Source organism: Prunus avium, chromosome 1 (genome assembly GCF_965620075.1).
Source record: "Prunus avium chromosome 1, drPruAviu1.hap1.1, whole genome shotgun sequence".
Lineage (NCBI taxonomy): Eukaryota > Viridiplantae > Streptophyta > Magnoliopsida > Rosales > Rosaceae > Prunus > Prunus avium.
Window position 1 is genome coordinate 23,748,264 of NC_142284.1, and position 72,089 is coordinate 23,820,352.

General features: G+C 39.8%; 1 protein-coding gene, 2 long non-coding RNA genes and 2 other non-coding genes across 12 annotated transcripts in view; 3 read left to right on the forward strand and 2 right to left on the reverse strand.

Annotated features, from left to right (window-relative positions):
• The window catches only part of LOC110770728 (uncharacterized), a 3,475-nt gene extending 334 nt beyond the window's left edge, over positions 1 to 3,141 (forward strand). Inside the window, exons 1-4 of one of the 6 annotated variants that reach the window (XR_015834997.1) lie at positions 1 to 372; positions 490 to 778; positions 1,242 to 1,599; positions 2,882 to 3,141. The exon at positions 1 to 372 is cut by the window's left edge and continues 331 nt beyond it. This is a non-coding gene — a long non-coding RNA (uncharacterized LOC110770728). Of the gene's footprint in view, positions 779 to 1,241; positions 2,403 to 2,881 lie in introns of those variants that run through there. The other 5 variants (XR_015835000.1, XR_015834941.1, XR_015834985.1 and 2 more) reach the window with 5 other exon arrangements.
• A 10,636-nt stretch (positions 3,142 to 13,777) lies between these two features.
• Positions 13,778 to 16,710, forward strand: LOC110770729 (uncharacterized). 3 transcript variants are annotated; one of them, XR_002528780.2, is made up of 4 exons: positions 13,783 to 14,296; positions 14,394 to 14,493; positions 15,050 to 15,358; positions 16,501 to 16,710. It is a non-coding gene; the product is annotated as an uncharacterized LOC110770729 (long non-coding RNA). The 3 variants fall into 3 exon arrangements; XR_002528779.2 differs by having other exon boundaries at positions 13,787 to 14,296; positions 15,110 to 15,358; XR_015833094.1 differs by having other exon boundaries at positions 13,778 to 14,296; positions 14,394 to 15,358.
• A 16,558-nt stretch (positions 16,711 to 33,268) lies between these two features.
• Positions 33,269 to 35,999, reverse strand: LOC148297625 (uncharacterized). Its single transcript, XM_088247785.1, has one exon. The coding sequence runs from the start codon at positions 35,997 to 35,999 to the stop codon at positions 33,495 to 33,497; it is 2,505 nt and encodes an 834-aa protein (XP_088103911.1). The 3' UTR covers positions 33,269 to 33,494.
• LOC148297626 (small nucleolar RNA R71) lies at positions 35,398 to 35,504 on the forward strand. Its single transcript, XR_015833251.1, has one exon. It is a non-coding gene; the product is annotated as a small nucleolar RNA R71 (small nucleolar RNA).
• Positions 36,000 to 41,147: 5,148 nt separating the features above from the next.
• On the reverse strand, positions 41,148 to 41,254 carry LOC148297627 (small nucleolar RNA R71). The gene has a single exon (XR_015833244.1). It is a non-coding gene; the product is annotated as a small nucleolar RNA R71 (small nucleolar RNA).
• Between the last annotated feature and the right edge of the window lie 30,835 nt (positions 41,255 to 72,089).

The window sequence follows — 72,089 nt, forward strand, 5'->3', positions numbered from 1 at the left end:
GTAGTAGTCTTTCTAGTTTCTCTACTGGACACCTTTGGTGTGATGCTAGAGAAACCTTTAAATTTTAGTAGAGTCTTTCTAGTTTCTCGTTTTTCTTCCTATATGTTCCCATAAATGTTAAATCTGCTTCTTCAGATTTCATGCTCAAAGAAAAAGTAGATATCTGGGATTTGGGTTGACAAAAGATTGAGTTTCGCAGCTCTTCGTCAGCAGTATTCTCTCGTTCCCTTTCTTTCTCTCAAATCTATTTTTAGGGTTTTTTTTTATAAAATGCGTGTTTTGATTATTGGGTTTGTTGCTTAAGATTATCATTGTTCACTAATAATGAACAACTCAAGTGACTGTTTTCTTCTTTTGGAGATGTTACAGATGGTATTTCTACGTTTCTTATTAATTTGCTCCGATTATTTATTTATTTTCTTCTGTAATTTGTGGAAATTACTGACTGATTTTTACCTTTGTGATGATTTTTTTTAACTGTATGTTTAGCTAGAATGGCTGTGGACCGTATAACTCAAAGACCCAAAGGATTCGGTTTTGTCACTTACAAGTCAGATGTTGAGGCACAAAAAGCTTTGAAGGCCATGAATGGCAGGGTAATTTCCTTCTTCCCTATGGTTAAAATTTTTAATTTTATTTTTATAAAAGGGCAGGCCTCCTTGCTGTGATAAAGAAGGGGTCAAGAAAGGACCTTGGACTCCTGAAGAAGATATCATTTTGGTCTATTACATTCAAGAACATGGTCCTGGAAATTGGAGGGTTGTTCCTACCAATACAGGTTTATTTTCTTTCTCTTCTGTTTCTTCAGTTGCTTTTCGTTTGAGTAAAAATATACTTGGTTTTCACTTGATGTGTCAGTTTTGTTAGCTTCTGTATACTTTTGAGATGAAAAGGAAGGATATTTCATTTTGGCGCTGCATTTAAATTATTAAAAGTATAGCCATTTTGGTATTTTGTTAGTTAAGCATTAGGGTGTGGTGATCGTACTATTTTGGCATTCTACTAACACATCTTTGTTCTGATTTGGTAAATTGACTCATATTATAATTGTTTTTGTGCCAAATTGCAGATCATATAGCCCTTATACTTGCATATTCTAATCTTTTATGTACTGAATATGTGTTTTTCATTGATCAAATTTCCTAGTCTTTGTTTTTGTCATATGTTTTTAAATTGTATTTTTTAGTGAACACCTTCAGTCTTGTTTTTCTCTTTTGAAGTTTTTGTTAAAATTTGTCCAGATGGTTGATGGGAGGCTGATTTTTGTTGAAGTTGCCCAGACTCAAAAACAGGAAGAGGATACCAAATCTAGATAATGACCTCATTTTTTCTCTATGTTACTTTTTAAGATTGAACACATATCAGATTACTATTGTATGCTCATCATTGCTTTGGTACTTCAAGTTTGAGAAATCTGAATACAGCTTCCTCTTGTAATGTTGTTTTTCCCATTAAAAAAGAAAAAAAAGGAAAAGAAATGATTCTGAATACAGCTTCCTTTTCTGATTTTAATTTTCCATTTTAATTTCTTTAATCCTCTTTCTTTGCTGCCAAGGATCAACGCCACTTCCCCATGACCACTGACTGCTCCGCATTTTGGTAAGAATTCTTTATTTTTCATTTCAGTTTTAATTTGTTTTGCTTTTTGGGGTCGAATCTATCTTGGTATTGGCAGAAATTTAGGTTTTTAAAACTAACTAAATGAGAATTTCAATTCTATATATGTTTAATATTGATTGCTGTTTAGTTTTTAGTTTTAGATTTGACTTTGGTTCATGTTTATTTATGATGAGTTATACGCTGAAGATCAGCAAGTAGTTGGTTGAGTCCCTCTTTATTTTGTTACAGGTTTGGTTTCTTATGAAAAAACATCTTGCAATTTGAAGATGACACAAACAGGGAAACACAAACTTCATTATCAATCTGATTACTGTGTAGTGTGTTTCCTTGAACATAAATGAGGCTACTTTCTAAGGTTAAGTACAGAAACCTTGCAAACACAAATAAGCTTTGATTTCTCAAAGCAAACACAAATAAGCTTTGATTTACCAAAATTTACTTGACTGTACTGAGAACAAAAAGAACAAAAAGAGGACCTATCAACCAATTTAATGAAGATTTTGTCACAACTTTATGTTGTTGATGGGCATTTGTTTATTTGTTTTGAATTATTTTGTTTGTTCTTATTCTTCTGTTGTTTACTTCTTGTGTCTAGAATTGACTTGTGTGTTCTTTTTGTTTTTGTGCCAAATTTGCATATGCTCTGTCTCTTTATATCTAAATGCATATCCTAATTCTTCTTATTATGTTTTTCTTCTTTTTGTTCTCACTTGATATGCTGAGGTCTGGTTGCATATGGTTCACCATTGACTCTTATCTTACTCTTAACATAAAAATTTGGCTTACTCTCTACTCCATCACATAATCATTTAATTCCTATTTGAAACATGATGTGGGATCCATTTAATGACTTCTTGTTATCTAATTAGATTGGTTGACAAATTCTGTTTTTTTGGTAGTTAGGTCTGTGTTAATATGAACCTTGTGTAATTTTTTTTCACAGCAATGTGCCTCTGTTTTTTTGGTAGTTAGGTCTGTGTCAATTGAGAAAAAATGCTAGTTGTGCTTGTCCAACTCTCTACCCCATCACATGATCATTTAATTGCTAGTTTAAACATGAAGTGGGATCCAATTAATGACTTCTTGTTATCTAATTAGATTGATTAACAAATGAGATTTTCTTGTTCACCAATATGATTTTGTAAATTTGCATATTGGTTCATTTGAAGTGACAACATATCTTATGCAAATTTAGTACCTTGCACTTTTTATGCTTATGTTCATATTTTGTGTTTACATTCTATGTGTTTTTTTTTTCCAGTATAGAGCTAAAAGGAAGGACACGTACACCCAAATGGAATTAGATAAGGTGCGAGAAGAATTGGCAAGTCATGTCCTAGAATGGCTTTTTGATTAAGCTAAACATTCCTTCATTTTACATGTCTTTCTAGCTAGTATTTTGCTTATGCATAGACAAGTACGGATAATTTGTGGTGTAGGGCTGGTAAATTTGTGATTTGGATGTGACAAGTATGGATCATTCAAGTATTTTGCTTATATATATATAGACAATTATGGATATATTTAAATTATTGTTGATATAATGTTTTTTTTTATGAGCAATGGCAAAACAACATGATTTGGAAATGAGGCCTTTCTTAAATACTATTATAGTAACTAAGTAAAGTGTGATGTGAAACAAGCAAAATACCTACCCTTTCCTTACATAAATGATGCCTATTGTTTATAACAACTTCAGTTTTCCAGAAATAATTGAAGTTGAAAGATAAAAACAACAAGACATCTATTATCACTGATGCCTAAAACGAGAAGTAGCATCAGCATTTATGTAACCACCAGCACTATTGGAGGCTTTTCACATCTGCAAAATAAAAAAAGCGATGATGTATAACATAATTCACAACACCATTATTTGTTTCTACGATGTTGTAATTGATAATATGCATCAGCATAATAGATATCACTGATGCTGTTAGACCTCTTTAGCCTCATCCCTTTCAAAACTACTGATGATGTTGGACCTCTTTAGCCTCCTCCCTTTTGAAAGTACTGATGCTGTTTCGAGTTTAGGCGTCAGAAGTCAACCTTTTTTTGGCACCCGGAAATCATTTAGGCATCGGAGTTTACTTGATATCCGATGTAGTAAGTAATAAACAGCGACGGAGAATATCTGTTGCCTATTACATAGGAATAGGCAACAGTCACCAATACCACGGTATTTATGTGTAATAGGCAACGGATTTTATCCGATGCTAAAGCCCTTTTTTGGCATAGTGATTCCACAGTTCTAGATATCGGACTTCACTCAAAACTAAACAAATGACTCCTCCCACCATGTTATGATGTTGCCCAAGTTTTGGGCTCAATCCGAAATCAATAGGTGTAAGAAATTGGACAATTCAAGTTCAAAGGCAGTTCGTTCCAAATTGGAGTGGTTGGTGTTTTGGGTAGTTCTAGAGATCGGATTTCACTCAAACTCAGCCAAATGACTCCTCGCACCATATTATGATGTTGCCCAAGTTTTGGGATCGATCCGAAATCAATAGGTGTAAGAAATTGGACAATTCAAGTTCAAAGGCAGTTTGTTCCTAATTGGAGTGGTTGGTGTTTCGGGTAGTTCTAGAGATCGGATTTCACTCAAACTGAACCAAATAACTCCTCCCACCATATTATGATGTTGCCCCAGTTTTGGGCTTGATCCTAAATCAATAGGTGTAAGATTTTGGACAATTCAAGTTCAAAGGCAGTTCGTTCCTAGTTGGAGTGGTTGGCGTTTTAGGTAGTTCTAGTGATCGGATTTCACTCAAACTTAACCAAATCACTCGTCCCACCATATTATGACCTTGCCCAGGTTTTGGGCTCGATCCGAAATCAATAGGTGTAAGAAATTGGACAATTTATCTTCTGAGGTAGTTCGTTCCTAATCGGAGTGGTTGGTGTATTCCACAGTTCTAGAGATCGGATTTCACTAAAAACTAAACAAATGACTCCGCCCACCATATTATCTTGTTGCCCAAGTTTTGGGCTCGATCCGAAATCAATAGGTGTAAGAAATCGGACAATTCAAGTTGAAAGCCAGTTCGTTCCTAATTGGAGTGGTTGGTGTTTTGGGTAGTTCTAGAGGTCGGATTTCACTCAAACTTAAGCAAATGACTCCTCCCACCATATTATGAGGTTGCCCAAGTTTTGGGCTCGATCGGAAATCAATAGGTGTAAGAAATTGGACAATACAAGTTCAAAGGCAGTTCGTTCCTAATTGGAGTGGTTGGTGTTTTGGGTAGTTCTAAGGATCGGATTTCACTCAAACATAACCAAATGAGTCCTCCCACCATATTATGATGTTGCCCAAGTTTTGGGCTCGATCCAAAATCAATAGGTGTAAGAAATTGGACAATTTATCTTCTAAGGCAGTTCGATCCTAATCGGAGTGGTTGGTGTATTCCATAGTTCTAGAGATCAGATTTCAATCAAAACAAAACAAATGACTCCTCCCACCATATTATGTTGTTGCCCAAGTTTTGGGCTCGATCCGAAATCAATAGGTGTAGGAAATTGGACAATTCAAGTTCAAAGGCAGTTCGTTCCTAATTGGAGTGGTTGGTGTTTTGGGTAGTTCAAAAGATCGGATTTCACTCAAACTTAACCAAATGACTTCTCCCACCATATGATGATGTTGCCCATGTTTTGGGCTCGATCCGAAATCAATAGTTGTAAGAAATTGTACAATTCAAGTTCAGAGGCAGTTCGTTCCTAATTGGAGTGGTTGGTGTTTTGGGTAGTTCAAGAGATCGGATTTCACTCAAACTTAACCAAATGACTTCTCCCACCATATGATGATGTTGCCCAAGTTTTGGGCTCGATCCGAAATCAATAGGAGTAAGAAATCGGACAATTCAAGTTCAAAGGCAGTTTGTTCCTAATTGGAGTGGTTGGTGTTTTGGGTTGTTCTAGAGATCGGATTTCACTCAAACTTAACCAAATGACTCCTCCCACCATATTATGATGTTGCCCAAGTTTTGGGCTCTATCCGAAATCAATAGGTGTAAGAAATTAGACAATTCAAGTTCAAGAGATCGGATTTCACCCAACCTTAACCAAATCACTCCTCCCACCATATTATGATGTTGACCAAGTTTTGGGCTCGGTCCGAAATCAATAGGTGTAAGAAATCGGACAATTCAAGTTCAAGGGCAGTTCGTTCCAAATTGGAGTGGTTGGTGTTTTGGGTAGTTCTAGGGATCGGATTTCACTCAAAACTAACCAAATGACTCCTCCCACCATATTATGATGTTGCCCAAATTTTGGGCTCGATCCGAAATCTGTAGGTGTAAGAAATTGTACAATTTATGTTCAACGGCAGTTCGTTCCTAATCAGAGTGGTTGGTGTATTCCATAGTTCTAGCGATCGGATTTCACTCAAAACTAACCAAATGACTCCGCCCACTATATTATGTTGTTGCCCAAGTTTTGGGCTCGATCCGAAATCAATAGGTGTAAGAAATTGGACAATTCAAGTTCAAAGGCAGTTCGTTCCAAGTTGGAGTGGTTGGTGTTATGGGTAATTCTAGAAATCGGATTTCACTCAAGCTTAACCAAATGACTCCTCCCACCATATTATGATGTTGCCCAAGTTTTGGGCTCGATCCGAAATCAATAGGTGGAAGAAATTGGACAATTTATGTTCAACGGCAGTTCGTTCCTGATCGGGGTGGTTGGTGTATTCAATAGTTCTAGAGATCGGATTTCACTCAAAACCAACCAACTAACTCCTCCCACCATATTATGATGTTGCCCATGTTTTGGGCTCGATCCGAAATCAATAGGTGTAAGAAATTGGACAAGTCAAGTTCAAAGGCAGTTCATTCCTAATCCGAGTGGTTGGTGTATTCCATAGTTCTAGAGATTGGATTTCACTGAAAACTAACCAAATGACTCCTCCCACCATATTATGATGTTGCCCAAGTTTTGGGCTCGATCCGAAATCAATAGGTGTAAGAAATTGGACAATTTATCTTCTGAGGTAGTTCGTCCTAATCGGAGTGGTTGGTGTATTCCATAGTTCTAGAGATCGGATTTCACTCAAAACTAAACAAATGACTCCTCCCACCATATTATGATGTTGCCCAAGTTTTGGGCTCGATCCGAAATCAATAGGTGTAAGAAATCGGACAATTCAAGTTGAAAGCCAGTTCGTTCCTAATTGGAGTGGTTGGTGTTTTGGGTTGTTCTAGAGGTCGGATTTCACTCAAACTTAACCAAAAGAGTCCTCCCACCATAATAAGAGGTTGCCCAAGTTTTGGGCTCGATCGGAAATCAATAGGTGTAAGAAATTGGACAATACAAGTTCAAAGGCAGTTCGTTCCTAATTGGAGTGGTTGGTGTTTTGGGTAGTTCTAGAGATCGGATTTCACTCAAACATAACCAAATGAGTCCTCCCACCATATTATGATGTTGCCCAAGTTTTGGGCTCGATCCAAAATCAATAGGTGTAAGAAATTGGACAATTTATCTTCTAAGGCAGTTCGTTCCTAATCGGAGTGGTTGGTGTATTCCATAGTTCTAGAGATCAGATTTCACTCAAAACTAAACAAATGACTCCTCCCACCATATTATGTTGTTGCCCAAGTTTTGGGCTCAATCCGAAATCAATAGGAGTAAGAAATCGGACAATTCAAGTTCAAAGGCAGTTCGTTCCTAATTGGAGTGGTTGGTGTTTTGGGTTGTTCTAGAGATCGGATTTCACTCAAACTGAACCAAATGACTCCTCCCACCATATTATGATGTTGCCCAAGTTTGGGGCTCTATCCGAAATCAATAGGTGTAAGAAATTGGACAATTCAAGTTCAAAGGCAGTTCGTTCCTAATTGGTGTGGTTGGTGTTTTGGGTTGTTCTAGAGATCGGATTTCACTCAAACTGAACCAAATGACTCCTCCCACCATATTATGATGTTGCCCAAGTTTTGGGCTCGATCCGAATTCAATAGGTGTAAGAAATTGGACAATTCAAGTTCAAAGGCAATTCGTTCCTAATTGGAGTGGTTGGCGTTTTGGGCAGTTCTAGAGATCGGATTTCACCCAACCTTAACCAAATCACTCCTCCCACCATATTATGATGTTGCCCAAGTTTTGGGCTCGGTCCGAAATCAATAGGTGTAGGAAATTGGACAATTCAAGTTCAAAGGCAGTTCGTTCCTAATTGGAGTGGTTGGTGTTTTGGGTAGTTCAAGATATCGGATTTCACTCAAACTTAACCAAATGACTTCTCCCACCATATGATGATGTTGCCCATGTTTTGGGCTCGATCCGAAAGCAATAGGTGTAAGAAATTGGACAATTCAAGTTCAAAGGCAGTTCGTTCATAATTGGAGTGGTTGGTGTGTTGGGTAGTTCTAGAGATCGGATTTCACTCAAAACTAACCAAATGACTCCTCCCACCACATTATGATGTTGCCCATGTTTTGGGCTCGATCCGAAATCAATAGGTGTAAGAAATCGGACAAGTCAAGTTCAAAGGCAGTTCGTTCCTAATTGGAATTGTTGGTGTTTTGGGTAGTTCTAGCGGTCGGATTTCACTCAAACTTAACCAAATGACTCCTCCCACCATATTATGAGGTTGCCCAAGTTTTGGGCTCGATCGGAAATCAATAGGTGTAAGAAATTGGACAATACAAGTTCAAAGGCAGTTCGTTCCTAATTGGAGTGGTTGGTGTTTTGGGTAGTTCCAGAGATCGGACTTAACTCAAATAGAACCAAATGAGTCCTCCCACCATATTATGATGTTGCCCAAGTTTTGGGCTCGAACCAAAATCAATAGGTGTAAGAAATTGGACAATTTATCATCTAAGGCAGTTCGTTCGTAACCGGAGTGGTTGGTGTATTCCATAGTTCTAGAGATCCGATTTCACTCAAAACTAAACAAATGACTCCTCCCACCATATTATGTTGTTGCCCAAGTTTTGGGCTCGATCCGAAATCAATAGGAGTAAGAAATCGGACAATTAAATTCAGAGGCAGTTCGTTCCTTATTGGAGTGGTTGGTGTTTTGGGTTGTTCTAGAGATCGGATTTCACTCAAACTTAACCAAATGACTCATCCCACCATATTATGATGTTGCCCAAGTTTTGGGCTCTATCCGAAATCAATAGGTGTAAGAAATTGGACAATTCAAGTTCAAAGGCAGTTCGTTCATAATTGGAGTGGTTGGTGTTTTGGGTAGTTCTAGAGATCGGATTTCACTCAAACTCAGCCAAATGACTCCTCCCACCATATTATGATGTTGCCCAAGTTTTGGGCTCGATCCGAAATCAATAGGTTTAAGAAATTGGATAATTCATGTTCAAAGGCAGTTCGTTCCTAATTGGGGTGGTTAGTGTATTGGGTAGTTCTAGAGATCGGATTTCACTCCAAATTAACCAAATGACTCTTCAAACCGTATTATGATGTTGCCCAGGTTTTGAGCTCGATTCGAAATCAATAGGTGCAAGAAATTGGACAATTCAAGTTTAAAGGCAGTTCGTTCCTAATTGGAGTGGTTGGGGTTTTGGGTAGTTCTAAAGACTGGATTTCACTCAAAATTAACCAAATGAGTCATCCGAACATATTATGATGTTGCCCAAGTTTTGGGCTCGATCCGAAATCAATAGGAGTAAGAAATTGGAAAATTCATGTTCAAAGGCAATTCGTTCCTAATCGGAGTGGTTGGTGTATTCCATAGTTCGAGAGATCGTATTTCACTCAAAACTAATAAAATGACTCCTCCCACCATATTATGAAGTTGCCCAAGTTTTGGGCTCGATCCGAAATCAATAGCTTTAAGAAATTGGACAATTCAAGTTCAAAGGCAGTTCGTTCCTAATTGGAGTGGTTGGTGTTTTGGGTAGTTCTAGATATCGGATTTCACTCAAACTTTACCAAATGACTCCTCCCATCATATTATGATGTTGCCCAAGTTTTGGGCTCGATCCGAAATACATAGGGGTAAGAAACTAGACAGTTCAAGTTCAAAGGCAATTCGTTCCTAATTGGAGTGGTTGGTGTTTTGGGTAGTGCTAGACATCGGATTTCACTCAAACTTAACAAAATGACTCCTCCCACCATATTATGATGTTGCCCATGTTTTGGGCTCGATCCGAAATCAATAGGTGTAAGAAATTGGACAATTTATGTTCAAAGGAAGTTCGTTCCTAATCGGAGTGGTTGGTGTATTCCATAGTTCTAGGGATTGGATTTCACTCAAAACTAACAAAATGACTCCTCCCACCATATTATGAAGTTACCCAAGTTTTGGGCTCGATCCGAAATCAATAGGTTTAAGAAATTGGACAATTCAAGTTCAAAGGCAGTTCGTTCCTAATTGGAGTGCTTGGTGTTTTGGGTAGTTCTAGAGATCGGATTTCACTCAAACTTAACCAAATGACTCCTCCCACAATATTATGATGTTTCCCAAGTTTTGGGTTCGATCCGAAATCAATAGGGTTAAGAAGTTGGACAATTCATGTTCAAAGGCAGTTCGTTCCTAATTGGGTGGGTTGGTGTATTGGGTAGTTCTGGAGATCGGATTTCACTCAAAGTTAACCAAATGAATCCTCCCACCATATTATGATGTTGCCCAAGTTTTGGGCTCGATCCGAAATCAATAGGTGTAAGAAATTGGACAATTCATGTTCAAAGCCAGTTCGTTCCTAATTGGAGTGGTTGGTGTTTTAGGTAGTTCAAGAGATCGGATTTCACTCAAACTTAACCAAATGACTCCTCCCACCATAGTATGATGTTGCCCAAGTTTTGGGCTCGATCCGAAATCAATAGGTGTAAGAAATTGGACAATTTATGTTCAAAGGCAGTTCGTTCCTAATCGGAGTGGTTGGTATATTCCATAGTTCTAGTGATCGGATTTCAATCAAAACTAACCAAATGCCTCCTCCCACCATATTATGATGTTGCTCAATTTTTGGGCTCGATCCGAAATCAATAGGTGTAAGAAATTGGACAATACAAGTTCAAAGGCAGTTCGTTCCTAATTGGAGTTGTTGGTGTTTTGGGTAGTTCTAGAGATCGGATTTCACTCAAACTTAACCAAATGTCTCCTCCCACCAGATTATGATGTTGCCCAAGTTTTGGGCTCGATCCGAAATGAATAGGTGTTAGAAATTGGACAATTCAAGTTTAAAGGCAGTTCGTTCCTAACTGGAGTGGTTGTTGTTTTCGGTAGTTCTAGAGATCGGATTTCACTTAAACTTATCCAAATGACTCCTCCCACCATATTATGATATTGCCCAAGTTTTGGGCTTGATCCGAAATCAAAAGGTGTAAGAAATTGGATAATTCAAGTTCAAAGGCAGTTCGTTCCTAACTGGAGTGGTTGGTGTTTTGGGTAGTTCTAGAGATTGGATTTGATTCAAACTTAACCAAATGACTCCTCCCTACATATTATGACGTTGCCCAAGTTTTGGGCTCAATCCGAAATTAATAGGTGTAAGAAATTGGACAATTTATGTTCAAAGGCAGTTCGTTCCTAATCAGAGTGGTTGGTGTATTCCATAGTTCTAGAGATCGTATTTCACTCAAAACTAACAAAATGACTCCTCCCACCATATTATGATGTTGCCCAAGTTTTGGGCTAGACCCGAAGTCAATAGGTTTAAGAAATTGGACAATCCAAGTTCAAAGGCAGTTCGTTCCTACTTGAGGTGGTTGGTCTTTTGGGTAGTTCTAGAGATCGGATTTCTCTCAAACTTAACCAAATGACTCCACCCACCATTTTATGTTGTTGCCCAAGTTTTGGGCTCGATCCGAAAAAAATAGGGGTAAGAAATTGGACAATTTAAGTTCAAAGGCAGTTCGTTCCTAATTGGAGTGGTTGGTGTTTTGGGTAGTTCTAAAGATCGTATTTCACTCAAACTTAACCAAATGACTCCTTCCACCTAATTATGATGTTGCCCATGTTTTGGGCTTGATCCGAAATAAATAGGGGTAAGAAATTGGACAATTGAAGTTCAAGGGCAGTTCGTTCCTAATTGGAGTGGTTGGTGTTTTGGGTAGTTCTAGAGATCGGATTTCACTCAAACTTAACCAAATGACTCTTCCCACCATATTATAATGTTGCCCAAGTTTCGGGCTTGATCCGAAATAAATAGGGGTAAGAAATTGGACAATTCAAGTTCGAAGGCAGTTCGTTCCTAATTGGAGTGGTTGGTGTTTTGGGTAGTTCTAGAGATCGGATTTCAGTCAAACTTAACCAAACGACTCCTCCCACCATATTATGATGTTGCCCAAGTTTTTGGCACGATCCGAAATCGATAGGTGTAAGAAATTGGACAATTCAAGTTCAAAGGCCGTTCGTTCCTAATTGGGGTGGTTTGGTGTATTGGGTAGTTCTAGACATCGGATTTTACTCAAACTTAACCAAATGACTCCTCCCACCATATTATGATGTTGCCCAAGTTTTGGGCTCGATCCAAAAACAATGGGTGTAAGAAATTGGACAATTAAATTTCAAAGGCAGTTCGTTCCTAATTGGAGTGGTTGGTGTTTTGGGTAGTTCTAGAGATCGGATTTGACTCAAACTTAACCAAATGACTCCTCCCACCATATTGTGATGTTGCCCAATTTTTGGGCTCGATTTGAAATCAATAGGTGTAAGAAATTGGACAATTTATGTTCAAAGGCAGTTCGTTCGTAATCGGAGTGGTTGGTGTATTCCATAGTTCTGGAGATCGGATTTCACTCAAAACTAACCAAATGACCCCTCCCACCATATTATGATGTTGCCCAAGTTTTGGGCTCGATCCGAAATCAGTACGTGTAAGAAATTGGACAATTCAAGTTCAAAGGCATTTCGTTCCTAATTGGAGTGGTTGGTGTTTTTGGTAGTTCTAGAGATCGGATTTCACTCAAACTTAACCAAATGACTCCTCCCACCATATTATGATGTTACCCTAGTTTTGGGCTCGATCCGAAATCAATAGGTGTAAGGAATTGGACAATCCATGTTCAAAGGCAGTTCGTTCCTAATCGGAGTGGTTGTTGTATTCCATAGTTCTAGAGATCGGATTTCACTCAAAATTAACCAAATGACTCCTCCCAACATATTATGATGTTGCCCAAGTTTTGGGCTCGATCCGAAATCAATAGGTGTAAGAAATTGGACAATTAATGTTCAAAGGCAGTTCGTTCCTAATCGGAGTGGTTGGTGTATTCCATAGTTCTAGAGATCGGATTTCACTCAAAACTAGCCAAATGACTCCTCCCACCATATTGTGTTGTTGCCCAAGTTTTGGGCTCGATCCGAAATCAATAGGTGTAAGAAATTGGACAATTCAAGTTCGAAGGCAGTTTGTTCCTAATTGGAGTGGTTGGTGTATTGGGTAGTTCTTGAGATCCGATTTCACTCAAACTTAACCAAATGACTCCGCCCACTATATTATGTTGTTGCCCAAGTTTTGGGCTCGATCCGAAATCAATAGGTGTAAGAAATTGGACAATTCAGGTTCAAAGGCAGTTCGTTCCAAGTTGGAGTGGTTGGTGTTATGGGTAATTCTAGAAATCGGATTTCACTCAAGCTTAACCAAATGACTCCTCCCACCATATTATGATGTTGCCCAAGTTTTGGGCTCGATCCGAAATCAATAGGTGGAAGAAATTGGACAATTTATGTTCAACGGCAGTTCGTTCCTGATCGGGGTGGTTGGTGTATTCAATAGTTCTAGAGATCGGATTTCACTCAAAACCAACCAACTGACTCCTCCCACCATATTATGATGTTGCCCATGTTTTGGGCTCGATCTGAAATCAATAGGTGTAAGAAATTGGATAATTCAAGTTTAAAGACAGTTCGTTCCTAATTGGAGTGGTTGGTGTTTTGGGTAGTTCTAGAGATCGGATTTGACTCAAACTTAACCAAACACTACAAGAAAAACCACCTTAGTTGACACTATATAGTTGATGTTTTTGTATAAACTGTCAACTATTGTGATATACCTTGACGTTTTTTAAAAAGTGTCAACTATGTACCGCATAACATTGACGTTTATTAAAAAGTGTCAAATAAACCATATGTTACTTGACATTTATGGGAAAACGTCAGGTTTTTATCGCATATTGGTGATGTTGATTAAAAAACGTCAAATAAAACCCAAGATTACCTGACGCTTTTTCTGCTAAAAAAAAGGAAAAAAGGAAAAATAAAGGCAACCTGACGCTTTGGGAACCCTTTAGAAAACTGAGGTCGTATATGAATCAATTTACTGTATTACATTTTCTGCCATAGTCTCTCTCTCTCTTCTAGATCCAGATCTAGATCTGATACGAACAGTCTCTCTCTCTCTCTTCTAGATCCAGATCTAGATCTGATACGAACAATCCTTTTCAGTTTCTATCCCTTCGTATTTTCTCTCACTTTCTTTCTATTCCCTTCGTACCCAACCAGCAAACTATCCTATCTCGTTAGCCAACCAGCCACCATTCTCCAGCCTCCATCCGTAGGGGGATGGGTTATCTACCCACGATACTAAACAACTTTGAGCTAGGACTTTTCTGGGAGACATCTCTTGCATCCTTTAGTTCTGCCATAATTTGGTAAGGTGACAAAAACAGCTATCACAAGGGCGTTGCTGGACCAAAGGCTATGACATCCCTTAGAGCAGTTCGGCGACATCGTCGAGGCCATTGTCACCAGATTATCGCACATATACTTTGAAGATCATCTTTCGTTTCAAAAGCTAAGATTTTTTCAATACCCATCTTTTTTCTATTTCTCTAACAGTCAAATATTTGATGAATTCGATCTAAATTTTGAATGGGTTTGTTTGGGTCAGATTTTTGTAATATTGAATTTGCAAGACCTGCTTGTACGGGACCAAAGCTGTTAGCTAATCTTTGCTCCTCTGGCTAGTTCGCTCACTTTCCCCTTTTATGGTATCTAATCTTCTTCGCAATCTACGTTTCTTATCACTTCCCTTTGTTTTACACACAGTTACTGCGTTTCTTATGCCTAATTTGCTTTGTTTTATACACAATTACTGCTTTTCTTTTGCCTAATTTACTTGAAAAGGGCTGCTTTGATAAATTTATGTATAATGAAACTGAAATCAGTTGCCCAATCCCTCATATGTGTCCATATACATAGGAAGCCCGACTCATTACATCGTGTCTAATGCTTACCAGCCTGGGCTTGTCTACCCTTTCTATGAATATTGTTGAGGCTTGAGAGTTATAATCAATCTGGGTAGACTAAGATCTTTGGGTGTGACTAGTCTTGGTGTTAGAAAGTGAGTTTGACTATGAGTTTTATGATTGCCCGAGCCCTTCTATATGCCTTCACTTCTTCCACAGTGGCCTCAAGGTATGCCACCAAGTTCCCACACAATTATATGTTGCAATTTGTTTCTTTCCTTATTTATTATTCTTTTAAGAAATGAAGGTTTCTATGTTGTTAAAGGTATTTTTTTTTATAAAGAATATTTACATTCAGACGGCTTCATGAATTATTGGCTGACTTGATTACCTACATTCCTTTTTCTGTGCATGGAAGATAAAGAAGTCTGTGGGTATGCAGGTAATGTTATCCACTTTCTGTGATTGAGTTCAAAACTTAATATCAATATAGAATTTCTTTATTTTATATTGATGTCACGTTTTGGTTGTATATGATCATGAACATTCTGAATATACTGGTCCTCATCTTTCTGGGAGGAAATTCTCGTCTTGATTATTGTGTTGTTGCTCACCATGCCCTTCAAATTCATTGGAGGGCATGTCCACTCTTTCGCTTTGGGATGAGGTATGTTATTCACTTGTTTTATTTGGAATTAACAACCTGTTTTGATGATTAAGCCAATGATTTTGTTTTCTTGCTTTTTTGGGAGCTGAATCTCTGTTTTGAGTCTCTTTGCTCTTAGTTTTCTCGTGGATTCCTTATCCACCTTCTATATCATGTTTCTTTTTTCTTTTTAATAGTATCTATGTGCATTATAGCTATATTAGCACTTTAGTGTAATGGACTTGATATTTGGAATGATAATTGGTGATGGTTCTTAATGGACTTGTTTTATATAGAGTTATTGCTTTTCTTATGCCTAATTGCTTTGTTTTATACACAATTACTGCTTTTCTTATGCCTAATTTTCTTGAAAAGGGCTGCTTTAATAAATTTTTGTATAAGGAAACTGAAATCAGTTGCCCAATAATACCTCATATGTGTATATCTACATAGGAAGCCCTGCTCATTACCTCCTCTCTCATGCTTACCATCTTGGGATACTTCTAATATAAACACAAGTTGTGATAGTTACAGAGTGTTTTCTATACTACAGATTTTTTTCTATACTCCTTGCATTGAAACTCTGAACTACTCATGGCTAGAAACATAATATTAAAAGATCATAGAAAATATACATGTTTACTAACAAAAATATATGCAATTCTATAGGTACTTTGTATTGTTACCCATTAAAGATATTGCTTACTTAGAGGCTAATCCAATTAGGTAGCTCAACCTGTGATATTCATGATTAATGGTTTGTAAATTAGATTATAACTGCAATATTGGCTTGTTATTAGTCCTAGTGTAGAGGAGGCTTTCTATTAGAGCTGTGACATAGACTATACAGGATTTTCAAGGTTTCTATTTGAACTATGGTATATATTTTCTAAACCCCATAATATAAGGAAACATATCTTTGTTGTTGGTAAGGGCTGCATCTCAAGGTTGAGCTATTTTTTGTAGTTGACTCAAGGTTGAGCTATTTTTTGTAGCAACATCCTGATTTTCTGTATATTTGTATATTCTTCTTTATGGATGGTGCTCATGACTTGTAAATCTTGTGAAGTAATCAGGATATGTATTTTAGTCTGATTACTATCTAGTTATTAATTGTTGTAGGTTTTAATAACTCATCGATCCATATGTTCATGTTTTGGCAGATTTGTATGAGTACGAAAGGCTCCAACCAAAGCAAGACTTAGACTTATGATGGGCGTTACTTGGAGATGTTACGGGGAAAGTAAAGTTTTTAGGTGACATTATTTGTAGAGAGCTGGGTTTATTTTAGTATGTTTAATTGTAAATGTATTTATACATTTAAGTATATGCTTGTATTTTAAATTATTATATATAGTTGTACTGTTCTAGTGGATTACAATTTCTAATTTGATTTTTATGCATTTCTTTTAATATTAAACTCTACATTGACAGCTTTTGTTGTCAATAAACATTTTTTTTATATTTATTAGATTTTTGTTCTTGACGGCTAATATCTATCAAGAAAGCTCAATTAAAACGTCAACAAACACATTAGTTGACACTTGGAAAGCGTCAGCAATGACCATAAGGTGACACATTTTGCCATCTTGTGACGGTTTTTATTTGTCAGGGAAAACCATTATTTGACGGATAAAAACCGTCAAGTATGTGGGTACACCTTTAGTGATTGGTATTCCTGATGCTTTTTAAGCCGTCAAGAATCTATTTACGTGACACTTTTTAACCGTCAGTAAAGGGTGTTTTTCTTGTAGTGAAATGACTCCTCCCACCATATTATGATGTTGCCCAAGTTTTGGGCTCGATCCGAAATCAATAGGTGTAAGAAATTGGACAATTTATGTTCAAAGACAGTTCGTTCATAATCGGAGTGGTTGGTGTATTCCATAGTTCTGGAGATCGGATTTCACTCAAACTAACCAAATGACTCCGCCCACCATATTATGATGTTGCCCAAGTTTTGGGCTCGATCCGAAATCAATAGGTTTAATAAATTGGACAATTCAAGTTCAAAGGCAGTTCGTTCCTAATTGGGGTGGTTGGTGTTTTGGGTAGTTCTAGAGATCGGATTTCACTCAAACTTAACCAAACGACTCCTCTCACCATATTATGATGTCGCCCAAGTTTTGGGCTCGATCCGAGATCGATAGGTGTAAGAAATTGGACAACTTAAGTTCAAAGGTAGTGCGTTCCTAATCAGACTGGTTGGTATATTCTATAGTTCCAGAGATCGGATTTCAATCAAAACTAACCAAATGACTCCTCCCACCATATTATGATGTTGCTCAATTTTTGGGCTCGATCCGAAATCAGTGGGTGTAAGAAATTGGACAATTCAAGTTCAAAGGCAGTTCGTTCCTAATTGGAGTGGTTGGTGTTTTGGGTAGTTCTAGAGATCGGACTTCCCTAAAACTTAACCAAATGACTCCTTCCACCAGATTATGATGTTGTCCAAGTTTTGGGCTCGATCCGAAATCAATAGGTGTTAGAAATTGGACAATTCAAGTTGAAAGGCAGTTCGTTCCTAATTGGAGTGGTTGGTGTTTTGGGTAGTTCTAGCGATCGGATTTCACTCAAACTTAACCAAATGACTACTCCCACCATATTATGATGTTGCCCAAGTTTTGGGATCGATCTGAAATAAATAGGGGTAAGAAATTGGACAATTCAAGTTCAAAGGCAGTTCGTTCCTAATTGGAGTGGTTGGTGTTTTGGGTAGTTCTAGAGATCGGATTTCACTCAAACTTAACCAAACGACTCCTCTCACCATATTATGATGTCGCCCAAGTTTTGGGCTCGATCCGAGATCGATAGGTGTAAGAAATTGGACAATTTAAGTTCAAAGGCCGTTCATTCCTAATTGGGGTGGTTTGGTGTATTGGGTAGTTCTAGACATCGGATTTCACTCAAACTTAACCAAATGACTCCTCCCACCATATTATGATGTTGCCCAAGTTCTGGCCTCGATCCGAAACAAATAGGGGTAAGAAATTGGACAATTCGTGTTCAAAGGCAGTTCGTTCCTCATTGGAGTGGTTGGTGTTTTGGGTAGTTCGAGAGATCGGATTTCCCTCAAACTTCACCAAAGGACTCCTCCCACCATATTATGATTTTGCCCAAGTTTTGGGCTCGATCCGAAATCAATAGGTGTAAGAAATTGGACAATTTATGTTCAAAGGCAGTTCGTTCCTAATCGGAGTGGTTGGTGTATTCCATAGTTCTGGAGATCGGATTTCACTCAAACTAACCAAATGACTCCTCCCACCATATTATGATGTTGCCCAAGTTTTGGGCTCGTTCCGAAATCAATAGGTTTAAGAAATTGGACAATTTATGTTCAAAGGCAGTTCGTTCCTAATCGGAGTGGTTGGTGTATTCCATAGTTCTAGAGATCGGATTTCACTCAAACTTAACCAAATGGCACCCCCCACCATATTATGATGTTGCCCAGGTTTTGGGCTCAATCCGAAATCAATAGGTGTAAGAGATTGGACAATTCAAGTTCAAAGGCAATTCTTTCCTAATTGGAGTGGTTGGTGTTTTGGGTAGTTCTAGAGATTGGATTTCACTCAAACTTAACGAAATGACTCCTCCCACCATGTTATGATGTTGCTCAAGTTTTGTGCTCGATCCGAAATCAATAGGGGTAAGAAATTGGAGAATTCAAGTTCACAGGCAGTTCGTTCGTCATTGGAGTGGTTGGTGTTTTGGGTAGTTCTAGAGATCGGATTTCCCTCGAACTTAACCAAATGACTCCTCCCACCATATTATGATGTTGCCCAAGTTTTGGGCTCGATCCGAAATCAATGGGTGTAAGAAATTGGACAATCCAAGTTCAAAGGCCGTTCGTTCCTAATTGGACTGGTTGGTGTTTTGGGTAGTTCTAGAGATCGGATTTCACTCAAACTTAACCAAATGACTCCTCCCACCATATTATAATGCTGCCCAAGTTTTGGGCTCGATCCGAAATCAATATGTGTAAGAAATTGTACAAATCAAGATCAAAGGCAGTTCGTTCCTAATTGGAGTGGTTGGTGTTTTGGGTAGTTCTACAGATTGGATTTCCCGCAAACTTAACCAAATGACTCCTCCCACCACATTATGATGTTGCCCCAGTTTTGGGCTCGATCCGAAATCAATAGGTGTACGAAATTGGACAATTCATGTTCAAAGGCAAATCTTTCTTAATTGGTGTGGTTGGTGTTTTGGGTAGTTCTAGAGATCGGATTTCACCCAAACTTAACCAAATGACTCCTCCCACCATATTATGATGTTGCCAAAGTTTTGGGCTCGATCCGAAATCAATAGGTGTAAGAAATTGGACAATTCAAGTTCAAAGGCCGTTCGTTCCTAATTGGAGTGGTTGGTGTTTTGGGTAGTTCTAGAGATCGGATTTCACTCAAACTTAACCAAACGACTACTCCCACCATATTATGATGTTGCCCAAGTTTTGGGCTCGATCCGAAATCAATGGGTGTAAGAAATTGGACAATTCAAGTTCAAAGGCAGTTCGTTCCTATTTGGAGTGGTTAGTGTATTGGGTAGTTCTAGTGATCGGATTTCACTCAAACTTAACCAAATGACTCCTCCCACCATATTATGACGTTGCCCAAGTTTTGGGCTCGATCCGAAATCAATAGGTGTAAGAAATTGAACAATTCAAGTTGAATGGCAATTCGTTCCTAATTGGGGTGGTTGGTGTGTTGGGTTGTTCTAGGGATTGGATTTCACTCAAAATTAACCAAATGACTCCTCCCACCATATTATGACGTTGCCCAAGTTTTGGGCTCGATCCGAAATCAATAGGTGTAAGAAATTGGACAATTTATGTTCATAGGCAGTTCGTTCCTAATCGGAGTGATTGTTGTATTCCATAGTTCTAGAGATCGGATTTCACTCAAAACTAACCAAATGACTCCTCCCACCATATTATTATGTTGCCCAAGTTTTGGGCTCGATCCGAAATCAATAGGTGTAAGAAATTGAACAATTTAAGTTGGAAGGCAGTTAGTTCCTAATTGGTGTGGTTGGTGTGTTCGGTAGTTCTAGAGATCGGATTTCACCCAAAATTATCCAAATGACTCCTCCCACCATATTATGATGTGGCCCAAGTTTTGGGCTCGATCCGAAATCAATAGGTGCAAGAAACTGGACAATTTATGTTGAAAGACGGTTCGTTCCTAATCGGAGTGGTTGGTGTATTCCATAGTTCTAGAGATCGGATTTCATTCAAAACTAACCAAATGACTCCTCCCACCATGTTATGATGTTGCCCAAGTTTTGGGCTCGATCTGAAATCAATAGTGTAAGAAATTGGACAATTCAAGTTCAAAGGCAGTTCCTTCCTAATCGGAGTGGTTGGTGTTTTGGGTAGTTCTAGAGATCGGATTTCACTCAAACTTAACCAAATGACTCCTCCCACCATATTATGACGTTGCCAAAGTTTTGGGCTCGATCCGAAATCAATAGGTGTAAGAAATTGGACAATTCAAGTTCAAAGGCAGTTCGTTTCTAATTGGAGTGGTTGGTGTTTTGGGTAGTTCTAGAGATCGTATTTCACTCAAACTTAACCAAATGACTCCTCCCACCATATTATGATGTTGCCCAAGTTTTGGGCTCGATCCGAAATCAATAGGGGTAAGAAATTGGACAATTCAAGTTCAAAGACAGTTCGTTTCTAATTGGAGTGGTTGGTGGTTTGGGTAGTTCTAGAGATCGGATTTCAGTCAAACTTAACCAAATGACTCCTCCCACCATATTATGATGTTGCCAAAGGTTTGGGCTCGATCCGAAATCAATAGGTGTAAGAAAATGGACAATTCAAGTTCAAAGGCCGTTCGTTCCTAATTGGAGCGGTTGGTGTTTTGGGTAGTTCTAGAGATCGGATTTCACTCAAACTGAACCAAATGACTCCTCCTACCATATTATGATGCTGCCCAAGTTTTGGGCTCGATCCGAAATCAATAGGTGCAAGAAATTGGACAATTCATGTTCAAAGGCAGTTCGTTCCTAATTGGAGTGGTTGGTGTTTTGGGTAGTTCTAGAGATCGGATTTCACTCAAACTTAACCAAATGACTCCTCCCACCATATTATGATGTTGCCCAAGTTTTGGGCTCGATCCGAAATCAAAAGGTGTAAGAAACTGGACAATTTAAGTTCAAAGGCAGTTCGTTCCTAATCGGAGTGGTTGGTGTATTCCATAGTTCTAGAGATCGGATTTCACTCAAACTTAACCAAATGACTCCTCGCACCATATTATGATGTTGCCCAGGTTTTAGGCTCGATCCGAAATCAATAGGGGTAAGAAATTGGACAATTCAAGTTCAAAGGCAAGTCTTTCCTAATTGGAGTGGTTGGTGTTTTGGGTAGTTCTAGAGATTGGATTTCCCTCAAAATTAACCAAATGACTACTCCCACCACATTACGATGTTGCCCCAGTTTTGGGCTCGATCCGAAATCAATAGGGGTAAGAAATTGGACAATTCAAGTTCAAAGACAGTTCGTTTCTAATTGGAGTGGTTGGTGGTTTGGGTAGTTCTAGAGATCGGATTTCAGTCAAACTTAACCAAATGACTCCTCCCACCATATTATGATGTTGCCAAAGGTTTGGGCTCGATCCGAAATCAATAGGTGTAAGAAAATGGACAATTCAAGTTCAAAGGCCGTTCGTTCCTAATTGGAGCGGTTGGTGTTTTGGGTAGTTCTAGAGATCGGATTTCACTCAAACTGAACCAAATGACTCCTCCTACCATATTATGATGCTGCCCAAGTTTTGGGCTCGATCCGAAATCAATAGGTGCAAGAAATTGGACAATTCATGTTCAAAGGCAGTTCGTTCCTAATTGGAGTGGTTGGTGTTTTGGGTAGTTCTAGAGATCGGATTTCACTCAAACTTAACCAAATGACTCCTCCCACCATATTATGATGTTGCCCAAGTTTTGGGCTCGATCCGAAATCAAAAGGTGTAAGAAACTGGACAATTTAAGTTCAAAGGCAGTTCGTTCCTAATCGGAGTGGTTGGTGTATTCCATAGTTCTAGAGATCGGATTTCACTCAAACTTAACCAAATGACTCCTCCCACCATATTATGGTGTTGCCCAGGTTTTAGGCTCGATCCGAAATCAATAGGGGTAAGAAATTGGACAATTCAAGTTCAAAGGCAAGTCTTTCCTAATTGGAGTGGTTGGTGTTTTGGGTAGTTCTAGAGATTGGATTTCCCTCAAAATTAACCAAATGACTACTCCCACCACATTACGATGTTGCCCCAGTTTTGGGCTCGATCCGAAATCAATAGGTGTAAGAAATTGGACAATTCAAGTTCAAAGGCAAATCTGTCCAAATTGGAGTGGTTGGTGTTTTGGGTAGTTCTGGAGATCGGATTTCCCTAAAACTTTACCAAATGACTCCTCCCCCAATATTATGATGCTGCCCAAGTTTTGGGCTCGATCCGAAATCAATATGTGTAAGAAATTGTACAATTCTAGATCAAAGGCAGTTCGTTCCTAATTGGAGTGGATGGTGTTTTGGGTAGTTCTAGAGATTGGATTTCACGCAAATTTAACCAAATGACTCCTCCCACTATATTATGATGTTGCCCCTGTTTTGGGCTCAATCCGAAATCAATAGGTGTAAGAAATTGGACAAATCAAGATCAAAGCCAGTTTCTTCCTAGTTGGAGTGGTTGGTGTTTTGGGTAGTTCTAGAGATTGGATTTCACTCAAACTCAACCAAATGACTCCTCCCTCCATATTATGATGTTGCCCCAGTTTTGGTCTCGATCCGAAATCAATAGGTGTAAGAAATTGGACAATTCAAGTTCAAAGGCAGTTCGTTTCTAACAGGAGTGGTTGGTGTTTTGGGTAGTTCTAGAGATCGGATTTCACTCAAACTTAACCAAATGACTCCTCCCACCATTTTATGATGCTGCCCAAGTTTTGGGCTCGATCCAAAATCAGTAAGTGTAAGAAATTGTACAATTCAAGATCAAAGGCAGTTCGTTCCTAATTGGAGTAGTTGGTGTTTTGGGTAGTTCTAGATATTGGATTTCACTCAAACTTAACCAAATGACTCCTCCCACCATATTATGAGGTTGCCCCAGTTTTGGGCTCGATCCGAAATCAAGAGATGTAAGAAATTGGACAATTCAAGTTCGAAGGCAATTCTTTCCTAATTGGAGTGGTTGGTGTTTTGGGAAGTTCTAGAGATCGGATTTCACTCAAACTTAACCAAATGACTCCTCCCACCATGTTATGATGTTGCCAAAGTTTTGGGCTCGATCCGAAATCAATATGTGTAAGAAATTGGACAATTCAAGTTTAAAGGAAGTTCGTTCCTAATTACAATGGTTGGTGTTTTAGGTAGTTCTAGAGATCGGATTTCACTCAAACTTAACCAAATGACTCCTCCCACCATATTATGTTGCTGCCCCAGTTTTTTGCTCGATCCAAAATCAATTGGTGTAAGAAATTGGACAATTCAAGTTCAAAGGTAGTTCGTTCCTAATTGGAGTGGTTGGTGTTTTGGGTAGTTCTAAAGATTGGATTTCACTCAAACATAACCAAATGACTCCTCCCACCATATTATGATGTTGCCCAAGTTTTGGGCTCGATCCGAAATCAATAGGTGTAAGAAATTGGACAATTCAAGTTCAAAGGCAGTTCGTTCTTGATTGGAGTGGTTGGTGTCTTGGGTAGTTCTAGAGATCGGATATCACTCAAACATAACCAACTGACTCCTCCCACCATATTATGATGTTGCCCAAGTTTTGGGCTCGATCCGAAATTAATAGGTGTAAGAAATTGGACAATTCAAGTTCAAAGGCAGTTCGTTCCTAATTGGAGTGGTGGGAGTTTTGGGTAGTTCTAAAGATCGGATTTCACTCAAACTTAACCAAATGACTCCTACAACCATATTATGATGTTGCCCAAGTTTTGTGCTTGCTCCGAAATCAATAGATGTAAGAAATTTGACAATTCATGTTCAAAGGCAGTTCGTTCCTAATTGGAGTTGTGGGTGTTTTGGGTAGTTCTAGAGATCGGATTTCACTCAAACTTAACCGAATGACTCCTACAACCATATTATGATGTTGCCCAAGTTTTGGGCTCGCTCCGAAATCAATAGATTTAAGAAATTGGACAATTCATGTTCAAAGGCAGTTCGTTCCTAATTGGAGTGGTGGGTGTTTTGGGTAGTTCTAGAGATCGGATTTCACTCAAACTCAACCAAATGACTCCTCCCACCATATTATGATGTTGCCGAAGTTTTTGGCTCGATCCGAAATCAATTGGTGTAAGAAATTGGACAATTCAAGTTCAAAGGCAGTTCATTCCTAATTGGAGTGGTTGGTGTTTAGGGTAGTTCTAGAGATCGGATCTCACTCAAACATAACCAAATGACTCCTCCCACCATATTATGATGTTGCCCACGTTTTGGGCTCGGTCCGAAATCAATAGGTGTAAGAAATTGGACAATTCACGTTCAAAGGCAGTTCGTTCCTAATTGGAGTCGTTGGTGTTTTGGGTAGTTCTAGAGATCGGATTTCACTCAAACTTAACCAAATGACTCCTCCCACCATATAATGATGTTGCCCAAATTTTGGGCTCGATCCGAAATCAATAGGTGTAAGAAATTGGACAATTCAAGTTCAAAGGCAGTTCGTTCCTAATTGGAGTGGTTGGTGTTTTGGGTAGTTCTAGAGATCGGATATCACTCAAACATAACCAAATGACTCCTCCCACCATATTATGATGTTGCCCAAGTTTTGGGGTCGATCCGAAATCAATAGGTGTAAGAAATTGCACAATTCAAGTTGAAAGGCAGTTCGTTCCTGATTGGAGTGGTGGGTGTTTTGGGTAGTTCTAGAGATCGGATTTTGTTAAGCTCATAATTTCATACATATACATGCCCAAATTTACTTACTTCTTTTGCTTAGTTTCCTATAATTTTGAGTTATTTGCCTCCCTTTGTGTGTTTTGTAGGCCAAAAGAGCAAGAGAGCATAATTCATGCAATTCAAGCATGTTAAGGCCTAATTTGGATGAAGGGAAGAAGAGCTTAAAGACAAACTCATTTTTTGCTACAGCCCCCTGCCAGTCCAGTTCCGTAGGTCATATTGCAAGCTTTGTTTCAGCAACCTACACAGCTCGGATGAGGCAGCATTCTTTATGAAAGTTGTTCCAATGGGTGTATACTATAATATATCCAACATTCAGCCCCATTGGATAAATATGGAGTCTTTCACCTAGCAAACACAGAACCATGCTCAGGATGGATTTTTGTCAGCGAGCAAAACGAGTTAACAATTTGTTTCGGCCTTAACTTCCTCCTCCGAGCTTGGATTGGGCCAATACTTGTGTGGTTTGATCATACACATTCTGAACTTCACAATGGACATCTTAAAGTCTTCAATTGATTCAGCCTAGCCCAATTCGTAAGCCCTTGAAGTTGCTGGTCATGCTGACATGAGGATGAGCTGGTTGGAAGCTTGGTCATGGTGAGCTAGGCATGAGCTATTGTAGCTAGTTGGAAGCTTGGTCATGGTGACATGAAGATGAGCTAGGGCTGCTGGTGGGATTTATTGGTGAAGTGCATTAACCAATTCTGATTTTCTAATCCAAGTGCATCAACCAAATCAGATTTTATAATACAAGTGTTGTATGCATTAGTCATATTGAATTCAGATTTTCACTTCCCCTAGGCCTATAAATAGGGATGTTCTCTAAGCTTGTAAACACACCCCAAGGGGGGGAGCTCTCAAACACTTCTCTAGAGCTCCCTTCCCTTCTCTCCCTCAAATTCTCTTAGTTTTGCTTTCTAGTTCTCAATTCTAGCTTTCCTTTTGCTTCTTAGTTGTAATTTATTTTTCTTTGTAATGCAAATTCTTTTCTTAAGTTTTCAAGTTTGATTAGTTTCCAAGTTTCAATTATGGTTAATGTTCTTATTCATTATGCTTATAAGTTAATATGCTAGTTTGAATGATTGATCACCATTTAGGCTTGCATGTTAGCTATCTTGGTTTGAATTAAGAGTATACACCATGCTTTAATTCGAATTGAACTATGAATAGGAAGAGTATGTATGGACATTCGACAACAGGGATTAGATACATGCTTGGTTGTTTAAATTGTTCTTCTATGCTTAATGGGTTCCTAATGCTTAATTTTAGGTTAGACAACAAATGATCAAATTAGGGAATTAGGAACACAAGGTTATGACCACACACCATGGCTTAAGCATACTTTAGCTAGAATCAATCCATTAATCTAATTGAACTTGGGAACTTATTTGCTTGAGTTATTTCCTTTTTTTCTTGTTGTATTTATTTCCTTTCTTTTTTCATTTCTGCTTTGTGTAGGGAAAATGAATTGAATCATTCAATCACCAATCCTCGTGGGATCGACCTCGCACTTACATACGCTATACTACCGAACGGCTCGTGCACTTGCGAGTATCACAAGTTGAGGATGCAACTGAATCCATTTTGGTGCAGCTGTATCTACACAACAAGTTTTTGGCGCCGTTGCCGGGGAATCGAATGCCCTAGTCTCCAAACCTGTGTTTTAACCTTCAAAACCACCCTTTGTTACTTTTGTTTACTTGCTTTCCGTTGCAATTTCAGTTTGTTCATTTCTTTCTATAATCACAAGCATTCTCACTTCAAAGTTCATTTTAATCTTGCTGCATTTGTTTTCAAACTCACTCTAAATTCTGTTTTAGATTTAACTTCCTAACTTCTTGAATTCGGTAATCTAAAGTACATAACTAATTTGAACTTCTCAATCTTCGTGGGTACGACCTCGTACTTGTCTTGCTATACTACTAATTGCCCCGTACAATTGCGAGTTAACATATTATTAACAACAAATTTTGGCGCCGTTGCCGGGGATCGGTAACATTGTTTGATTCTATTTGGCTTTCCTACTTTATTTTTTTTCTTAACTGGACAATTTCAAGTTTTAAAGTTAATGATGTTAATGGACAAGTTGTGTTTGTAGTCCAACAGAAAAGGACAATTGCCCAACAAGCAAGAGAACTGGGTTTAAGTCCCAGCTTACACAACCCATTGGTGCTTGTTGCTTTGAAGCATGGAATTGGACTTGTGTTGATTTTTCCTTTTCATTTTTAGTTTTTTTTAATATTTCGTAATCCTTTAATTCCGTTTCAAGTTTTTGTGTGTGTTTGTTTTAGCAATGTAAATAGCTCAATAAAAATGGAGAGAGATGGCAACTTCAAAGATAGGAAGTGTGGAGTAGTGGGAGAAGTCGCGACCTCCAAATGCATCACGCTCGACCTAATCGCTTCAAGGGGGAGCATTTCAATCCTTTCTCTTTACTTGTTATTATTTTAAATTTCTGTTTCTTTTTTTATAAAAATTTTAAAAAATAAAATATTTAAAAATTTAAAAAGATTTTTCATATGAGCTGACTTATGGTAACTCCAGTGAGCACTTCCGTCAATACAATGTCTAGGAGTTCTTTAGGCGACACCTTCGGTGTCTAAGAAGTTTGGGTTTTAAGCGGGACCATTGTGACCCCTCCATCCTTCCCGGATCCCCTGGCTGTGTTTTCTGAGGCCCTTAACTGGTCATCCGTGAGTTGCTTATATATTCATTTTTTTTTCTTTCTAAACCTTCTTCTTAACTTTTCCCCTTATCATTTACATGTTCTCAATCATCTTTACTTTGCTTTAACATTGAGGACAATGTTCAATTCAGGTATGGGGGGAAGGTTTTCAATTTCTATTTTCTTATCCATTTGTGTTTTCAATTTTCGTTCTCTTGTCACTAATTATTTTTTTTTTTTTAAGAATGTCATACAATCAATGCTATGGAGCTGCTATTTGAGGTTTTCATATCAGAATTTTGCACTTCACAAAGCTTTTTCTCTTAGAATTCTGGTGGCTAAAGTACCATGCTCAAATTCTTGAAGGAAAATAGTGGAGACTACCCTAGTGAGCTATATCGAGCCTAATTACTTTCTTGAGAGGGTTTAAAGTGTTCTATTTCTCATCCATACTTATTTTCTTCAATTCACTCTAATTGATCTCATCATTTCATTTTGATTGAATACTAAGGATGATTCTCTTTTGCAGATATCATGTGCTTGCTCTCATTCATGAATGAACTCATTGAAGTGATGCTAGGCTATGTGTGTATAACCATTCTATATGCTTTCTTTTCACCCTACCCATATGTGTGTTCCATTAGCCCTCTTGAAGCCAAACACTTAAAGCCTTTTTCTTCTATCACCCTCATCATTTCCCTACCTTTGTATCTCAATCTGAGATACTTGACCTATTGTAGCCATACCCTATAGCTTAGAAATATACCAAGGTGTGCCAAGATAAAGTTTGAAGCAAGGAAGTTGCTGCCATGTGCCTAAATGAAAGATGATGTGAATCGGATTTCACTCAAACTTAACCAAATGACTCCTCCCACCATATTATGTTGTTGCCCAAGTTTTGGGCTCGATCTGAAATCAATAGGTGTAAGAAATTGGACAATTCAAGTTCAAAGGCAGTTCGTTCCTAATTGGAGTGGTTGGTGTTTTGGGTAGTTCTAGAGACCGAATTTCACTCAAACATAACCAAATGACTCCTCCCACCATATTATGATGTTGCCCAAGTTTTGGCCTCGATATGAAATCAATAGGTTCAAGAAATTGGACAATTAAAGTTCAAAGGCTGTTCGTTCCTAATTGGAGTGGTTGGTGTTTTGGGTTGTTCTAGAAATCGGATTTCACTCAAACTTAACCAAATGACTCCTGCCACCATATTATGATGTTGCCCAAGTATTGGGAACGATCCGAAATAAATAGGGGTAAGAAATTGGACAATTCAAGTTCGAAGGCAGTTCGTTCCTAACTGGAGTGGTTGGTGTTTTGGGTAGTTCTAGAGATCGAATTTCACTCAAACTTAACCAAATGATTCCTCCCACCATATTAAGATGTTGCTCAAGTTTTGGGCTCGATCCAAAATCAATAGGTGTAAAAAATTGGACAATTCAAATTGAAAGGCAGTTCGTTCCTAATTCGGGTGGTTGGTGTGTTGGGTAGTTCTAGAGATCGGATTTCATTCAAACGTAACCAAATGACTCCTCCCACCATATTATGTTGTTGCCCAAGTTTTGGGCTTGATCCGAAATCAATAGGTTTAAGAAATTTGACAATTTATGTTCAATGGCAGTTCGTTCCTAATCGGAGTGGTTGGTGTATTCCATAGTTCTAGAGATAGGATTTCACCCAAAACAAACCAAATTACTCCTCCCACCATATTGTGATGTTGGCCAAGATTTGGGCTCGATCCGAAATTAATAGCCGTAAGAAATTGGACAATTCAAGTTCAAAGGCAGTTCGTTCCTAGTTGGGGTGGTTTGGTGTATTGGGTAGTTCTAGACATCGGATTTCACTCAAACTTAACCAAATTACTCCTCCCACCATATTATGATGTTGCCCAAGTTTTGGGCTTGGTCCGAAATCAATAGGTGTAAGAAATTGGATAATTCAAGTTCAAAGGCAGTTCGTTCCTAATTGGAGTGGTTGGTGTTTTGGGTAGTTGTTGTGAAATTATTGCAAGCGCACAATTCGCACAAGTAATATAGAAATAAGTAGAGTATCGTTCCCACGAAGACTGTAATTTCCTATTAATTACCAATTATGATTAATTCAAAAGTTTATCTGAACAATTGATTAAGAAGATTGATTGATTTAAGTAACCTAAAACAATTATGAAAAATAGCAATTTAATTAATGATAGAAAATCAAGATGATGAGACACTAGAGCATCCGATTTCACCATAACCAATTCCACTTAATTCTTATAGCCAATTAACCCTAATTACTATCCATGTTGACAGTTGGTTTCTCCTAATTCATTCGATATCCCCTCTCGGGCTCAACCAAAAGTATTCTTAATTAACAACCCATTCTCTCTCGAGCAACGGATTTAGGAAATCAAGAACCCATTAAATTCTGTGAGAACCTGCAAGAAAACTGCATGAGTCATGTTAGTCCCTCTCGGGCACTCATTCAAGACATGGTATTTGTTACAAGAAGCAAACACCAAACATCTCCTCTCAGTCTCCGCTTGGATCATCAAATCAATTAAATATTGGCCAGATATTCAAAGCATTAAGAACAGTAACAAATACTCAACATGGAATAGTAATAAGAAATTAATATAACTATAAAAATTAAGTATTCATGGTTAGGCTACATCGTAGCCCTAGCAAGGATAATTAGTTCATGACAAAAGAAAAGATAAACAAGAGAATTGTTGTCATAAAACCGATTTGGCAGATGGACTTTATCTTCCGAGTCTCCACAGGAACACCTTCGAAAGCTCCTCAAGTAGTGTAGCAGCAAATCCTTGGTTCTCTCTGATGTTTCTCTGGGTGTATGAAAGTTGGTGGAAAAGTATGGTATATGGGAGGATGGTCTGAAGAGATCCTTAGGGTGATCTTATATAGTGTAAAACAATTAAACCCTACTCTTAAAAGGTCTGGAAAAACTCTCCTAAAGCAAAACAAAATCCCAAACAATTAAGGAAACAAATTAGGAAAGAATCCTTCTTTGACTTGGAAACACGTCAGCCATCTTGCACGCACGTTTTGAGGTCGTTCCAATTCCTAGTAAATTCTGGAAAAATATGAGAAACGTAGCTTTATCTCTAAGCTTTCCAAGCATATATTACACACCACTAGGAAAAATCGGAAAGGTCTTCAAATCTTCAATCTTCCACCGCAGTGCAGTTTTGACGGAATTTCAACTTAGGCTGTCTTGACTTGCAAGTCTGGAGCATTTGGCTTGGTAGAAAATTATGAAACTTTGATACAATGATCTTCAATGTCTTAGCTTTCTTCTCCAATTGGCCTTGCGCTAAAATTCATTTGAAAAGTCGATTTTCAGTCGAAATCCTTCCAAGAGTGCAGAATAGCTGAAAATAAGGAAAGTAAGGTAATAATGCTATTTTAAATTAACTTTCCCTACAAAAACCAAATAAAAGAGATATAAAAATATAGTAAATAATGCACTTATCAAACTACCTCAAACCTATCTTTTGCTAGTCCTCGAGCAAAATTAGAAACAAAAAATAAAAACAAAACGAAAAACTAACTAAACCACTTTCGCAGGTAAACTCGATGGCACTTAGCATGTGCCACAAGCCGTTAAACCTCTAGGTGTCCCTAGTAGGAGGAGTTGTGTCTCCTGAGGGTTTACCAGTTACGATACCCACAAACGTTTAACTGCAAAACAAAGTCGTTAAAGGCACCACTTTAAACAAGCTAATAAAAACCAATGCATGCCAATCACATTTGCATCACTAAAGCTATGCCACTTTGAGTATAATTGCATCATAGTGTAACGTGTAATACCAAAAGTCATAACATCCAAGCTTAAAGATAACCACACTCGAATGCCATGGAATTATTTCGCCTTGACTCTATCCCTCACCGGATATCACTCTATTTTTTCTCTCGGAATCCTAGGCTTACACTCAAATGTCACATATGTGTATGAAGTTATGTAATGGAAATCAAATATTAACACATATGCTTAGCTTGAAGAATGGAAATTTCTGAAAATAATGTCTCATGAAAAGAATCAAATACTAAGAACTAGAGTACATACCTCACCTCCAAGCAAGATTTCCCAAAAGATCAGTTAGGTCTTCTACTCAGGTTGTAATGAAAGGCTAGGCTTGGGGTATGAAAGAAAGGAAAGGAATAACAAAAACTTAGGACATACCAAAGCATTATTCACGATCACATACATGGTCAGCTCCTTTTGACTTTTTGTAGTATTCAGCGTCCAGGAATTGTGCATATTTCCTACTCCATTTGGAGTGATTTTGAACTTTTACTCTTTTGAATTGCAAAATACTTTTTTTTTTCTTCTTCTTGCAATTTTGCACAAACACCTCGGTACACGCCAATTCTTTGGTGTAGAGCTCAACCTTCTTATTTTCATCACTTTGGCACATCCTAAGCTATAAGGTATGGCTTAGAAACGGGTTGTATAGGTCATAGATAATAAGGGTGGTGAAAGAAAGGCTAAGTGTTTGGTTACAAAGGGGCTAATGACGCACACAAAAGGGTAGGATGAAAGGTCTTTTAGAGGGTGAAAACATGCATAGCCTAACATCATATCTCATGGTCCATCCAACTTGGAAGCGACGTACCTACAAAAATAAGAGAATTCTTTAGTATCCAATACAAACCTAATGAGAGCAATCTAATTAAGAACAAAATCGAAGAGTGTTTAAGAGTAGAAACAATAAAACCCCTCTCAAGGAATGGCTTTTGGCTCAATATCTCACAAAGGTAGTCTCCACTAATATTCCATAGTCATTCGAGCATAGCAACCTTGTCCACCAAAACATTACGAGTATGGTATTGTGAAGTGCAAAGATTATAATGCAATAACCCTTCATGGCAACATGTTAGTAAAGCATTCATGATCAAAACATGACATATACATCTCTATTAGCAAGGAAAAGTGATAACTTTAACTAGAATTTATATTTCACAAAAACTGCTTCTTTTCAATTTCGACCTTAGATCAGTTTTCAACCATTATCCCTTAAAGTATTGCACAGATTTTGACAAGCCTTATATGCTCAGAAAATAGACAAACAAACGCACAACTTCTCTTTAGAAAAAAATACCAGAAAACAGCGTAGAACTTCATGAAAACTGATGTTGAAAACAGAAATCAGTACTGAATCGCAGAAAAATTCCAGATCCAGACCCCTGTTCAGAAAAATAGCTATAACTTGCAAACGAAAAGTCAGAAAATTACGGTCCTTATATGGCTGGATTCAGCACAAAAAACTGAAGAAGACAACGCGGGCCAAATCTTCAAATCCATTACAGATTAAAACAGTATTATCGAAACATAAACACCAATGTTTTGCATGACTCGAAAAAGACTAAAAACGAAAAAAAATTAAAATAAAACGAATGTTACCCACCTCAAACCTAAACCAAACATTGTCCTCAATGTTTAAAATGAAAATAAAAGTAAGGACAGAGAATAGTAAAAGTAATGAACGCGAGAAGCACACAAACGAAAAATTAAAAAGATAAGGAACGAAGGTACCTAGTTGGGTTGCCTCCCAACAAGCGCTTAGTTTAAAGTCAATAGCCCGACTTTCAGATGCGTTATTTGGGATTATTGAGGAGGACGTTGGTCTCATCCTTAAGAAATGCAGCTGCCATATGTGGTTTCAATCGATGGCCTTTGACTTTGAAGGTTGTATCGTCACGATCATTCTTGATATGCTTGTCATGCCACTTCTTTGTATGCTCCTTGTAAATTCTTGCACTTTCATAAGATTTATTTTGAAGTTCCTCTAACTCATTCCTTCCTGGGTCGTATGGTTTTGGTTCATCCAAGTACAAGGCAGGTTTGGCAACTCTTGGTTTGTCAGCTTTAGAGGTGGAGGCATGTACCAATGGATGGCTTGGAGTCTCCTTTTCCTCTGCTTTTCCGTGAAATGTTATTGGTTCAAAAACTTTGAATGTCACTTTTTCATTCCCAACTCTCACAGTTATTAAACCTTCTTCCACGTCAATCAGAGTCCGTCCAGTAATCAGGAATGGACGGCCCAAAATTAATTGTGTGTCAAAATCTTCTTCCATATTCAAAACCAAAAAATCTGCTGGGAATATGAGTGTATCAACCTTTACTAGAACATCTTCAATAATTCCGTCTGGGTATGTGATTGACCTGTCCGCCATCTGCAAAGAAACAGTGGTGGGTTTAATTTCACCAATACCAATCTTTTTAGCAACAGATAAAGGTAGTAAATTAATGCTAGAACCCAAATCACATAAAGCTTTTTCAAAGAAATTATTTCCAATAGTGCATGGAATTTTAAAACTCCCTCTATCTTTTTGTTTTGGTGGAAGCTTCCGTTGTAGGATGGCACTGCACTCTTCTGTCAGTTGGATTTTCTCGTGCTCTCCAAATTTCCTCTTCTTGGAGAGAATGTCTTTCATGAATTTCGCATAACTTGGCATTTGTTCCAAAGCTTCAGCAAAAGGAATGTTGATCTGCAACTTCCTAAACATCTCCAAAAATTTTGAAAATTGCCCATCAATTTTATTTTTCCTCAACCTCTGCGGAAAAGGGATTTGTGGGACATATGGCTTCAATGGAGGAGAAGGAATTGGTGTAGAATTTTCTTCTTCTTGGGATTTTTCTGTGGTGGTGATTGGCGGTGAAAATGCATATCCCACTTCCGCCGCAGACTTCTTGGCTTCTTTTTCTTTCTCTGATGCTTCTTTTTCCAAGTCGACCGCTGTATTCACTTGCTTCCCTTTATGAAGAGTGATTGCCTTTGCTTGTTCTTGATTTTTCGGGTTAACTTCGGATTGGCTTGGAAATACTCCTTGATTTCTTCCACTCAATACATTAGCTAGTTGGCCTACTTGCACCCCCAAATTCCGAATAGAAGCGCTCTGATTTTGAAATTGGGTTTTTGTTTCAGTCATAAATTGGGTGGTAGACGTAGTCAACTGAGTAAGCGCATCTTCCAAATTTACTTTCTTCTCTTGAGTTGGAAAGCCAGGTGGTGGTCTCTGCACATTCTGAGTATTGCTCCATGAAAAATTTGGATGGTTTCGCCAACCGGGGTTGTATGTATTGGAATAAGGATTATTCATTTGTCGATTAAATTCTCCAACCTGATTGACTTGCTCAACAGACGTGAATGGGTTCCCTGTGGTGCAATCTGAACTTGGATGAGGACCTGCACAAAAATCACAACCAAAATTAGTATTAGTGTTTATAGCATTAACACTCAAAGAATCAACTTTTTTAGTAAGGTTAGAAATTTGTGTTGCTAGCAAAGCTATAGCATCGACTTCCAAGACCCCAGCTGGCTTCGGATTCATTCTCTCACTCGGCCATTGGTAGTTGTTGGATGCCATGGTCTCCAATAATTCAAATGCTTCAGTAGCCGTTTTTGCCATTAAAGCCCCTCCAGCAGCTGCATCAACTAGTGTCCTGCTTGTTTGACTCAACCCATTGTAGAAAGTTTGAACTTGAATCCAGGTTGGTAGCTCATGGTGAGGGCACTTGCGCAACAAATCTTTGAATCGTTCCCAAGCTTCATATAAAGGCTCCTTATCATACTGAGCGAATGACATAATATCTTGTCGGAATTTTGCAGTTTTGGCTGGTGGGAAAAATTTAGCAAGGAATTTCTTGGATAAATCATCCCAAGTACGGATGGAGTCTTGTGGCTGTGACAGTAACCAAAGCTTGGCTTTATCCTTCAAGGAAAAGGGGAATAGCCTTAAACGAATCGCATCGTCAGATACCCCATTGAACTTGGATGTGTCACAAATCTCCAAAAATATCGCAAGATGTATATTTGGATCTTCATTCGGCAGACCACAAAATACGGATGAATTCTGTAGCATGGTGATCATGGCTGGCTTGATCTCAAAATTGTTGGCTGCAATAGAAGGACGTCGGATCGCTGAGGGAGTTGCCACTGGGGGGCCAAATTCCCTCACTGCTCTTTCTGCTTCCTCCGCCATATGTGTGGATGGTGGTTCCACCAAAGTGTGCTTTTTGTTTCCTTTGTTCCGCTTATGAAATGTATGTTCGATTTCTGGGTCAGGTGGTATGAGTTCTAGGGTACGAGAACGGTGCATACACGGATCAAAGTACCTGAAACAAAAAGAAGAAATTCAAATTAAACTCAGAATTAAAATATATTGATATTAAAAGAAAATAAAACAGTCCCCGGCAACGGCGCCAAAAACTTGTTGTGAAATTATTGCAAGCGCACAATTCGCACAAGTAATATAGAAATAAGTAGAGTATCGTTCCCACGAAGACTGTAATTTCCTATTAATTACCAATTATGATTAATTCAAAAGTTTATCTGAACAATTGATTAAGAAGATTGATTGATTTAAGTAACCTAAAACAATTATGAAAAATAGCAATTTAATTAATGATAGAAAATCAAGATGATGAGACACTAGAGCATCCGATTTCACCATAACCAATTCCACTTAATTCTTATAGCCAATTAACCCTAATTACTATCCATGTTGACAGTTGGTTTCTCCTAATTCATTCGATATCCCCTCTCGGGCTCAACCAAAAGTATTCTTAATTAACAACCCATTCTCTCTCGAGCAACGGATTTAGGAAATCAAGAACCCATTAAATTCTGTGAGAACCTGCAAGAAAACTGCATGAGTCATGTTAGTCCCTCTCGGGCACTCATTCAAGACATGGTATTTGTTACAAGAAGCAAACACCAAACATCTCCTCTCGGTCTCCGCTTGGATCATCAAATCAATTAAATATTGGCCAGATATTCAAAGCATTAAGAACAGTAACAAATACTCAACATGGAATAGTAATAAGAAATTAATATAACTATAAAAATTAAGTATTCATGGTTAGGCTACATCGTAGCCCTAGCAAGGATAATTAGTTCATGACAAAAGAAAAGATAAACAAGAGAATTGTTGTCATAAAACCGATTTGGCAGATGGACTTTATCTTCCGAGTCTCCACAGGAACACCTTCGAAAGCTCCTCAAGTAGTGTAGCAGCAAATCCTTGGTTCTCTCTGATGTTTCTCTGGGTGTATGAAAGTTGGTGGAAAAGTATGGTATATGGGAGGATGGTCTGAAGAGATCCTTAGGGTGATCTTATATAGTGTAAAAAAACTAAACCCTACTCTTAAAAGGTCTGGAAAAACTCTCCTAAAGCAAAACAAAATCCCAAACAATTAAGGAAACAAATTAGGAAAGAATCCTTCTTTGACTTGGAAACACGTCAGCCATCTTGCACGCACGTTTTGAGGTCGTTCCAATTCCTAGTAAATTCTGGAAAAATATGAGAAACGTAGCTTTATCTCTAAGCTTTCCAAGCATATATTACACACCACTAGGAAAAATCGGAAAGGTCTTCAAATCTTCAATCTTCCACAGCAGTGCAGTTTTGACGGAATTTCAACTTAGGCTGTCTTGACTTGCAAGTCTGGAGCATTTGGCTTGGTAGAAAATTATGAAACTTTGATACAATGATCTTCAATGTCTTAGCTTTCTTCTCCAATTGGCCTTGCGCTAAAATTCATTTGAAAAGTCGATTTTCAGTCGAAATCCTTCCAAGAGTGCAGAATAGCTGAAAATAAGGAAAGTAAGGTAATAATGCTATTTTAAATTAACTTTCCCTACAAAAACCAAATAAAAGAGATATAAAAATATAGTAAATAATGCACTTATCAGTAGTTCTAGAGATCAGATTTCACTCAAACTTAACCAAATGAATCCTCCCACCATATTATGATGTTGCCCAAGTTTTGGGCTCGATACGAAATCAATAGGTGTAAGAAATTGGACAATTCAAGTTCAAAGGCGGTTCGTTCCTAATTGGAGTGGTTGGTGTTTTGGGTAGTTCTAGAGACCGGATCTCACTCAAACTTTACCAAATGACACCTCTAACCATATTAGGATGTTGCCCAAGTTTTAGGCTCGATCTGAAATCAAAAGGTGTAAGAAATTGGACAATTTATGTTCAAAGGCAGTTCATTCCTAATCGGAGTGGTTGTTCAAAGGCGGTGCATTCCTAATTGGAGTGGTTGGTGTTTTGGGTAGTTCTAGAGATCGGATTTCACTCAAACTTAACCAATTGACTCCTCTCACCATATTATGATGTTGCCAAAGTTTTGGGCTCGATCCGAAATCTATGGGTGTAAGAAATTGGACATTTCAAGTTCAAAGGCAGTTCGTTCCAAATCGGAGTGGTTTGTGTATTCCATAGTTCTAGAGATCGGATTTCACTCAAACTTAACCAATTGACTCCTCTCACCATATTATGATGTTGCCAAGTTTTGGGCTCGATCCAAGATCAGTAGGTGTAAAAAATTGGACAATTCAAGTTCAAAGGCAGTTCGTTCCAAATTGGAGTGGTTGGTGTTTTGGGTTGTTCTAGAGATCGGATTTCATTCAAACTTAACCAAATGACTCCTCCCACCATATTATGATGTTGCCCAAGTTTTGGGCTCGATCCGAAATCTATAGGTGTAAGAACTTGGACAATTCAAGTTCAAAGGCAGTTCGTTCCTAATTGGAGTGGTTGGTGTTTTGGGTAGTTCTAGAGATCGGATTTCACTCAAACTTAACCAAATGACTCCTCTGATCAGTTCATAATTGTATATTATTTTGTACCCCTCTAGCTTATGATTTGGTTATGTTATTGAGTTAAACTTGTGCTTTTAATCCCTTTTTTGTTTATCATTCAGTTCATTGGGCCTTAGATAGCAATGGTGGCTTTGGATAGGAAAAGATCCAAAATGGTGCAAAAACGAGCAGACTGAGTTAGCAATTTGTTTCGGCCTTAACTTCCTCCTCCCAACATGTATTGGCCCAATTAATATGGGGTTGGAAAGAAGAGATTCTGAACTACAAGATGGACTGCTAAAACATATCAATTGACGAAGCCAAGCCCAATCCATGGGCCCATCAAAATGCACACCATACATTCCAGTCTATTTTCGGCAGTCAACTTGTAAGGCCCAAAACGTACACTTATACTGCTCAGATGGGAATGGATTCTTCATCAAAACTTTTCCAATGGGTGTCTATTATGACATATCCAAATTTGAGCCACATTGGATACATATTGAAATCTCAGGCCTTCATACACCAAGCCTGGTTCACCAGCATCTTTTATTTCCAGCAACCAAAAGAAATCCCACATGGGTTGGCAGCAAAAGGCAGCCAAAATTGAACACCCATGTGAAGAAAGCTTGAGGTGCAGCAAAAGAAGTATGGGATGGGATTGATTCCAACCACACTAACATAGACAAGATGAAGTGGGAGTTATGGGTTGTATTAAATGAGGAATGGTGGTGTTGGATTTCATCATGATGTTCCTCCCTCTTAACCCTATAAATAGAGGAGTCTTCAAGCTACAAACTCACTTCAGCCATCCTCCACACTTCCATCATTCCATCAACACATCCAGAAATCATCCTCATACATCCCCACAACCCCAAACACTCAAGCAATCAACCCAATACTCTAAACTGCCCCAAAATCACCAAAACAGCTCCAGAAAACCTCCCTTCCATTTCCCTACGAATTTCCTCTTTCTCAGCCATCACCACTCACTCAAACTCATCCCAAATCACCTCCATATCCTTCATACATCCTTCTAGACGTGGAGAAGCTCTTGGAGAAGCATTGGACACCACAAGAACTTCAGAAAAGGGTTTTTCTACTCTTATGGCATTCATTATGTTTTCCCATTTTTGTTTTAGTTTGTTTTCCATTATGAGTAGCTAAATCCATAACTAGGGCTTCGATGTAACCTAACATGAATATTCTGGGTTTATAAGTTTGAAGTTTGGAGTTTCAAGTTTGATTCATGATTCATGTTCTTATTCAATATGCTTATAAGTTAACATGCTTGTTTGAATGATTGATCACCATTAGAACTTGTTTGTTAACTATCTTGGTTTGAATTAAGAGTAGACACCATGCTTTAATTCGAATTGAACTATGAATAGGAAGAGTATGTATGGACATTCGACAACAGGGATTAGATACATGCTTGGTTGTTTAAATTGTTCTTCTATGCTTAATGGGTTCCTAATGCTTAATTTTAGGTTAGACAACAAATGATCAAATTAGGGAATTAGGAACACAAGGTTAGGACCAAACACCATGGCCTAATCATACTTTAGGTAGAATCAATCTTTGAATCTGAATTAGACTTGTTACTTGACTCCTTATAACCCAGAATTGAATTGTTATGGTGATTCGAATGCCCTAGTCTCCAAATCTGTTTTCCATCTCTTAAAACCACTCTTTGTTACATTTGTTTACTTGTTTTTGTTTGCAATTTCATTTTGCTTATTTTGTTCAACAATCACAACCACTCTTGCTTTAAATTCTGTTTTAGACATAACCTCCTACTTTCTTGAATTTGGTAAGCTAAGTACATAACTAGTTTTAACTTCTCAATCTTCGTGGGTACGACCTCGTACTTGTCTTGCTATACTACTAATTGCCCCGTACAATTGCGAGTTAACATAATAATTAACAACAAATTTTGGCGCCGTTGCCGGGGACTGAACGAAAGTTCTTCCCTGGTTTTGTGCCCAAGGTTACCCTATTCTTTTTAGTGTTTCTAATTAATCTAATTTTCTGTTTCAGGTAGTTTATGTCTAAAAAGCCATTACTTGAACAAGTGAGGTCTTCGTTCCAACGTTCTAGATCTTTGAACGCAGGACCATCGTTGCAACCCAGACGAGTGACCTCTGAAATTCAGAGTCGTCTAGAAAGAGAGTTGTCAACTGCAAAAGAGCAAGCTCTGGCCACATTTTCAAGTCTTGCTCTCCACACTGAACTTCCTGGTTCTTCACTTTCAAATTCGGAAGCAAGTTCAGACCAAGAAGAAGAAGAAGAGATGGCTGCCAATGAGTTCATGGGAGAACTTGATATCCCAACAATTCCAGCATCTCCTTCAAGCATTTTGCTGCCCACTGTAGCTCGAAATTATGAGCTTAAATCTTCTCATCTTAATATGCTGCCTTCCTTTTATGGTTTACCTAATGAAGATCCATTAACTCATATAAAGGATATTTTTAATGTTGTGAGTTCTTTTCCCTTGACAGGTGTGACAGAAGATCAACTTCGAATGAGAGTGTTTCCATACACTTTGAAGGATAAGGCGAAATATTGGTTGAATTCTTTGAAGCCTGGTTCACTCACTACATGGGCTGCCATTCAAAAGAAGTTCTTGGAGAAATACTTCTCCACGCAAAAGACCGACATGCTTAGGGATAAGATCTTGTTATTTGCACAGCAAGATGACGAGTCGTTTTGTGAAGCATGGGAGAGGTTCAATGGGATGCTCAATCAATGTCCTCATCATGGGATTCCATTGAAGCTTCAAATGCGTTTGTTTTATAAAGGACTAACCCCTTCTAGTCATAATATTGTCACGAATTTTGCAGGTGGTTCTTATAAAACCAAAACTCCAGAAGAAACGTACGAACTCTTTGAGGAGATAGCAATGGAGACCCAACATACGGATACAAGAGGTAAACGTGTTATTAGTGGTTCTAATGATGCTTCTAGTGTGCAGATTTCAAAACTGGAACAAAAGCTAGATGCTCTTCTTGCATTAAACTCAAGAAGCCCTCCGAAGGAAGTGTGTAGTATTTGCGAAACTCCTGACCATGCTACCATAGCTTGTCCACTTGGGGCTAGATATCCAGAATTTGTGCAAGAGCAAGCTAAGTTGGTAAATTCCTACAACCAAGGTCCAAGAAATGATCCATACTCTCAAAGTTATAATCCAGGTTGGAGGAATCATCCAAACTTTTCATGGAGGAATACTTAGAATCAAGCCAATCCCCCTTCATTCCAAAAGCCACAACAAACATCATCATTGGAGGATATAGTTAAGCAGATGGCAATCAACCAATCCAATTTCTAGCAAACTACACAAGCTGCCATTGCCAAATTGGAAGTTTAAATAGGCCAATTAGCTGCTGAAATAACTCAAAGAGCACCTGGGAAATGGCCAAGCCAAACCGAGATCAATCCAAAGAACCAAGAAGCCAAGGCCATTCATGTGCTCAGATCAGGTAAGATCATTGATAGTAAAGTTGATTCTAATCTTTCAAATGATGTTGTGATTGTAGAAGATGAAGAGGAGGAGACCACGGCTACAGAAGGGGAACATCTCAAAACTTCTCAATCTGCTCCTAATGCCAAATCAGATTCTCAGGAATCCAAACAATTCCAATTCCATAAGAGAGATGACAAATTTGTGCCACCACATCTTCAAGAAGATAGATACGTGCCACCCGCTCCATATGTTCCACCGATTCCATTTCCAGGCCGTCTTAAGAAAGCAAAGCAAGATAAGGCTTTTAAAGAGATTTATGATATTTTGAGTAAAGTTAATATCAATTTGCCTTTGCTTGATGTTATTGAACAGATTCCTGCATATGGAAAGTTCATCAAGGACTTGAAAACTCATAAGCTCAATTTCGCTCCAAATGAAGATGTAAAGCTTGACAAGAATGTAAGTGCTGTGTTGCAAAGGAAGCTTCCACCAAAACTAGTTGATCCTGGCAGCTTTGACATTCCCATTAACATTGGAGGCAAGAAGGTTGGAAGAGCCATGTTGGACTTGGGAGCAAGTGTCAACCTAATGCCATATTCATTGTATCAAAAGCTTGGCTTAGAAGGGATGAGGAAGACTTCAGTAGGACTTGAACTAGCTGATCATTCTATAAAATATCCAAAAGGTATTGTAGAAGATATTTTAGTTCAAGTTAATACACTAATTCTCCTTGCTGATTTTGTAGTGATGGACATGGAAGACAATCCAAATGGAGATCATGTTGATTGCATTCTCCTAGGCAGGCCATTCATGGCCACTGCAGACACAGTTATCAAAGTGAAAGATAGCACCCTTTCCATGAGTGTTCTGGGTGAAACTGTTGAATTTAAAATGCTTAATGCTCTATCTCAACCTTCTATCTCTCTTGATTCTTGCTTTTCAATTGATGTTGTGGATCATGAGGTTTCTTCCAAAATTTTGCAGAGAAAGTCTAATGATGCTCTAGAAGCTGTCTTAACACAAGAAGAGGAAGATCTTTGTGAACCGGAGTTCCAAGAAGTGGTGGCTGCCTTAGAAGTGTTTCAACCATACCCACCATCCTTTAGGCCACCACTCGAGCCTCTTGGACCATCATCCACGAAATTGGAGCCATCCATTATCACCCCACCAAAGCTAGAACTTAAACCACTGCCCAATCATCTTAAATATACTTATTTGGGTGCTAACGAAACTCTCCCTGTTATAATTGCTGCAGGTCTCACCTCACATGAAGAAGAGAGCTTAATTAACGTTCTAAAAGAGCATAAAACAGCCATTGCGTGGACCATAGCAGACATCAAAGGAATTAGTCCAAGCATGTGCATGCACCGGATTCTAATGGAAGAAGACAGCAAACCATCCCGTGATGCTCAAAGGAGGCTAAATCCCAACATGAAAGAGGTGGTTCGAGCTGAAGTTTTAAAGCTACTCGATGTAGGAATCATCTACCCAATTTCAGATTCTAAGTGGGTGAGCCCTGTACAAGTTGTTCCGAAGAAGTCCGGAATCACCGTTGTGAAGAATGAGAAGAATGAGATAGTTCCTACACGAACTATCACTGGTTGGAGAGTTTGCATTGATTACAGGAAGTTGAACACATCCACTAGAAAAGATCATTTCCCCTTGCCTTTTATTGATCAAATGCTTGAACGTTTATCTGGCCATGCTTACTATTGTTTTCTTGATGGTTTTTCAGGTTATAATCAAATTCCCATTGCTCCGGAAGACCAAGAGAAAACCACATTCACATGCCCATTTGGTATGTTTGCTTATAGAAGGATGCCATTCGGTTTGTGCAATGCCCCAGCAACTTTCCAAAGATGCATGATGTCAATCTTTTCAGATATGGTGGAACGATTCATTGAGGTATTTATGGATGATTTTTCAGTTTTTGGTTCCTCTTTTGATAATTGTCTTCACCACTTGTCTCTAGTGCTTAAAAGATGCCAGGAAACAAATCTGATTTTGAATTGGGAGAAGTGTCACTTCATGGTGAGACAAGGCATTGTGCTAGGCCATGTGATTTCAAGCAAGGGAATTGAAGTGGATAAAGCCAAGATCGATCTCATCTCAAATCTGCCACCCCCTACCTCTGTGAAAAGAATTAGAAGCTTTCTAGGTCATGCTGGATTCTATAGAAGGTTCATCAAAAATTTCTCAAGCATTACAAGGCCATTGTGTAATCTCCTTGCTAAGGATGCTGTTTTTGAGTTTAATGAAGCTTTCATGGAAGCCTTTACTACCTTGAAGAGGGAGCTAACTTCAGCCCCTATTATCATAGCTCCAGATTGGTCTTTACCATTTGAAATAATGTGTGATGCCTCTGACTTTGCTATTGGTGCAGTTTTAGGTCAAAAGAAGAACAAGCTCCCCCATGTGATTCATTATGTTAGCCGGACCTTGAATGATGCTCAAATCAACTACTCCACAACAGAGAAGGAGTTCCTTGCTGTGGTTTTTGCTTTAGAAAAATTTCGTTCTTATCTTGTTGGTTCTAAAGTAATTGTTTATTCTGACCATGCAGCTCTTAGATACTTGCTCACTAAGAAGGACGCCAAACAACGCTTGATTAGATGGATTCTCTTGCTGCAAGAGTTCGATTTGGAAATTCGAGACAAGAAGGGATGTGAGAATGTGGTAGCTGATCATTTGAGCAGAATTGTGGTTGAAGAAAAAGGAGAAGCTGTGCTACCCTTGAATGATACTTTCCCTGATGAACAACTATATGCTGCCCAAGTCAAAGAACCATGGTATGCTGATTTTGTTAATTATCTTGCTTGTGGTGTTCTTAGAAATGATCTAACTTCTCAGGACAAGAAGATGTTCTTTTCCATGGTGAAACATTATGTCTGGGATGAAACTTTCTTATTCAAGCATTGCCCGGATCAACTCATCAGAAGATGTGTTCCAGAAGAAGAGCAAGAAAGCATACTTAGGCATAGCCACGAATTGGCTTGTGGAGGTCACTTTGGAGCTAAGAAAACAGCACTTAAAATTCTCCAATCTGGTTTCTTTTGGCCCACTCTATTCAAAGATGCATTTAATTTTTGTGTTAAGTGTGATAGGTGTCAAAGGATGGGGAACATAAGTCGCAGGAAGGAAATGCCATTGAATAGCATACTTGTTGTGGAGCTCTTCGATGTGTGGGGTATTGATTTCATGGGACCATTCCCATCTTCCTTTGGTTGTACTTACATACTTGTTGCTGTTGATTATGTGTCTAAATGGGTGGAAGCCATAGCCACCAAAACCAATGATCATAAGGTGGTGCTCAAGTTCTTGAAGGATAATATTTTCACAAGGTTTGGTACTCCAAGGGCTGTCATTAGTGATGGAGGCAGCCACTTCTGTAACAAGCCATTCAAAGCACTCATGAAGAAGTACAACATCACCCATCGAGTCTCTACACCATATCATCCGCAAACTTCTGGTCAAGTGGAAATAAGCAATAGAGAAATTAAGCACATCCTGGAGAAGGTGGTGAACAATACAAGGAAAGATTGGGCAGCCAAGCTCAATGATTCATTATGGGCTTATAGGACTGCATATAAGACTCCCATTGGGATGAGCCCTTATCGTCTTGTGTTTGGGAAAGCCTGTCACCTGCCAATGGAGCTTGAACACAATGCTTTTTGGGCCATCAAGAAGTTAAATTTTGATCTAGACAAGGCAGGCCATGCAAGATAGTTTCAGCTCAATGAATTGGAAGAAATTAGACATGAGTCTTATGAGAATGCAAAGCTTTACAAAGAACGAACCAAGAGTTACCATGACAGAAACATTCAACGGAAAGAGTTCTCCAAAGGTATGTCAGTTCTTTTGTTTAACTCACGATTGCGTCTCTTTCCAGGAAAATTGAAGTCTAGATGGCAAGGCCCATTCACCGTGGTCAATGTTTCTCCCTATGGAGCTGTGGAGATTCAAAACCCTAAAGACGACTCAACTTTCAAAGTAAATGGACAACGTTTAAAGCCATTCTATGAGGGAATCTCAGCTGGCATTCAAACAGGCCATGTGGTGGATCAACTTCCCTTTGTACCATCAACTTAGCTGATCACATAATGTCTTGCCAAGACAGTAACTAAGGCGCTTCTTGGGAGGCAACCCATGTGTTCAAGAAGAAGGTGCTTGGTAGCAATCGACCTAATCGCATCAAGGGGGAGCATTTCTATCCTTTCTCTTTACTTGTTTTGTTTTTATTTTAGTCATTTTAAGTTTCTGTTTCTTTAAATAATTTTTTTTTCATATGAGCTAACTTTTGGTAACCCCAGTGAGCACCTCCGTCAATACAGTGTCTAGGAGTTCTTTAGGCGACACCTTCGATGTCTAAGAAGTTTGGGTTTTAAGCGGGACCATTGTGACCCCTCCAACCTTCCCGGATCCCCTGGCTGTGTTTTCTGAGGCCCTTAACTGGTCATCCGTGAGTTGCTTGTATATATATATATTTTTTTTCTTCTAAACTTTTTCTTAACTTTTCCCTTTATCATTTACTTGTTCTCAATCATCTTTACTTTGCTTGAACATTGAGGACAATGTTCAATTCAGGTCTGGGGGGAAGGTTTTCAAATTTCATTCATTTGTGTTTTCAATTTTCGTTCATTTGTCACTAATTTTATTTTTTTTTTAATGTCATACAATCGATGCTATGGAGCTGCAATTGAGGTTTCATATCAGAATTTTGCACTTCACAAAGCTTTGGTTCTTACAATTCTGGTGGCTAAAGTACCATGCTCAAATTCTCGAAGGAGAATAGTGGAGACTACCCTAGTGAGCTATATTGAGCCTATAGCTTAGAAATATACCAAGGTGTGCCAAGATAAAGTTTGAAGCAAGGAAGTTGCTGCCATGTGCCTAAATGAAAGATGGTGTGATTCTGTGCAATGAAGTTAATGAAGATGCAGATCAAATCAACGAAGATGAAAGTGTTTCGATTTGATCTAAGTGTAAAAAAAAGTATAAATAAATAAATAAATAAAGTCTATGCCAGGTGGTACCATGAAGTTTGCAGCCATGCCATTATAAGTCAATGCTACCTTGCAGATCAATGAAGAATGCAACCTTGGTATGTTCTTAAGTTACCTGTTTTTCCTTCCAATTCTTCCATTTCCCCTAACCTTACCTTTCATTACAAACCTTGTGAAAGACCTAGCTGATCTTTGAGGATGTATTCATGGGTGCTGGTAAGTATGTGTGTATCTCTATTCTTAGTATTTGATTCCCTTCATGAGATCTAACCAAATATTGTGCTTCTATTTCATATACTCACTTAAGCTTGTTTGAGAGAATAAAACCATTGGTTCTGAGTGATTGAGTGTTATCTGTGAGAATTAGAGTCGAAGCATGTTCTTTCCTCAAGGCTTGAGTGTGCTTGCTTTGAAACCGTGTGCCTTTGAGCTATAGCTTCCACATTACACACTGATTGATCACCTATATTGGCAACTCTATGGTGTTGGAGGTATGACTAAAGTTTTCTTTCGTTCTCATTAGTTGATTTCAAGTTTTACTAACCACTTTGTTTTGTAGAGTTAGTAAAGCGTTTGTGGGTATCGTTTCTGTTAAACCCTCAGGAGACACAACTCCTCCTACTAGGGATACCTAGAGGTTTAAAGGCTTGTTGCATGCGCTCAATGCAATCGAGTTACCTGCGGAAGTGGTTTAGTTAACTTCTTGTTTTGTTTTTAACTTTGTTTTGTGTTGTTTTGCTTGAGGACTAGCAAAATCTAGGTATGGAGGTATTTGATCAGTTCATAATTGTATATCATTTTGTACCCCTCTAGCTTATGATTTGGTTATGTTATTGAGTTAAACTTGTGCTTTTAATCCCTTTTCTGTTTATCATTCAGTTCATTGGGCCTTAGATAGCAATGGTGGCTTTGGATAGGAAAAGATGCAAAATGGTGCAAAAACGAGCAGACTGAGTTAGCAATTTGTTTCGGCCTTAAGTTCCTCCTCCCAACATGTATTGGCCCAATTAATATGGGGTTGGAAAGAAGAGATTCTGAACTGCAAGATGGACTGCTAAAACGTATCAATTGATGAATCCAAGCCCAATCCATGGGCCCATCAAAATGCACACCATACATTCAAGTCTATTTTCGGCAGTCAACTTACAAGGCCCAAACCGTACACTTATACTGCTCAGATGGGAATGCATTCTTCATCAAAGTTGTTCCAATGGGTGTCTATTATGACATATCCAAATTTGATCCCCATTGGATACATATTGAAATCTCAGGCCTTCATACACCAAGCCTGGTTCAGCAGCATCTTTTATTTCCAGCAACCAAAAGAAAACCCACATGGGTTGGCAGCAAAAGGCAGCCAAAATTGAACACCCATGTGAAGAAAGCTTGAGGTGCAGCAAAAGAAGTATGAGATGGGATTTATTCCAACCACACTAACATAGACAAGATGAAGTGGGAGTTATGGGTTGTATTAAATGAGGAATGGTGGTGTTGGATTTCATCATGATGTTCCTCCCTCTTAACCCTATAAATAGAGGAGTCTTCAAGCTACAAACTCACTTCAGCCATCCTCCACACTTCCATCATTCCATCAACACATCCAGAAATCATCCTCATACATCCCCACAACCCCAAACACTCAAGCAATCAACCCAATACTCTAAACTGCCCCAAAATCACCAAAACAGCTCCAGAAAACCTCCCTTCCATTTCCCTATGAATTTCCTCTTTCTCAGCCATCACCACTCACTCAAACTCATCCCAAATCACCTCCATATCCTTCATACATCCTTCTAGACGTGGAGAAGCTCTTGGAGAAGCATTGGACACCACAAGAACTTCAGAAAAGGGTTTTTCTACTCTTATGGCATTCATTATGTTTTCCCATTTCTGTTTTAGTTTCTTTTCTATTATGAGTAGCTAAATCCATAACTAGGGCTTCGATGTAACCTAACATGAATATTCTGGGTTTATAAATTTGAAGTTTGGAGTTTCAAGTTTGATTCATGATTCATGTTCTTATTCATTATGCTTATAAGTTAACATGCTTGTTTGAATGATTGATCACCATTAGAACTTGTTTGTTAACTATCCTGGTTTGAATTAAGAGTAGACACCATGCTTTAATTCGAATTGAACTATGAATAGGAAGAGTATGTATGGACATTCGACAACAGGGATTAGATACATGCTTGGTTGTTTAAATTGTTCTTCTATGCTTAATGGGTTCCTAATGCTTAATTTAAGGTTAGACAACAAATGATCAAATTAGGGAATTAGGAACACAAGGTTAGGACCAAACACCATGGCCTAATCATACTTTAGCTAGAATCAATCTTTGAATGTGAATTAGACTTGTTACTTGACTCCTTATAACTCAGAATTGAATTGTTATGGTGATTCGAATGCCCTAGTCTCCAAATCTGTTTTCCATCTCTTAAAACCACTCTTTGTTACATTTGTTTACTTGTTTTTGTTTGCAATTTCATTTTGCTTATTTTGTTCAACAATCACAACCACTCTTGCTTTAAATTCTGTTTTAAACATAACCTCCTACTTTCTTGAATTTGGTAAGCTAAGTACATAACTAGTTTTAACTTCTCAATCTTCGTGGGTACGACCTCGTACTTGTCTTGCTATACTACTAATTGCCCCGTACAATTGCGAGTTAACATAACAATTAACAACATCCTCCCACTATATTACGATGTTGCCCAAGTTTTGGGCTCGATCTGAAATCAATAGGTGTAAGAAATTGGACAATTCAAGTTCAAAGGCAGTTCGTTCCTAATTGGAGTGGTTGGTGTTTTGGGTAGTTCTAGAGATCGGATTTCACTCAAACTCAACCAAATGATTCCTCCCACCATATCATGATGTTCCCCCATTTTGGGCTCGATCCGAAATCGATAGGTTTAAGAAATTGGACAATTCAAGTTCAAAGGCAGTTCGTTCCTAATTGGAGTGGTTGGTGTTTTGGGTAGTTCTAGAGATCGGATTTCACTCAAACTTAACCAAATGACTCCTCTCACCATATTATGATGTTGCCCAAGTTTTGGGCTCGATCCGAAATCAATAGGTGCAAGAACTTGGACAATTCAAGTTCAAAGGCAGTTCGTTCCTAATTGGAGTGTTCGGTGTTTTATGTAGTTCTAGAGATCGGATTTCACTCAAACTTAACCAAATGACTCCTCCCACTATATTATGATGTTGCCCAAGTTTTGGGCTCGATCTGAAATCAATAGGTGTATGAAATTGGACAATTCAAGTTCGAAGGCAGTTCGTACCAAATTGGAGTGGTTGGTGTTTTCGGTAGTTCTAGAGACAGGATTTCACAAAAACTCAACCAAATCACTCCTCCCACCGTATTATGATGTTGCCCAAGTTTTAGGCTCGATCTGAAATCAAAAGGTGTAAGAAATTGGACAATTTATGTTCAAAGGCAGTTCATTCCTAATCGGAGTGGTTGGTGTATTCCATAGTTCTAGAGATCGGATTTCACTCAAAACTGACCAAATGACTCCTCCCACCATATTATGATGTTGCCCAAGTTTTAGGCTCAATCCGAAATCAATAGGTTTAAGAAATTGGACAATTCAAGTTCAAACGCAGTTCATTCCAAATTGGAGTGGTTGGTTTTTTGGGTAGTTCTAGAGATCGGATTTCACTCAAACTTGACCAAATGACTCCTCCCACTATATTATAACGTTGCCCAAGTTTTGGGCTCGATTTGAAATCAATAGGTGTAAGAAATTGGAGAATTCAAGTTCAAAGGCAGTTCGTTCCTAATTAGAGTGGTTGTTGTTTTGGGTAGTCCTAGGGATCGGATTTCACTCAAACTCAACCAAATGACTCCTCCCACCATATTATAATGTTGCCCAAGTTTTGGGCTCGATCCGAAATCAATTGGTGTAAGAAATTGGATAATTCAAGTTCAAAGGCAGTTCGTTCCTAATTGGAGTGGTTGGTGTTTTGGGTAGTTCTAGAGACCGGATTTCACTCAAACTTAACCAAATGACACCTTCCACCATATTATGTTGTTGCCCAAGTTTTAGGCTCGATCCGAAATCAATAGGTGTAACAAATTGGACAATTTATGTTCAAAGGCAGTTCGTTCCTAATCGAAGTGGTTGGTGTATTCCATAGTTCTAGAGATCGGATTTCACTCATAACTAACCAAATGACTCCTCCCACCATATTATGATGTTGCCCAAGTTTTGGGCTCGATCAGAAATCAATAGGTGTAAGAAATTGGACAATTCAAGTTCGAAGGCAGTTCGTTCCTAATTGGGGTGGTTGGTGTTTTGGGTAGTTCTAGAGATCGGATCTCACTCAAACACAACCAAATGACTCCTCCCACCATATTATGATGTTGCCAAGTTTTGGGCTCGATCCGAAATCAATAGGTGTAAGAACTTGGACAATTCAAGTTCAAAGGCAGTTCGTTCCTAATTGGAGTGGTTGGTGTTTTGGGTAGTTCTAAAGATCGGATTTCACTCAAACTCAACCAAATGACTCCTCCCGCTATATTATGATGTTGCCCAAGTTTTGGGCTCAATTTGAAATCAATAGGTGTAAGGAATTGGACAATTCAAGTTCAAAGGCAGTTCGTTCCTAATTGGAGTGGTTGGTGTTTTGGGTAGTTCTAGAGATCGGATTTCACTCAAACTCAACCAAATGACTCCTCCCACCATATTATGATGTTGCCCAAGTTTTTGGCTAGATCCGAAGTCAATAGGTGTAAGAAATTGGACAATTCAAGTTCAAAGGCAGTTTATTCCTAATTGGAGAGGTTGGTGTTTAGGGTAGTTCTAGAGATCGGATCTCACTCAAACATAACCAAATGACTACTCCCACCATATTATGATGTTGCCCACGTTTTGGGATCGATCCGAAATCAATAGGTGTAAGAAATTGGACAATTCAAGTTCAAATGAAGTTCGTTCCTAATTGGAGTGGTTCGTACTTTGGGTAGTTCTAGAGATCGGATTTCACTCAAACTTAACCAAATGACTTCTCAAACCATATAATGATGTTGCCCAAGTTTTGGGCTCGATCCGAAATCAATAGGTGTAAGAAATTGGACAATTCAAGTTCAAAGGCAGTTCGTTCCTAATTGTAATGGTTGGTGTTTAGGGTAGTTCTAGAAATTGGATATCACTCAAACATAACCAAATGACTCCTCCCACCATATTATGATGTTGCCCAAGTTTTGGGATCGATCCGAAATCAATAGGTGTAAGAAATTGGACAATTCAAGTTCGAAGGCATTTCATTCCTAATTGGAGTGGTTAGTGTTTTGGGTAGTTCTAGAGATCGGATTTCTCTCAAACTCAACCAAATGACTCCTCGCACCATATTATGATGTTGCCCAAGTTTTGGGCTCGATCCGAAATCAATAGGTGCAAGAACTTGGACAATTCAAGTTCAAAGGCAGTTCGTTCCTAATTGGAGTGGTTGGTGTTTTGGGTAGTTCTAGAGATCGGATTTCACTCAAACTTAACCAAATGACTCCTCCCACTATATTATGATGTTGCCCAAGTTTTGGGCTCGATCTGAAATCCATAGGTGTAAGAAATTGGACAATTCAAGTTCGAAGGCAGTTCGTTCCTAATTGGAGTGGTTGGTGTTTTGGGTAGTTCTAGAGATCGGATTTCACTCAAACTCAACCAAGCGACTCCTCCCACCGTATTGTGATGTTGCCCAAGTTTTGGGCTTGATCCGAAATCAATAGGTGTAAGAAATTGGACAATTCAAGTTCAAAGGCAGTTCATTCCTAATTGGAGTTGTCTGCCGCGCAAATCTCACGGCCTCGATTTCCGGGCCGATGGGACGTGCGTTGACACGCGGTTTCCTACTTTTGGGTGTGGTGCGTTTGTGCGCGGGCGTGCCAGCACGGTCTACCGTGCGTCGAGTTGTTGATGAGTATTGGATGGGTAAGTGGTGCGCCTGTTTGAACTCGTCTTCTAATCAAACGATTGTAGCCGAGAGAGGAACTGGTCTCGGCCGTTAGGTTCACGGCCTGAACTACAAGGCCGTTGAGTGATGGTGTTGGTGGTGGGTTTTGGGCGGTGCTCCGGCGCGCTGCTCAGGGAGTGACGGTCGTGTGATATATGGGGTGTGTGAACGGACAACAAGGGTGGTGCTCCGGCGCCTTGAAAACCAAGGGTCGTATGGTATATTGATGAATGAGTTTTCCTTAAAATCTAACACTACTCCTAGGAAAGCAAGTAAAGATATTGAAAGTGCATTACAGGAAAAGATAATTTGCTCCGTGGGAGGCTTTGTTTTTGGTGTTGAACCTTTTGAATGTAGGTTGAGCCTGGTATTTATAGGAAGAGTTCCTGGAGGAGTAATCGAGGTTGAAAATCTGCATGGTGGAGCCTGATTAGAGCAAGTGGGCAGTCTAATCGACATTTGGGATCGTGAAGTATGGTGGTGTGACCCCATAAATCCTGGTGAATCTCGGCCGCCGTTCTTGATCGTGGGTTCTGAGCTTCTGGTCGTGGAGACGCATTTATGGCCTGGATAGCTGGTGAGCTAACATCTCAAGCTGTCAGAATTCTTGTGAGAATGTCCACGTCTAATCACTCTGATTCTCATCACCAAATCCTGACTCCAGTCACTTCCCACCTTCCCTCATGCATTAAATGCTTATTTGTGGCCAGTGGGTTTGCTGCATTAAACAGGCACTACTTCATTAAATGAAGCCTGGGACCCTGTTGTCACATGATGATTTGCCTTTAATGCTTTGGCCGGAATTTGCCTGGCCTCGGCCTCGGCCTGCGCTTGAGGCTGAGATGATCATGCCTTAGCATTTCTTCTTTTGTCTTCAGGAGGGCGAAGTACCCTGGCGAAACGCTGCGTTTTGGTTTTTACGAGCAAGGGCCGGGGCCGAGAAAAGGGGTTCCCTCGGCCAGCTCATGGCCGTGATTTATTAGGCACAAACATTGCCCCCACATCCCTGGATTCTTCGGCCTCGGCATGGGTAGGGGCCGAATGGATTCCAAGGGATGGACCCTTCGCATTCTTCCTGAAGTGATTGACAACTGGGGCATTAAATGCGCAGGCCAGTCAGCGCATTTAATGCCTTGAGCACGTCGTGTAGGCCAACATTGCCCAGGGCGTCGCTTCGTTTTGTCGAGTGAAACGACGGTCTCTGGATTCTCGACGTGTCATCGCGCTCTTAAATCGCACGAGCCATCATTCTGCCCTGCTAATCGAAACGTCGGCCGCCACGCCTCTATCATAATTTCGCGTGCTCTGGGTGCGCTGTCAGGCCGTTTCATCTTTCGAGGTTCATACCTCTGCGTTTTGAACTCCAGCGCCAGTATAAAACCCAAACGCCTTCGCATTTTCCTTCAAACTCCCAAAACTCTGGGTTTATCTTCTTCGAAGGTTCATACTGGCTTTCCCCAGTTTTCTCAGCCTTTGTTCCTCAAATTTGAAACCCTTATTATTCAGTGAACTTCCTTCTTGCTTTAATCGCTCTGGAGCCCTTCTTCGATTCCTGGGCTTCGCCCTCCCTTATTCCAAACTGCCCTAATGATCCTCATTGCAGCTTCCTCAAAACCAGAGAACCAACCCTGCTGAGTCTCATGACTTGGCGATTTGGCCTGGTCCAGATGACTTGGCAGTTTGATGAGGGTGAGAGGACCTGGGATGATGAACTCGCCATGGCCGAATTTATGCCGCTGAGTACTCTGGTTACGTCCATGGCCAGAGTGACGGGCCCTTACCATGGTTGGAGTAGTGGCTCCTACCATACTCGGAATGACGACCGCTTACCATGTCCGGAGTGATGGCCGCTACCGCGGCCTGATCGACGGCCGCTGTTACTGCCGGAATTGCGACTGCTTACCACGTCTGGAGTGGCAGCAGCTTTCCGTGGCCGGAGTGATGGCCCTTGCTCCTTTCACGGCCTGGGGTGAAGCCCTGGTTTCAAGCTGGCCGTGGCTGATGACGATATAGGCGGCGGAGGTACTGCCTTGGGGGAAAGTGTCTGATTGTCTCGCAAGAAGACCATGGAGCCGAAGTGCGTAGATTTTAGGATGCGATTTTTCTTATGTGTGTTTGTTCTCGGCCATGACCTGGCCGTCTCCTTGTAATTGTGCCCCCTTTTTCTTTAAACCAAATGAATAAAATGAAGTATGATTTTCTTTAGTTCGCCTTTGTCGTGCTGCATACTCCACTTTGATATTTTGCAAATTTCATGACTTTTTCACGGCCGTCTCCCATAATGACGGGGTATATTTCTTCAAATATTGGCCGTTGATTGGCAGGTTGTGCCATTCCCCATCTCTATCCCTGAACTGAAATGCACCTCGGCCAAGAATTCGTTCGATAATGAACGGCCCTTCCCAATTGGGCGAAAATTTGCCGAACCGAGGATCCTTTGTCCTAATAGGAAGCACGGCTCGCCATACTAGGTCGCCTTCGGCGAAAGCCTTTTGCTTAACTCTTTTGTTATACGCCCTCGCCGCGATTTGCTTTTGTGCCTGCATTAGGTTATAGGCATCGAGTCTAGATTGCTCCAAATCTTCCAACTCCTGAGCCATGGCTTGTGCATAATTCCCCTTTTCATGCCCAGGCTGCTCAGCCACACGGAGAGACCGAACTTTTAACTCCATCGGGACGATGGCGTCGTGACCGTAGGTTATGGCGTAAGGAGATGTGCCCGTGGCCGACCGCTTTGAGGTTCGGTAAGCCCAAAGAGCTTCGGGGAGCAAGTCGTGCCACGCCCTAGGTTTTTCCTCGATCATCTTCTCCAGGATGCCCTTGATCACCTTGTTACTTGCTTCGGCCTGTCCGTTAGATTGAGGGTAGTAAGGTGTTGAGTGGATCAATTTGATCCCCATTTTCTCGGTGTACTCCCGTGTCTTGGCCGATGCGAATACCGGGCCGTTGTCGGCCGTGATAGTTTCTGGGATACCGAACCGATGAACGATGTGATTGTCAAAGAATTTGACCACCTGTGCACTGGATATTGACCGATAGGACTCGGCCTCGACCCACTTGGTGAAATAGTCGGTCGCCACCAGAATCCATGCGTGTTGGTTGGATGCGGCCGGATGGATTTTGCCGATGATGTCCATGGCCCACCCTCTGAACGGCCACAGTTTGGTCACCGGGTGGAAGGCTTCGGCCGGTACCCTTTGTATGGGGCTGTAGATTTGACACTTGATACATCCCTTCGCATATTCTATGCAATCTTTCAAAATGGTCGGCCAGTAATAGCCGTGCCTCCGAACCAACCACCTCATCTTGACCCTAGACTGATGAGCACCACAAATCCCCTCGTGGGATTCATTCATGATGACCTTGATGTCCTCGGCGCTGGGACATAGGAGTAATAAACCATCTGATCCCTTTCGATATAGCTCATTCTGATAAATCAAATAACACCGAGCTTGAGCTTGGAAACGTGTAGTCCTCTCATGGCTTCCAGAAGGGTTACGCAAATATTTCACTATGGGGTAGCGCCAGTCGGCCTCGGCCGTGTCGATCTCGTCGGTGATATCGGCCGAAGACACTTGCGCTGTCATTCCACGTTCGGTCAAAGCTGGCAAGGTACGCCTCTCGACCCTTATCACACGATCATGGTCGGTGTTCGGGATGTTTACGCCTGACGCTACCTGGGCCATCTCGTTGGCCTCGCCGTTTTCGGCACGCGGTACATGAACAAAGGAAATTCTAGAGAATCCGTCGGCCGTGTTGAGGGCCGTCACATAATACATGGCCAAATTCTCGCTCGTGCATTGGTATTCCCCAGTCAGTTGGTTAATCACCAGCTGAGAATCACCGTGGACCAAAACACGGGTTGCCTTCATTTCCTTCAAAATCTCGAGACCGATGATGAGCGCTTCGTACTCGGCCTGATTATTAGTGCATCTGAAGTCGAGTTGGAATGCGAACTGCCATTTTTTCCCTTGGGGAGATTCAATCACAACTCCGGCTCCTGACCTGGCTTCGGTACTGGAGCCGTCGAAGTGCATGGTCCAATAATTCTTTTCCATGTGGGCCATACCGATCTCAACCTCCAACTCCTCCTCTTGCCCCTGGGCCGGGTGATGAGCTAGGAAATCGGCCAATGCCTGACCCTTGACCGATTTCTGAGCTACGTATTGAAAGGTGAATTCGGACAGCGCCATCGTCCACTTCCCAATTCGGCCGCGTATGATCGGCCGAGTAAGCATATATTTGATGAGATCGGTCTTGGAGATGATTTGAACGACCGAAGGTAGCATATAATGCTGCAACTTGGTGGCCGCGAAATAAAGCGCGAGGCATAACTTTTCGATCGGCGAATAGTTTAATTCGGCCGTGTTGAGGGTGCGGCTTAGATAGTGCACCGCTTGCTCGCGCCCAGATTCGTTGTTCTGAGCCAGCAGACAGCCGATAGAAACCTCCGAAGCCGAAATGTAAAGCCTTAATGGTTTCCCTCTCTTCGGCGGCATAAGGACCGGCGGTTGGGACAAATATTTCTTGATGTCGTCGAGGGCCGCCTAATGCTCTGCTCCCCATACGAATCGTTCCGTGTCTTTTAGTTTGAGCAAGGGAGACAATGGCTGGATTTTTCCCGCCAGATTGGATATGAAACGCCGGAAAAAGTTCACCTTACCGAGGAAGGACTGGAGCTCCTTCTTAGTCCTCGGTGGAGGGGCCGCCATAATGGCCATAGCCTTATTTTTATCTACCTCGATCCTTCGTGTTTTGGGTAGTTCTGGAGATCGGATTTCACTCAAACATAACCAAATGACTCCTCCCACCATTTTATGATGTTGCCCAAGTTTTGGGCTTGATCGGAAATCAATAGGTGTACAAAATTGGACAATTCAAGTTCAAAGGCAGTTCGTTCCTAATTGGAGTGGTTGGTGTTTTGGGTAGTTCTAGAACTCGAATTTCACTCAAACTTAACCAAATGACTCCTCCCACCATTTTATGATGTTGCCCAAGTTTTTGGCTCGATCCGAAATAAATAGGTGAAAGAAATTGGAGAATTTATGTTCAGAGGCAGTTCGTTCCTAATCGAAGTGGTCGGTGTATTCCATAGTTCTAGAACTCGGATTTCACTCAAACTTAACCAAATGACTCCTCCCACCATATTATGATGTTGCCCAAGTTTTGGGCTCGATCTGAAATCAATAGGTGTAAGAAATTGGACAATTCAAGTTCAAAGGCAGTTCGTTCCTAATTGGAGTGGTTTGTGTTTTGGGTAGTTCTAGAGATCGGATTTCATTCAAACTTAACCAAATGACACCTCCCACCATATTATGATGTTGCCCAAGTTTTGGAATCGATCCGAAATCAATAGGTGCAAGAAAATGGACAATTTATGTTCAAAGGCAGTTCGTTCCTAATTGGAGTGGTTGGTGTTTTGGGTAGCTCTAGAACTCGGATTTCACTCAAACTTAACCAAATGACTCCTCCCACCATTTTATGATGTTGCCCAAGTTTTTGCCTCAATCCGAAATCAATAGGTGTAAGAAATTGGAGAATTTATGTTCAGAGGCAGTTCGTTCCTAATCGAAGTGGTCGGTGTATTCCATAGTTCTAGAGATTGGATTTCACTCAAAACAAACCAAATCACTCCTCCCACCATATTATAATGTTGCCCAAGTTTTGGGCTCGATCCGAAATCAATAGGTGTAAGAAATTGGACAATTCAAGTTCAAAGGCAGTTCGTTCCTAATTGGAGTGGTTTGTGTTTTGGGTAGTTCTAGAGATCGGATTTCACTTAAACTTAACCAAATGACACCTCCCACCATATTATGATGTTGCCCAAGTTTTGGGCTCGATCCGAAATCAATAGGTGTAGGAAACAGGACAATTTATGTTCAAAGGCAGTTCGTTCCTAGTCGGAGTGGTTGGTGTATTCCATAGTTCTAGAGATCGGATTTCACTCAAAACAAGCCAAATGACCCCTCCCACCATATTATGATGTTGCCCAAGTTTTGGGCTCGATCCGAAATCAATAGGTGTAAGAAATTGGGAAATTCATGTTCAACGGCAGTTCGTTCCTAATTGGAGTGGTTGGTGTTTTGGGTTGTTCTAGAGATCGGGTTTCACTCAAACTCAACCAAATGACTCCTCCCACCATATTATGATGTTGCCCAAGTTTTGGGCTCGAACCGAAATCAATAGGTGTAAGAAATTGGACAATTCAAGTTCAAAGGCAGTTCGTTCCTGATTGGAGTGGTTGGTGTTTTAGGTAGTTCTAGAGATCGGATTTCACTCAAACTCAACCAAATGACTCCTCCCACCATATTATGATGTTGCCCAAGTTTTGGGCTCGATCCAAAATCGATAGGTGTAAGAAATTGGACAACTGAAGTTCAAAGGCAGTTCGTTCCTAATTGGAGTGGTTGGTGTTTTGGGTAGTTCTAGAGATCGGATTTCACTCAAACTTAACCAAATGACACCCCCCACCATATTATGATGTTGCCCAGGTTTTGGGCTCGATCCGCAATCAATAGGTGTAAGAAATTGGACAATTCAAGTTCAAAGGTAATTCGTTCCTAATTGGAGTGGTTGGAGTTTTGGGTAGTTCTAGAGGTCGGATTTCACTCAAACTTAACCAAATGACTCCTCCCACCATATTATGATGTTGCCCAAGTTTTGGGCTCGATCTAAAATCAATAGGTGCAAGAAATTGGACAATTCAAGTTCGAAGTCTGTTCGTTCCTAATTGGAGTGGTTTGTGTTTTGGGTAGTTCTGGAGATCGGATTTCACTCAAACTTAACCAAATGACTCCTCCCACCATATTATGATGTTGCCCAAGTTTTGGGCTCGATACGAAATCAATAGGTGTAGGAAATTGGACAATTTATGTTAAAAGGAAGTTCGTTCGTAATCGAAGTGGTTGGTGTATTCCATAGTTCTAGAGATCGGATTTCACTCAAAACAAATCAAATGACTCCTCCCACCATATTATGTTGTTGCCCAAGTTTTGGTCTCGATCCGAAATCAATAGGTGTAAGAAATTGGACAATTCAAGTTCAAAGGCAGTTCGTTCCTAATTGGAGTGGTTGGTGTTTTGGGTAGTTCTAGACATCGGATTTCACTCAAACTTAACCAAATGACTCCTCCCACCGTATTATGATGTTGCCCAAGTTTTGGGCTCGATCCGAAATCAACAGGTGTAAGAAATTGGACAATTCAAGTTCGGAGGCAGTTCGTTCCTAATTGGAGTTGTTGGTGTTTTGGGTAGTTCTAGAGATCGGATTTCACTTAAACTTAACCAAATGACTCCTCCCACCATATTATGATGTTGCCCATGTTTTGGGCTCGATCCGAAATCAATAGGTGTAAGAAATTGGACAGTTCAAGTTCAAAGGCAGTTCGTTCCTAATTGGAGTGGTTGGTGTTTTGGGTAGTTCTGGAGATCGAATTTCACTCAAACTCAACCAAATGACTCCTCCCACCATATTATATTGTTGCCCAAGTTTTGAGCTCGATCCGAAATCAGTAGGTGTAAGAAATTGGACAATTTATGTTCCAAGGCAGTTCGTTCCTAATCGGAGTGGTTGGTGTATTCCACAGTTGTTGAGATCGGATTTCACTCAAAACTAACCAAGTGACTCCTCCCACCATATTATGATGTTGCCCAAGTTTTGGGCTCGATCCGAAATCAATAGGTGTAAGAAATTGGACAATTTAAGTTCAAGGGCAGTTCGTTCCTAATTGGCGTGGTGGGTGTATTCCTTAGTTCTAGAGATCGGATTTCACTCAAAAATAACCAAATGACTCCTCCCACCGTATTATGTTGTTGCCCAAGTTTTGTGCACGATCCGAAATCAATAGGTGTAAGAAATTGGACACTTTATGTTCAAAGGCATTTCGTTCCAAATCGGAGTGGTTTGTGTATTCCTTAGTTCTAGAGATTGGATTTCACTCAAAACTAACCAAATGACTCCTCCCACCATATTATGATGTTGCCCAAGTTTTGGGCTCGATCCGAAATCAATAAGTGTAAGAAATTGGACAATTCAAGTTCAAAGGCAGTTCGTTCCTAATTGGAGTGGTCAGTGCTTTGGGTAGTTCTAGAGATCGGATTTCACTCAAACTTAACCAAATTACTCCTCCCACCATATTATGATGTTGCCCAAGTTTTGGTCTCGATCCGAAATCAATAGGTGTAAGAAATTGGACAATTCAAGTTCAAAGGAAGTTCGTTCCAAATTGGAGTGGTTGGGGTAATTCGTAGTTCTAGCGATTGGATTTTACTCAAAACACACCAAATGACTCCTCCCACCATATTATGATGTTGCCCAAGTTTTGGGCTCAATCCGAAATCAATAGGTGTAAGAATTTGGACAATTCAAGTTCAAAGGCAGTTCGTTCCTAATTGGAGTGGTTGGTGTTTTGGGTAGTTCTAGACATCGGATTTCACTCAAACTTAACCAAATGACTCCTCCCACCATATTATGATGTTGCCCAAGTTTTGGGCTCGATCCGAAATCAATAGGTGTAATAAATTGGACAATTTATGTTCAAAGGCAGTTTGTTCATAATCGGAGTGGTGGGTGTATTCCATAGTTCTAGAGATCGGATTTCACTCAAAACTAACCAAATGACTCCTCCTACCATACTATGATGTTGCCCAAGTTTTGGGCTCGATCTGAAACCAATAGGTGTAAGAAATTGGACAATTCAAGTTCAAAGGCAGTTCGTTCCTAATTGGAGTGGTTGGTGTTTTGGGTAGTTCTAGAGATCGGATTTCACTCAAACTTAACCAAATGACTCCTCCCACCGTATTATGATGTTGCCCAAGTTTTGGGCTCGATCCGAAATCAACAGGTGTAAGAAATTGGACAATTCAAGTTCGGAGGCAGTTCGTTCCTAATTGGAGTGGTTGGTGTTTTTGGTCGTTCTAGAGATCGGATTTCACTCAAACTTAACCAAATGACTCCTCCCACCATATTATGATGTTGCCCATGTTTTGGGCTCGATCCGAAATCAATAGGTGTAAGAAATTGGACAGTTCAAGTTCAAAGGCAGTTCGTTCCTAATTGGAGTGGTTGGTGTTTTGGGTAGTTCTAGAGATCGGATTTCACTCAAACTTAACCAAATGACTCCTCCCACCGTATTATGATGTTGCCCAAGTTCTGTGCTCGATCCGAAATCAATAGGTGTAAAAAATTGGACACCTTATGTTCAAAGGCAGTTCGTTCCTAATCGGAGTGGTTGGTGTATGGAATAGTTCTAGAGATCGGATTTCACTCAAAACCAACGAAATGACTCCTCCCACCACATTATGATGTTGCCCACGTTTTGGGCTCGATCCGAAATCAATAAGTGTATCAAATTGGATAATTCAAGTTCAAAGGCAGTTTGTTCCTAATTGGAGTGGTTGGTTCTTTGGGTAGTTCTAGAGATCGGATTTCACTAAAACTTAACCAAATGACTCCTCCCACCGTATTATGTTGTTGCCCAAGTTTTGGGCTCTATCAGAAATCAATAGGTGTAAGAAATTGGACAATTCAAGGTCAGAGGCAGTTCGTTCCTAATTGGAGTGGTTGGTGTTTTGGGTAGTTCTAGACATCGGATTTCACTCAAACTTAACGAAATGACTCCTCCCACCATATTATGATGTTGCCCAAGTTTTGGGCTCGATACGAAATCAATAGGTGTAAGAAATTGGACAATTCAAGTTCAAAGGCAGTTCGTTCCTAATTGGAGTGGTTGGTGTTTTGGGTAGTTCTAGAGATCGGATTTGACTCAAACTTAACCAAATGACTCGTCCCACCATATAACGATGTTGCCCATGTTTTGGGCTCGATTCGAAATAAATAGGGGTAAGAAATTGGACAATTCAAGTTCAAAGGCAGTTCGTTCCTAATTGGAGTGGTTGGTGTTTTGGGTAGTTCTAGAGTTCGGATTTCACTCAAACTTAACCAAATGACTCCTCCCACCATATTGTGATGTTGCCCAAGTTTTGGGCTCGATCCGAAATAAATAGGGGTAAGAAATTATACAATTCAAGTTCAAGGGCCGTTCGTTCCTAATTGGTGTGGTTTCGTGTATTGGGTAGTTCTAGACATCGGATTTCACTCAAACTTAACCAAATGACTCCTCCCACCATATTATGATGTTTCCCAAGTTCTGGCCTCGATCCGAAATAAATAGGGGTAAGAAATTGGACAATTCAAGTTCAAAGGGGGTTCGTTCCTCATTGGAGTGCTTGGTGTTTTGGGTAGTTCTAGAGATCGGATTTCCCTCAAACTTATCCAAATGACTCCTCCCGCCATATTATGATATTGCCCAAGTTTTGGGCTCGATCCGAAATCAATAGGAGTAAGAAATTGGACAATTTATGTTCACAGGCAGTTCGTTCCTAGTCGGAGTGGTTGGTGTATTCCATAGTTCTAGAGATCGGATTTCACTCAAAACTAACCAAATGACTCCTCCCACCACATTGTGATGTTGCCCAAGTTTTGGGCTCAATCGGAAATCAGTAGGTGTAAGAAATTGGACAATTCAAGTTCAAAGGCAGTTTGTTCCTAATTGTGGTGGTGGGGGTTTTGGGTAGTTCTAAGGATTGGATTTCACTCAAACATAACCAAATGACTCCTCCCGCCATATTATGACGTTGCCCAAGTTTTGGGCTCCATCCGAAATCAACAGGTGTAAAAAATTGGAAAATTTATGTTCAAAGGCAGTTCGTTCCTAAACGGAGTGGTTGGTGTATTCCATAGTTCTAGAGATCGGATTTCACTCAAAACTAACCAAATGACTCCTCCCACCATATTATGTTGTTGCTCAAGTTTTGGGTCGATCCGAAATCAATAGGTGTAAGAAATTGGACAATTGAAGTTCGAAGGCAGTTTGTTCCTAATTGGAGTGGTTGGTATTTTGGATAGTTCTAGAGATCGGATTTCACTCAAACTTAACCAAATGACACCTACGACCATATTATGTTGTGGCCCAAGTTTTGGGCTTGATCCGAAATCAATAGGTGTATGAAATTGGACAATTCAAGTTCAAAGGCAGTTCGTTCCTAATTGGAGTGGTTGGTGTTTTGGGTAGTTCTAGGGGTCGAATTTTACTCAAACTTAACCAAATGACTCCTCCCACCATATTAAGATGTTGCCGAAGTTTTGGGCTAGATCCGAAATCAATAGGTGTAAGAAATTGGACAATTCAACTTCAAAGGCAGTTCGTTCCTATTTGCGGTGGTTGGTGTATTGGGTAGTTCTAGAGATCGGATTTCACTCAAAATTAATCAAACGACTCCTCCCACCATTTTAAGTTGTTGCCCAAGTTTTGGGCTCGATCCGAAATCAATAGGTGTAAGAAATCGTACAATTCAAGTTCAAAGGCACTTCTTTCCTAATTGGAGTGGTTGGTGTTTTGGGTAGTTCTAGAGATCGGATTTCACTCAAAGTTAACCAAATGACTCCTCCCACCAAATTATGGTGTTACCCAAGTTTTGGGCTCGATCTGAAATCAATAGGTGTAAAAAATTGGACAATTCAAGTTCAAAGGCAGTTCGTTCCTAATTGGAGTGGCTGGTGTTTTGGGTAGTTCTAGAGATCGGATTTCACTCAAACTAAACCAAATGACTGCTCCCACCATATTATGATGTTGCCTAAGTTTTGGGCTCGATCCGAAATCAATAGGTGTAAGAAATTGGACAATTTATCTTCAAAGGCAGTTCATTCGTAATCGTAGTGCTTGGTGTATTCCATAGTTCTAGAGATCGGATTTCACTCAAAACTAACCAAATGACTCCTCCCACCATATTATGATGTTGCCCAAGTTTTGGGTTCGATCTGAAATCAAAAGGTGTAAGAAATTGGACAATTCAAGTTCAAAGGCAGTTCGTTCCTAATCGAAGTGGTGGGTGTATTCCATAGTTCTAGAGATCGGATTTCATTCAAAACTAACCAAATGACTCCTCCCACCATATTATGATGTTGATCAAGTTTTGGGCTCGATCCGAAATCAATAGGTGTAAGAAATTGGACAATTCAAGTTCAAAGGCAGTTCGTTCCTAATTGGAGTGGTTGGTGTTTTAGGTAGTTCTAGAGATCGGATTTCACTCAAACTTAACCAAATGACTCCTCCCACCATATTATGTTGTTGCCCAAGTGTTGGGCTCGATCCGAAATCAATAGGAGTAAGAAATTGGACAATTCATGTTCAAAGGCAGTTTGTTCCTAATTGGAGTGGTTGGTGTTTTGGGTAGTTATAGAAATTGGATTTCACTCAGACTTAACCAAATGACTCCTCCCTCCATATTATGATGTTGCCCAAGTTTTGGGCTCGATCCGAAATAAATAGGTGTAAGAAATTGGACAATTCAAGTTCAAAGGCAGTTCGTTTCTAATTGGAGTGGTTGGTGGTTTGGGTAGTTCTAGAGATCGGATTTCACTCAAACTTAACCAAATGATTCCTCCCACCATATTATGATGTTGCCCAGGTTTTGGGCTCGATCCGAAATCAATAGGTGTAAGAAATTGGACAATTTATGTTCAAAGGCAGTTCGTTCCTAATCGGAGTGGTTGGTGTATTCCATAGCTCTAGGGATCGGATTTCACTCAAAACTAAATGACTCCTCCCACCATATTATGATGTTGCCCAAGTTTTGGGCTTGATCCGAAATGAATAGGTGTAAGAAATTGGACAATTCAAGTTCAAAGGCAGTTCGTTCCTAATTGGAGTGGTTGGGGTTTTGGGTAGGTCTAGAGATCGGATTTCACTCAAACTTAACCAAATGACTCCTCCCACCATATTATGATGTTGCCGCAGTTTTGGGCTCGATCCGAAATCAAAAGGTGTAAGAAATTGGACAATTCAAGTTCAAAGGGAGTTCGTTCCTAATTGGAGTGGTTGGTGTTTTGGGCAGTTTTAGAGATCAGATTTCACTCAAACTTAACCAAATGACTCCTCCCACCATATTATGATGTTGACCAACTTTTGGGCTCGATCCGAAATCAATAGGTGTAAGAAATTGGACAATTCAAGTTCAAAGGCAGTTCGTTCCTAATCGGAGTGGTTGGGGTTTTGGGTAGTTCTAGACATCTGATTTCATTCAAACTTAACCAAATGACTCCTCCCACCGTATTATGATGTTGCCCAAGTTTTGGGTTCGATCCGAAATCAATAGTTGCAAGAAATTGGACAATTTATGTTCAAGGGCTGTTCGTTCCTAATCGGAGTGGTTGGTGTATTCCATAGTTCTAGAGATCGGATTTCACTCAAAACTAACCAAATGGCTCCCCCCACCATATTAGGATGTTGCCCAAGTTTTGGGCTCGATCCGAAATCAATAGGTGTAAGAAATTGGACAATTTATGTTCAAAGGCAATTCGTTCCTAATCGCAGTGCTTGGTGTATTCCATAGTTCTGGAGATCTAATTTCCCTCAAAATTAACCAAATGACTCCTCCCACCATATTATGATGTTGCCCATGTTTTGGGCTCGATCCGAAATCAATAGGTGTAAGAAATTGGACAATTCAAGTTCAAAGGCAGTTCGTTCCAAGTTGGAGTGGTTGGTGTTTTGGGTAGTTCTAGGGATCGGATTTCACTCAAACTTAACCAAATGATTCCTCCCAGCATATTATGGTGTTGCCCAAGTTTTGGGCTCGATCCGAAATCAATATGTGTATGAAATTGGACAATTTATGTTCAAAGGCAGTTCCTTCCTAATCGGACTGGTTGGTGTATTCCATAGTTCTAGAGATCGGATTTCACTCAAAATTAACCAAACGACTCCTCCCACCATATTATGTTGTTGCCCAAGTTTTGGGCTCGATCCGAAATAAATAGGTGTAAGAAATTGGACAATTCAAATTCAAAGGAAGTTCGCTCCAAATTAGAGTGGTTGGTGTTTTGGGTAGTTCTAGAGATCTTATTTCACTCAAACTTAACCCAATGACTCCTCCCCCCATATTATGATGTCGCCCAAGTTTTGGGTTCGATCCGAAATCCATAGGTGTAAGAAATTGGATAATTCAATTTCGAAGGCAGTTCGTTCCTAATTGGAGTGGTTGGTTTTTTGGGTAGTTCTAGAGATCGGAATTCACTCAAACTTAACCAAATGACTCCTCCCACCGTATTATGATGTTTCCCAAGTTTTGGGCTCGATCCGAAATCAATATGTGTAATAAATTGGACAATTCAAGTTCAAAGGCAGTTCATTCCTAATTGGAGTGGTTGGTGTTTTGGGTAGTTCTAGAGATCGGATTTCACTCAAACTTAACCAAATGACTCCTCCCACCATATTATGATGTTGCCCAAGTGTTGGGCTCGATCCGAAATCAATAGGAGTAAGAAATTGGAGAATTCAACTTCAGAGGCAGTTCGTTCCTAATTGGGGTGGTTGGTGTATTGGGTAGTTCTAGAGATAGGATTTCACTCAAACATAACCAAATGACTCCTCCAACCATATTATGATGTTGCCCCAGTTTTGGGCTCGATCCGAAATCAATAGGTGTAAGAAATTGGACAATTTATGTTCAAAGGCAGTTCGTCCTAATCGGAGTGGATGGTGTATTCCATAGTTCTAGAGATCGGATTTCAATCACAACTATCCAAATGACTCCTCCCACCATATTATGATGTTGCCCGAGTTTTGGACTTGATCCGAAGTCAATATGTGTTAGAAATTGGACAATTCAAGTTCAAAGGCAGTTCATTCCTAATTGGAGTGGTTGGTGTTTTGGCTAGTTCTAGAGATCGAATTTCACTCAAACTTAACCAAACGATTCCTCCCACCATATTATGACGTTGGCCAAGTTTTGGGCTCGATCTGAAATCAATAGGTTTTAGAAATTGTTCAATTCAAGTTCAAAGGAAGTTTGTTCCTAGTTGGAGTAGTTGGTGTTTTGGGTAGTTTTATTGATCGGATTTCACTCAAACTTAACCAAATGACTCCTCCCACCATATTATGATGTTGCCCAAGTGTTGGGCTAGATCCGAAATCAATAGGTGTAAGAAATTGGACAATTCTATTTCAAAGGCAGTTCGTTCCTAATTGGAGTGGTTGGTGTTTTGGGTGGTTCTAGAGATCGGATTTCACTCAAACTTAACCAAATGACTCCTCCCACCATATTATGTTGTTGCCCAAGTTTTGGGCTCGACCCGAAATCAATTGGTGTAAGAAATTGGACATTTCAAGTTCAAAGGCAGTTCGTTCCTAATTGGAGTGGTTGGTGTTTTGGGAAGTTCTAGAGATCTGATTTCACTCAAAACTAACCAAATGACTCTTCCCACCATATTATGATGTTGCCCAAGTTTTGGGCTCGATCCGAAATCCATAATTTTAAGAAATTGGACAATTTCTGTTGAAAGGCAGTTCGTTCCTAATCGGAGTGGTTGGTGTATTCCTTAGTTCTACGGATTGGATTTCTCTAAAAGCTGACAACCCAGGTTTTGGGCTCGATCCGAAATCAAAAGGTGTAAGAAATTGGACAATTCAAGTTCAAAGGCAGTTCGTTCCTAGTTGGAGTGGTTGGTGTTTCGGGTAGTTCTAGAGATCGGATTTCACTCAAAACAAACCAAATGACTCCTCCCACCATATTATGATGTTGCCCAAGTTTTGGGCTCGATCCGAAATCAATAGGTGTAAGAAATTGGACAATTCAAGTTCAAAGGCAGTACGTTCCTAATGGGAGTGGTTGGTGTTTTTGGTAGTTGTAGAGATCGGATTTCACTCAAAACTAACCAAATGACTCCGCCCACCATATTACGATGTTGCCCAAGTTTTGGGCTCGATCCGAAATCAATAGGTGCAAGAAATTGGACAATTTATGTTCTAAGGCAGTTCGTTCCTAATTGGAGTGGTTGGTGTTTTGGATTTCACTCAAACTTAACCAAATGACTCATCCCACCATATTACGATGTTGCCCAAGTTTTGGGCTCGATCCGAATACAATAGGTTTAAGAAATTGGACAATATATGTTCAAAGGCAGTTCATTCCTAATCGGAGTCTTTGGTGTATTCCATAGTTCTAGAGATCGGAATTCACTCAAAACTAACCAAATGACTCCTCCAACCACATTATGATGTTGCCCAGGTTTTGGGCTCGATCCGAAATCAACAGGTGTAAGAAATTGGACAATAGTTCAAAGGCAGTTAGTTCCTAATTGGAGTGGTTTGTGTTTTGGATAGTTCTAGGGATCGGATTTTACTCATACTTAACCAAAAGACTCCTCCCACCATATTATGATGTTGCCCAAGTTTTGGGCTCGATCCGAAATCAATAGGTGTAAGAAATTGGACAATTTATGTTCAAAGGCTGTTCGTTCCAAATCGGGGTGGTTGGTGTGTTCCGTAGTTCTAGAGATCGGATTTCACTCGAATCTAACCAACTGACTCCTCCCACCATATTATGATGTTCCCCAAGTTTTGGGCTCGATCCGAAATCAATAGGTGTAAGAAATTGGGCAATTCAAGTTCAAAAGCAGTTCATTCCTAATTGGAGTGGTTGGTGTTTTGGGAAGTTCTAGAGATCGGATTTCACTTAAAGTTAACCAAATGAATCCTCCCACCATATTATGATGTTGCCCAAGTTTTGGGCTCGATCCGAAATCAATTGGTGTAAGAAATTGGACAATTCATGTTCAAAGGCAGTTCGTTCCTAATTGGGTGGGTTGGTGTATTGGGTAGTTCTAGAGATCGGATTTCACTCAAACTTAACCAAATGACTCCTCTCACCATATTATGATGTTGCCCAAGTTTTGGGCTTGATCCGAAATTAATAGGTGTAAGAAATTGGACAATTCAAGTTCAAAGGCAGTTCGTTCCTAATTGGGGTGGTTGGTGTATTGGGTAGTTCTAGACATCGGATTTCACTCAAACTCAACCAAATGACTCCTCCCACCATATTATGATGTTGCCCAAGCTTTGGGCTAGATCCGAAATAAATAGGGGTAAGAAATTGGACAATTCAAGTTTAAAGGCAGTTAGTTCCTAATTGGAGTGGTTGGTGTTTTCGGTAGTTCCAGAGATCGGATTTCACACAAAATTAACCAAGTGACTCCTCCCACCATATTATGATGTTGCCCAAGTTTTGGGCTCGATCCGAAATCAATAGGTGTAAGAAATTGGACAATTGAAGTTCATAGGCAGTTCGTTCCTAATTGGAGTGGTTGGTGTTTTGGGTAGTTCTAGAGATCGGATTTCACTCAAACTTAACCAAATGACTCCTCGCACCATATTATGTTGTTGTCCAAGTTTTGGGCTCGATCCGAAATCAATAGGTGTAAGAAATTGGACAATTTATGTTCAAAGGCAGTTCGTTCCTAATCGGAGTGGTTGGTGTATTCCGTAGTTCTAGAGATCGGATTTCACTCAAAACTAACAAAACGACTCCTCCAACCATATTATCATGTTTGCCAAGTTTTGGGCTCGATCCGAAATCAATAGGTGTAAGAAATTGGACAATTCATGTTCAAAGGCAGTTCGTTCCTAATTGGAGTGGTTGGGGTATTGTGTAATTCTAGATATCACTTTCCACTCAAACTTAACCAAATGACCCCTCCCACCGTATTATGATGTTGCCCAAGTTTTGGGCTCGATCTGAAATCAATAGGTGTAAGAAATTGGACAATTCAAGTTCAAAGGCAGTTCGTTCCTAATTGGAGTGGTTGGTGTTTTGGGTAGTTCTAGTGATCGGATTTCACTCAAACTTAACCAAATGACTCCTCCCAACGTATTATGATGTTGCCCAAGTGTTGCTGTCAATCCAAAATCAATAGGAGTAAGAAATTGGACAATTTATTTTCAAAGGAAGTTCGTTCCTAATCGGAGTGGTTGGTGTATTCCATAGTTCTAGAGATCGGATTTCACTCAAACTAACCAAATGACTCCGACCACCATATTATGATGTTGCCCAAGTTTTGGGATCGATCCGAAATCAATAGGTGTAAGAAATTGGACAATTCAAGTTTAAAGGCAGTTCGTTCCAAATTGGAGTGGTCGGGGTATTGTGTAATTCTATAGATCCCATTTCACTCAAACTTAACCAAATGACCCCTCCCACCGTATTATGATGTTGCCCAAGTTTTGGGCTCGATCCGAAATCAATCGGTGTAAGCAATTGGACAATTCAAGTTCTAAGGCAGTTCGTTCCTAATTGGAGTGGTTGGTGTTTTGGGCAGCTCTAGAGATTGGATTTCACCCAAACTTAACCAAATGACTCCTCCCACCATATTATGATGTTGCCCAAGTTTTGGGCTCGATCCGGAAACAATAGGTGTTAGAAATTGGACCATTCAAATTCAAAGCCAGTTCGTTCCTAATTTGAGTGGTTGGTGTTTTGGGTAGTTCTAGAGATCCGATTTCACTCAAACTTAACGAAATGACTCCTCCCAGCATATTATGTTGTTGCCCAAGTTTTGGGCTCGATCTGAAATCAATAGGTGTAAGAAATTGGACAAATCATGTTCAAAGGAAGTTCGTTCCTAATTGGGTGTGTTGGTGTATTGGGTAGTTCTAGAGATCGGATTTCAATCAAACTTAACCAATGAATCCTCCCACCATATTATGATGTTGCCTGAGTTTTGGGCTCGATCAGAAATCAATAGGTTTAAGAAATTGGACAATTCAAGTTCGAAGGCAGTTCAATCCTAATTGGGGTGGTTGGTGTATTGGGTAGTTCTAGAGATCGGATTTCACTCAAACTTAACCAAATGACTCGTCCCACCGTATTATGACGTTGCCCAGGTTTTGGGTTCGATCCGAAATAAATAGTTGTAAGAAATTGGACAAGTCAAGTTCAAAGGCAGTTCGTTCCTAATTGGGGTGGTTGGTGTATTGGGTAGTTCTAGACATCGGATTTCACTCAAACTCAACCAAATGACTCCTCCCACCATATTATGATGTTGCCCAAGCTTTGGGCTAGATCCGAAATAAATAGGGGTAAGAAATTGGACAATTCAAGTTCAAAGGCAGTTAGTTCCTAATTGGAGTGGTTGGTGTTTTCGGTAGTTCCAGAGATCGGATTTCACACAAAATTAACCAAGTGACTCCTCCCACCATATTATGATGTTGCCCAAGTTTTGGGCTCGATCCGAAATCAATAGGTGTAAGAAATTGGACAATTGAAGTTCATAGGCAGTTCGTTCCTAATTGGAGTGGTTGGTGTTTTGGGTAGTTCTAGAGATCGGATTTCACTCAAACTTAACC

Bases quoted from the DNA above. Each gene is read 5' to 3' on its own strand.
- LOC148297625 (XM_088247785.1), bottom strand. From the start codon at position 35,999: ATGCACCGTTCTCGTACCCTAGAACTCATACCACCTGACCCAGAAATC.